General features: G+C 35.8%; 4 protein-coding genes and 2 long non-coding RNA genes across 6 annotated transcripts in view; 4 read left to right on the top strand and 2 right to left on the bottom strand.

Moving 5' to 3' along the window:
- The first annotated feature begins 5,325 nt into the window (after nucleotides 1–5,325).
- LOC144419965 (uncharacterized) lies at nucleotides 5,326–7,510 on the top strand. Its single transcript, XM_078110249.1, has 2 exons — nucleotides 5,326–5,477; nucleotides 5,689–7,510. Exon 2 carries the CDS (start codon nucleotides 6,245–6,247, stop codon nucleotides 7,508–7,510), a length of 1,266 nt encoding a protein of 421 aa, XP_077966375.1. The 5' UTR covers nucleotides 5,326–5,477; nucleotides 5,689–6,244.
- A 2,336-nt stretch (nucleotides 7,511–9,846) lies between these two features.
- Nucleotides 9,847–13,221, top strand: LOC120331152 (uncharacterized). Its single transcript, XM_039398194.2, has 2 exons — nucleotides 9,847–12,686; nucleotides 12,898–13,221. Exon 1 carries the CDS (start codon nucleotides 9,864–9,866, stop codon nucleotides 12,132–12,134), a length of 2,271 nt encoding a protein of 756 aa, XP_039254128.2. The 5' UTR covers nucleotides 9,847–9,863; the 3' UTR covers nucleotides 12,135–12,686; nucleotides 12,898–13,221.
- Nucleotides 13,222–13,926: 705 nt separating this feature from the next.
- On the top strand, nucleotides 13,927–17,491 carry LOC120335651 (uncharacterized). The gene is made up of 3 exons (XR_005568690.2): nucleotides 13,927–14,178; nucleotides 15,271–15,452; nucleotides 17,311–17,491. It is a non-coding gene; the product is annotated as an uncharacterized LOC120335651 (long non-coding RNA).
- A 6,066-nt stretch (nucleotides 17,492–23,557) lies between these two features.
- On the bottom strand, nucleotides 23,558–31,842 carry LOC120336073 (tyrosine-protein kinase Fyn-like). Its single transcript, XM_078110250.1, has 11 exons — nucleotides 31,837–31,842; nucleotides 31,702–31,753; nucleotides 30,640–30,735; nucleotides 30,107–30,247; nucleotides 29,574–29,686; nucleotides 28,555–28,843; nucleotides 27,963–28,108; nucleotides 27,182–27,266; nucleotides 26,803–26,868; nucleotides 26,335–26,406; nucleotides 23,558–25,473 (listed from the first exon to the last, which is right to left on the bottom strand). Exons 1-11 carry the CDS (start codon nucleotides 31,840–31,842, stop codon nucleotides 25,334–25,336), a joined length of 1,206 nt encoding a protein of 401 aa, XP_077966376.1. The 3' UTR covers nucleotides 23,558–25,333.
- A 5,955-nt stretch (nucleotides 31,843–37,797) lies between these two features.
- LOC144431912 (uncharacterized) lies at nucleotides 37,798–42,321 on the bottom strand. The gene is made up of 3 exons (XR_013480269.1): nucleotides 42,182–42,321; nucleotides 40,231–40,329; nucleotides 37,798–38,184 (listed from the first exon to the last, which is right to left on the bottom strand). It is a non-coding gene; the product is annotated as an uncharacterized LOC144431912 (long non-coding RNA).
- A 16,962-nt stretch (nucleotides 42,322–59,283) lies between these two features.
- The window catches only part of LOC144431219 (uncharacterized), a 10,906-nt gene continuing 2,263 nt past the window's right edge, over nucleotides 59,284–67,926 (top strand). Inside the window, exons 1-7 of the mRNA XM_078119056.1 lie at nucleotides 59,284–59,311; nucleotides 59,923–60,753; nucleotides 62,562–62,654; nucleotides 62,968–63,057; nucleotides 63,367–63,507; nucleotides 64,257–64,369; nucleotides 67,706–67,926. The exon at nucleotides 67,706–67,926 is cut by the window's right edge and continues 68 nt beyond it. Of these exons, the coding sequence (XP_077975182.1) occupies nucleotides 60,177–60,753; nucleotides 62,562–62,654; nucleotides 62,968–63,057; nucleotides 63,367–63,507; nucleotides 64,257–64,369; nucleotides 67,706–67,926 (1,235 nt within the window). The 5' untranslated portion in view covers nucleotides 59,284–59,311; nucleotides 59,923–60,176. The remainder of the gene's footprint in view (nucleotides 59,312–59,922; nucleotides 60,754–62,561; nucleotides 62,655–62,967; nucleotides 63,058–63,366; nucleotides 63,508–64,256; nucleotides 64,370–67,705) is intronic.

Consider the following 67,926-nt stretch of genomic DNA (forward strand, 5'->3'; position numbering starts at 1 on the left):
AAGCAAGCAGCTACGAGTTAGTTCAGTGTCACCGCGCTGTGTTACGGTACCAGAACTTCTCTATCTGGGCTTCTAATTGCATTTCATGATTTCTGACCGTCATATATTTCAAGAACACGGTTATTTCAAACAAAACTCGTCAAATTATAAAAAAGCACCACATCACAGCAATCAAACAGACAAAAACACGATGGTCGCAAATTGGTTGACAAAGATAATATCGACGTATTGGAAATGCGCACCCCCTTATTCCCCCTCCTACCTGTAATGCCGGACGCTTCTTCTTTGCAAAACCAACTTATTCGATTTATCACGGTAATATAATAGCAGATACCACAGTCTACGAATATAATCACACCAAGCGAAGCATTTCGACCACAGTCTATAAATATATTCGCACCAAGCGAAGCAGTGAAGTACGGTTTACCGTACCTCTGTCTAGAGTCTAGACCAGCGGTTCCCAACCTTTCTACCCTGGCGGACCGGTAAAATTAGATTAAATGTACTCGCGGACCGGAAAAAATTGAAATGGCCGTAACGCTGGAAAGAATAACATATATTTGCGTAAAATAATGCAATGTCGGGCACTCAATATGCTTCTAGACAAAAAAACACACTTTAAAACCTTTCACACGGAGAATAACTATCAAATAATGTGCCGACAAAATATTAAAAATGGGTGAAACATAAAATAATACCATATATTTGCGTAATGAAATGCAGTGCTGGGCACCCATTATGCGTAAGAAAGGCACGCAAAAAATTCTCACAATAAAAACATGCACAATTAACTCCTGTGAGAATTTTGCTGCTGTTTCGTTTCAGATATAAGATTGCAAACGAGGCCTCACAAGAAGTTTTTGCAATACGTATAGCTCTGCAGCCGCGTGCAGCCGATTTCTTTGCTTCGTTTTAATTGAATCTAGTGATGAAATTGTTTTTTCGCATAACGCAGTAACTGGCTGAAAATCCGGACAACAGTTTGATTGCTCGATTACTTGGCGATGGGTATTCGTTATCAAGAGATATCTAAAATGTGTGATAAGTAATTCTTTTTTAATCCTTTATTTTTTCATTGGGTTCATCATAATCCTTCTGCAGTTAATCGACGCGTCAAACGAAATGAATTTGCATTACAATGACAAAGTCGTCGATAACTTGGCGACAAGCTCAAAATCCTACTGTGTCTGGAAAAGATCTCTGCGGCCCATCCTTTTTTTGCGTGTTTCGTGACCACCTGTGGGGTCGCAACAAGTTCATATCTTACTGGATTATTACACTGTTCTTGACTGTTTTCTAGTTTGAACAAGGATATATCCATTACGTTTTATATGGATGGTCATATTAATTAAGAAAAGCACGCAGAACAGAAAAAGCACGCGGGCCGATTTTTAGGCTTCCTAATTTTGCGAGATTTGATGGAGCGCATTCGCGATGAATCGGAGCTGGAAAAGCGAAGAATGTGAGTGATCGGCGCCAACATGTCGCGTAAGACGGCGCCAACATGTCGCGAAAGACGTCGCAATATGACGGCAGAAGAGAATTGCGTAATGAGCCAACGCAACTTTGTCTACGGTAAAGCGGTTGAGACGGCATAAAAAAACAAAACAACGAAATTTCTCGCGGACCGGCAAAAAAGCTTCGCGGACCGGCATCGGTCCGCGGACCGGCGGTTGGGAATCTAGACCACAGTCTACAAATATATTCACACCAAGCGAAGCAGTACAGTACGGTGTGGCTCAACGGGTTAAGCGTTAGGGATACGCTCGCCACCGCACCTCTAATTACTCTGCGTGGGTTCGCAGGTTCAAATCCCATGCAGGGATGGTTATGTGCGAGAGGATTGCTGGACTCCTCGCCGTTGTTAAGTGGTTCACGTAACCGCTGGTCGGTTACGGCTTCCTCCACCACCAAGTCCATGCTTCCGAAAACAAACAATACAGTATAACTAACTAATCCCATACCCGGCTTGGAAAGGTAGCCGAACGAGAGGCCGTGGTTCGCCATATGGATAAGCCGTCTTATCGGCTTTCCTCTCCCCCGGGATAAATATGTAAATCCTATCATACGGTCTACCGTACCTTTAGCATCACCGCTATTCACCGGTAACCTCGAAAAACTTGCGATTTGTGAGTAACGACTTTCAGAATCCGCCGTCACGCCAACGTTCGATGTCACGTGATCAAAAAGAGGAGTGCCTGCATATGCGTCCGCAGAACGTTCAGTGACGTCATAGCAAACAAGAACAAATCTCACAGAGTTAACAGGAATATTTGGAATAAATAAAAGTAATAGCCTTCTGGACAAAAAAAAATTCATTTTTAACCACTACAAATTTCAAAGCAATTGGTCCAGTGATCAAAGAGAAAAGCGGTTTTTTAATATTTTCACTAGGTGTCCAAAAGTGTCAAAGAACAACAACAAGCCCAACATAATATTGAAACGATCGTTATGTCCATTTCGTGTCCAATAACAAGCAGCCAGCAAGCTTAACAGAAAACCTAGAATGAGTAATAGACAGGGAAATCCCCTGACGTCACAATATGCTATATACAAGACTATGCGCATGAATAAGTACCAACGATGAGAAAAAAAATGTACGAGTTCAACAGAGTATAGCTAGCTAGTTATAAGTGTATTATATTAATTTAAAATTTTATTTTGACGGTAAAACAAGTTTTTCAATTTAATATTGTTCGCTACACTATATATCTTTATTGTTCTCGTTGAATCATTTGGAAATAAATATTTAACACAGTCGCAAAATTAATTGATCATAATGGTTATTTGCAATTCAAGTGACCATTCAGAGGAAAACTTCCAGAAGTTCCCAGTTGTTCCGAATCAAAGTAGCTGCATGTGTATTCAATCATATTTTAGTTATGTTCAATACAATTCTGTTAATTTTCGCGGCACACTTTGCACCCACAGTTTGGGTTCAAGTCCCAAGCCTCCATCTTAACCTGCGTGCAATGAATCTCCTTCTCCGTGACGTGTAATAAATTGAGTTGACAAAGTCAAACCAGATGTTTTCCGGTTCTTCCGAATAAAACTAGCTACTTGTATATGTCCTTATTCTGAGCGAAAGCGGAATTCTTGAAACTTGAAAAGCGAATTGTGAAAGCCATAGCGACGAAAAGTATCTTTAGTTCAGTAATAGTGAAGGTGACTCAGCTAAACAAAACCTTTTTCTAATGTATATGTGAAACAAAATAATTCGATAAATAATAGTATTACTCTCTATCTATTTGTTGTTAATTTACTGTTTTAACACACTATCCTTATTACAATGTTCATCAACATCATCAGTATACAATCGTTTATACTTGTCACTTTTGTCAGTTTATTTAGATTTTAGACAGACCAGGATTGGACGTGTGGATGATTTTCCTTATTATGTTGTTGTTGCTCTTGTCATTATCTTTCTCGTTGGTATTTTTCTTCTCGTCCTTATCTACTCAATTACTGTATAAATTGCTTTGAAATTTTCAGTGGTTGAAGATTGTATTTTTGACTAGTAGGTTGTCGCTTTTATTTACAGTACTTCATAAATTCATGGAATTCGTATTTTTGTATTCGATGATGTCATTAAAATTAAAAACACGGCACTGAGGTAAAAGTAAGTCCCGAGTTTTATTGTTATAAGGAAAGCTTTAGAAACAAGACTATTGCTGAAATATAAACAGGGGAAATATGAAAGATTCCTGTTCTGATACCGTAAGCGCCAAGCATATTAAATGTCTGGTTTGAAATTCCATTCACCAGAACCATCGAATTGCCCAACTTAGGACAAAAAATTTGAATTGCCATAGCATTGCCTGACTTCGGACGAAATATTTGAACTTAAACTTCCGACAAACAATTTTAATTTGCTAAAACTGGCGATCAAAATCTCTCCTGTGATAGGATCGTGAGTATTGGCTTTCGTGTCCATATATCGGAGCATTGCTTTCTTGTTGTCACCTCCGTCCATAGACGAATCTTCGATAGTAGACCTCAATGTTGGCCGATTAAAATAAAATTTCGCAAGTATCATCTTAAACCTCAATAAATGTTCGTAGGCATAAGAACTATTTTAAAAACTCATTCGAATTATTCATAATTAGGCCTCAATAACAGTGAATGGATGTTTCGTCGAACATTGACCCCGAATAAATTCTTTACATACTTCATTATTGCGATAATTTTATTTTTATTTTGAGAGCGTCTCCGAGAGTTGACGCTTACAATCTGGTAAGGGTTACCATATTTTTGTTACCCCAAAGAGGGACGCCTCCAAACACCATAGCTGTGATTTTTTGAATTTCAAATGTACCGATTTGACATTAGAGTTGATGCGCTGTCTGTCTGAATATCGGTTACAGTTCGAAAAATAGAGAGGAATTTACGTTAACGTTAAGCACCCTTCTGGCGTACGGAGCTTACACGTAACAAATTGTAGTGATAAAAACAACGGAACAAACAAAACCACGCATCCACATTCAGTAATTGGTAATGTTCGTGTATCGTGCTGACTGGCTGGCTCAACGCCAAAGCGGGATTTTTGGCTGACCGGTCGGGACGCCGGGACAAGATGTTCAAAAGTGGGACTGTCCCGCCTAAATCGGGACGTATGGTAAGCCTAAATCTGGTATACATGTTCGAAAATTTTTTTTTATTAAAACTATTTGACCACGTGCAGCTTACAGTTTGGGCTAGTATGCAGCAGCGTTTGCGAGATTAATTTTTGATTATCATAACCAAACTAAAGCTCATTGGAAGTCATTATGAATATTAAGTTATTTGATTCAGAACTAGATTTTGAAAACACAATTAAAACTGACAAGTGACACGCAAACACCGAAAACGGAGCAAATGTCATTGTCATTGTTTATCTCATGGTTGCTCATTGTTACGGATATAAACAAGGAAATCGATTCACATGAAGACATGTATACTGAAACGTATTCAATTTCAGATACCATAGGACATTCGTTACATTAATATTACTTTTTATATATATGGCACCAAAGTCTCAAGTGCGTAAGAGTTCCAGAAAGGTGTTATACGACCGACATATGATTGATTCGTGTAAGTGAAATTCCTATCTTGTCGTAGCCTTGCCAGTTTTGACAAACGCAGCACAAGAAACTTTTTAGGCGCGTGGGTTGGAATCGAATCCCATGCGTGGATAATTTTGTGCGATTGCTCGATTTTTCGCCGTCGTTGGTTGGTTCACGTTACCGCTGTCATACTGGAGTTGTAATATAATGTAGGGATACAGGTTAGGGTTGTATTATAGTCCAAATAGAATGATAATGTAGTTACCGCACGTCATACTGGAGTTGTAATATAATGTAGGGATACAGGTTAGGGTTGTATTATAGTCCAAATAGAATGATAAATGCTGTTTCTTGTATTTAGTCACATAAGTTAAGTTGTATTTACTTTGGATTATAATTTGTTGAATTGAGTTGCCTGGAGATCCTAAACATTCGGTATGTAAATATTGTTTTATCTTGTATGATTCATTCTGTATTTTATTATTGTGAATACTATTTTATCCTATGTGATTTAATCTGTACATAATTGTGACATATGGTTATCTGCTAATTGATGTGAATTGTTATTGCTTGTAAAATGGTAATGCTGTTATATTTGATTAATTGTGCCATATAAGCTATTTAGTTTTATCTATTATTTTGGCAGAAAACCGTTCCTTTAACAACGTTACGTTACGTTCCATTAACAACGTTCCTTTACGTTCCTCATACCCGGTATCAAGATTTACGTTACGTTCCATTAACAACGTTTCGTTTCCGGTACCCGGCAAGTTCTATTTTCCTGATTCATGTTCGAGATTTGATTTGAAGTGTCTGTTGATTGTTATTAAAGATATTCACCGATTTCAAGTTGAATTATATTGGGGCAGCATTTGAAAGGCACAGAAGAATCTGGCGGCACTTTAACCGCTGTTTACAGACTTTAATTGCTTGAAAGCACGGACTAGTTGTAACAATTAACCGATATAGGTTGGGGTCAGGACTGGGGTATTGGGACGCGTTTTTGAAGTCTCCAATCTCTTAATGTGCGTGAGAAGTAACCAGGCTACAAAGAATCGAGCGCAACATTAAAGTTTTCGAATGCAGGAAAACTGAAGTTTTCTATTTCGAAATAAAACCAGAGTATTGTAAGCAGCAATTGAAAGATATCGAACTTTTCAATTGATCCTAGATTGAGTGAAGAAAGTCACTTAAAAGTCGAAATGGCTGCAAAACCAGTTTCACAAGGAGAACTGGAACGTTTATTGGCTGATCTGAATGGTCAGTATAGATCAGCAGAAGAATTGATGTTGAATCCAAGAAATAAGGTGATTCTACAGTCACAAGTAAAAGAAATAGATGCAATGTTTGTGGAGTATTCTAAAGCTTATGAAATACATGTTGCAGAACTGCCAGTAGATGAAGAGGCTCAAAGAGTAGCTAAAGAATCTTTCCATAGAGAAAGTTATGGATATGAAGAGTTCAAAGCACATGTTGAAGAGTGGCTTTCCAGACAAGAAAGCACACAAATCGTTGAGAATCCCCCATCAAAACCACAATCTATAGCTAGTAAAAAATCATCTAATATGTCGAGACCTCGATCTGCAAGGACAGCATCGAGTTACAAAAGTACAAGTTCCAGTTACAAGAGAACTGAGGCAATAGCTGTCAGAGAACTTGCAAAATTGAAAATGAAGCAACTGTCAGAGCTAGAACAGGCTGAACGAAATACTGAAGAAATGAATCGGCAAGCTGAAGAATTAAAATCAGCATCAGAGAGAGAAATAAGGCGAGTACAAGCTATACACGAATATCAAGCCGCATGTGTAGAGGCGGAAGTGTGGGAAATAGGCTCTAATCGCAATGAAAGAGTTCAGTTTCAAGAAATGGATTCTGGACCATCGATAGCACAATTGGTAGAATGTGAAGCAGCACGGGCTGAAGTAAACACACCTCAAGTGGGTCAAACCAATTGTATTGTGCCTCCTAGAGAGCCACAAGTTAGATTATCCCTGGATCCGGTCCAGGAAGTGGTTGCGGAAGTGATGAATCCCGTTAATCAAGAATTTCGAACTAGACAAGGTGGAACGAGACAGGCTAATTTGGTGAGTCCTGTAGAAGTACCTAATATGCCATCACAAGATGTTGGCTCAATTCTTGCTACTATGACATCTACAATGCGTGACATGGTAGATTTACCTAAACCAGAATTACTTTCGTTTCATGGTTCTCATGAAGAATATACAAGATTCATGAATAGTTTCAAGATAAATATTGAGAACAAGATTTCAGATGACAATCTGAGACTTACTTACTTGCAACAATTTTGCAAAGGTAAAGCAAGAGAATTGATTCGTCAATGTTCTGTATATCCTCCTACAGAAGGATTGACTTTAGCAAAGAGACTTCTAAGAGAAGCTTACGGACGACCATTGTTGATTGCCAGATATGGAAGAGTTGGTACATGGTCCAATGTTGAAACCAGATGATCGAGATAGTCTTCTGGATCTTTCTCATAAAATGGAAGAATGTTACCTAACGCTGTCGCATTGGAAGCAATATTCAGATCTAAATAATTTTGACAATATTGCTCAACTTTCATGTAGATTACCCCTGAAGTACCATAATAAATGGGAAGAAGAGGCAGCAGATTATGAGAATAGAAACATTGAACTAAAATTTGAACATCTTTTAAAGTTTGTCAAGAAAGCAGCAATTACGGCACAATCATCAATGGGCAAAGCTATGAGAGCTCATAAAGAGAGGGAAAAGGCTAAACACCCCCAAAAGAAGAGAATTTATGCAAATTCCACTTCAACAAGTGGTGATGGCAAACCTGAACAATCTACCGAGAGAAAAGGTACATTTGTGAGGAATAGATACAGATGTGTTATCTGTTCAAAAGATCATTTTCTTATTCATTGTCCAGAGTTTGAAAGAAAATCTGCAGGTGAACGCGAGGCTACAATTCGTGAATTTCATATTTGCAGAAACTGTTTATACATTGGTCATATGGCACGGCAATGTCGTAAGAATCCTGCATGTACTGAGAGAGGATGTGGTGGCAGACATCATAGAATGCTTCATCGAAATGTTGCAGATACTAAGCGAAAAGAGCAAAGTACAAGTTCCGCTACTCAAACTGCTACATCGGGATCGACCTTAACGAACTATACCAGAAATTCAGCTGGAGTATACTTGAATATAGTTCCAGTGAAAGTATCCTCACCTCAAGGTAGAGAAATTGAAGTATACTGTTTCCTAGACGAGGGAAGCACCTCTTGTCTATGTGATAAAAGATTGATGGAACTTTTAGAGATGGATGGTGAACCAATGAGTTATTCCATTACTACTGTAAACACACCGAATCCACAGAAACAAGATGGATTCGCTCTTGACTTAACTGTTAAACCACTGAAAGAGGAAGGTTGTGTGACATTACATCGTGTGCTCACTGTGGATGAAATTCCGACAGTACCGAATAAATTACCTAAAAGGGTTGAATTACAAAGGCATGAATATCTCGAAGGTATTGAATTTCCAAAATTACCAGATGAAAGAGTGATGCTCATGATTGGCGTGAATGTACCGGAAGTATTCTGGGTAAAAGGTGAAAGGCGTGGTACTATAAATGAACCAGTTGCAAAAAGAAGTATTCTTGGTTGGTCACTGGTTGGGCCTGCCTTTAATGAAGCTTCTCGGAATGAAAGTTTTCATGTACAAGTAAATCTTGCTGAAGTGAAAAGAGAAGATCTTCAACGACAAATTAGAGAGATGTGGGAAATAGATTTCAAAGATATATCATTGACTCCCACACCAACATTGTCAAGAGAAGATAAGTATGCATTACAACTGATGGAAGATAATATAAAGATGGTGGATGGACATTACCAATCTCCGTTACCATGGAAACCAGGATGTCCTGAATTTCCTAATAATCGTGATGCAGTTATGAGAAGAACCAACAATTTGGGAAAACGCTTGTTGAGGAATGATGTTTTAAGGGACAAATATTGCAGTACCATGGCTGAATTTATAAAGAAAGGATGGGCAAGGAAAATTCCTGCGGCTGAATTTGAAGCACCCATTGGTAAAGCGTGGTATCTTCCTCATCAACCCGTTACATCAGAACAGAAACCTGGTAAAGTACGCCTGGTATTTGATGCAGGTGCAAGATATTTGAACACATCACTGAATGATCAATTACTGCAAGGTCCAGATATGGCAAATGGATTGTTATCTGTTTTGCTACGTTTCAGAATGTACAAATATGGTATAACGGCAGATATAGAAGCTATGTTCTTACAAGCTCGTGTAACGCCTAGGGATGTTGATGCATTGAGATTCCTATTTTGGCCTGATGGAGATTTGACAAAAACTCCTGTCGATCATCAGATGTTAGTGCATTGTTTTGGAAATACATCAAGTCCATTTTGTGCAAATTACTGTTTAAGGAGATCTGCAGAAGATTTTGGAAAAGACTTTCCATCAGATATAAGTGACAATATCAAAGATAATTCATATATAGATGACTTCCTACTTGGAGCAGATAGTATATCTGAAGGGAAGAGAATTGTCAAGCAAACCTCAGAACTTACTGAATGTGGAGGTTTTCATTTAAACAAATGGAGGAGTCATTCAGAAGAAATTATTTCTTGTGTTCCAGAAAAGGATAGAGCACAAATTCAAGCAAACGTAAATTTAGACCCAAATCGTGTTGAACGAGTTTTGGGAGTTGTGTGGTTCGTGGTAGAAGATTGCTTTGGATTCAATACAAAGCTGAAGCCAAAACCTGATACGAAAAGAGGAGTTCTAGCAATTTTAAGTTCCGCATTCGATCCCATGGGTATTGTATCACCTGTGATATTGCAAGCAAGACTTATATTCCAAGAGTTATGTCGCCAACAATTGGGATGGGATGAAACTATCGGAGAAAATGAACAAATAGCATGGGAAAGCTGGACTAGAGCAATTCCAGACTTATCAGAAGTCAAATTACCAAGATACATTAAACCGAATTCATTTGGGGTTATTGTTTCACAAGAATTACATCATTTTGGCGATGCATCACAAGTTGCCTATGGATCAGTTTCATATTTGAGGTTAACAGATGAAAACGGTCAGATACACTGTTCATTTTTACTTGGAAAATCAAGATTGTGTCCTATCAAGACAATATGTTCACTTCCACGGCTGGAAATTACAGCTGCTGCGCTTTGTGTGCGAGTGGATATGTTTTTAAGACGTCAATTAAAATTTGAGAAGAATGTTAAGTCTATATTCTGGAGTGATAGTACAGCTACTATCCAATCAATTTACAATTCGTCGAAAAGATTTCCTACTTTCATAGCTAACCGATTAGCAAAAATTGAAGAAGGTTCAGAGCCACATCAATGGCATTATGTTCCAAGTGAATTGAACCCAGCGGATTATGCATCCCGTGGAATGACAGCAAAGAAATTGATTGCAAAGAAATCATGGTTACAAGGACCAGAATTTCTCTACCAGAATGAAGAGAACTGGCCACAAATGCCCGTTAAATTACCAGATTTACCATTGGAATTTATTCTGAAGAAGCCAATTAACGTTTTAGTGAATCTAGTGACAGAGAATGAACCTTTGGACAAGTTTATCAACTATTATTCTTCATGGTATAAGTTGAAGAAAGCTACCGCATGGATTATCAGATTCAAAATTTATTTACAAGCTAAACCAACTGTTCAAAAAGGTAAATTGCAAACAGAAGAGTTGAGAAGATCCGAAAATGAGCTGATAAAGTATTTACAAAATCGTGAGTTGAATAAAGTTATTGCAAAGTTACAAAATTCTGATGTACAAGGGAAAAGTGTGCTTAGAAAATTGAAAATTGCACCTTCAATGCAAAAGTTGAATCCTGTTTTAATTAATGGAATATTGAGAGTGGGTGGAAGATTGCAGAACGCACCCATAGAATTTGATTTGAAACATCCAATAATACTGCCAAGTAACCATCACATCACACAGTTGATTGTCAGAGAATACCATAAAAGTTCACATCATTGTGGAGCAAGTCATACATGGAATTTGCTGAGACAGAAGTTCTGGATTATCAATGGAGCTGTTGTTGTAAAGCGAAATATTCGTAATTGCATTTTTTGCAAAAAGAGAAATGCTTCGATGGGTAAGCAGTTTATGGCTGACCTACCTAAAGAGCGTGTGACACCAGATCAACCACCATTCACATGTGTTGGAGTTGACAACTTCGGACCGTTGTTGGTAAAGCAAGGAAGAAGTTCTGTGAAGAGATGGGGCTTGATAATAACCTGTGCAACAACTAGAGCAGTGCATTTGGAAATTGTGCATAGTATGGATTTCAATTCATTTATTAATGGATTAAGAAGATTCATTGCCAGAAGAGGCAAGATGTCAACCATTATATGTGATAATGGGAGCAATTTTACAGCTGGAAATAAAGTGTTGAAGAAAGAAATTCAAATTTGGAATTCCAGTAAAATGGGAGAATTTTGCAGACAAAGTGATATCATATTCAAGTTCAATCCTCCCACAGCTTCACACTTTGGAGGTTTCTATGAAAGACTCATCAGATCAGCAAGAAAGATACTGACTGCTTTATTGCATGATCAATTGGTTACTGATGAAGCGTTGTCTACTATATTTTGTGAAGTTGAAAGTCAATTGAATTCAAGACCACTTACACCTATTAGTATGGATCCTTTGGATGAAGAACCACTTTCACCAAATCATTTATTGTTGCTGAAGCATAAAGCAAATTTACCACCAGGAATATTTGACAAGAAAGATTGTTATGCGAGAAGAAGATGGCGTCAAATACAATATTTGGCTGACCAATTCTGGATAAGATGGTCCAGAGAAGTACTTGTCAATCTACAAGCTCGACATAAATGGTTGAAGAAGGAAGACAATTTCAAAGTCAATGATCTTGTGCTACTGGTTGACAACACAATACCAAGAGGGAAGTGGCTGACAGGCAGAATTATGGAAGTTATACCAGACAAATTTGGAGCTGTCAGACAAGTGACTGTCAAAACTTCTCATGGGTTTTTAAGAAGACCAATAGCAAAACTTTGTATGATTCAGAGAGCTGATGAGTAATTCATTGTTAAGTTGTATTACTTATTTGTGATGATTCTCACTTTTTCTTTTTGAATTGTAAGATGTATTCTCTTCGTTCCTACATCTGGGGCGGGGAATGTTAGCGAGAATCATAACGTGTTTCTAATTTGATGACGTTTTACGTTGTTACGCAGGCGTTGCAAACGTATCGACGCAGCATTATTGCGACATAGTCCTGTTTCTCGATTAATCCTGGGAATTCTAAATTATCGCCACGCTGCTTCGATGAGTTGGCACCTTCTGTCCTTGTATACAGTGTAATCTATTGCGCTAGGAGTTGTTTATCGTGTTTAATATTGGGTTTACTATTCGCGGTTAGGATAAACGATTCGAATTGAAGTTATTAATTGGGTTTAAAATCAACGGTTCATACTGGAGTTGTAATATAATGTAGGGATACAGGTTAGGGTTGTATTATAGTCCAAATAGAATGATAAATGCTGTTTCTTGTATTTAGTCACATAAGTTAAGTTGTATTTACTTTGGATTATAATTTGTTGAATTGAGTTGCCTGGAGATCCTAAACATTCGGTATGTAAATATTGTTTTATCTTGTATGATTCATTCTGTATTTTATTATTGTGAATACTATTTTATCCTATGTGATTTAATCTGTACATAATTGTGACATATGGTTATCTGCTAATTGATGTGAATTGTTATTGCTTGTAAAATGGTAATGCTGTTATATTTGATTAATTGTGCCATATAAGCTATTTAGTTTTATCTATTATTTTGGCAGAAAACCGTTCCTTTAACAACGTTACGTTACGTTCCATTAACAACGTTCCTTTACGTTCCTCATACCCGGTATGAAGATTTACGTTACGTTCCATTAACAACGTTTCGTTTCCGGTACCCGGCAAGTTCTATTTTCCTGATTCATGTTCGAGATTTGATTTGAAGTGTCTGTTGATTGTTATTAAAGATATTCACCGATTTCAAGTTGAATTATATTGGGGCAGCATTTGAAAGGCACAGAAGAATCTGGCGGCACTTCAACCGCTGTTTACAGACTTTAATTGCTTGAAAGCACGGACTAGTTGTAACAATTAACCGATATAGGTTGGGGTCAGGACTGGGGTATTGGGACGCGTTTTTGAAGTCTCCAATCTCTTAATGTGCGTGAGAAGTAACCAGGCTACAAAGAATCGAGCGCAACACTGTAGCCTAACTGTACTGGCCTACCGGTGCGATACTGTTTTGTGATCACAGTCACCCTGTCTCATGTGCATGTTTTTAGTCCAGGTGTGGGAGAATGAGTGAATATCAACAAACTCCTTGAGATAATTTTTCATAACGTTTTCCGACCACTGACTCGGCAGTGTGGCGTATCGTGCTAATTGTTAGGACCGTTCGCCACCGTACGCACTTCTGACTGCCCTGCGTAGGTTCGCAGGCTTAAAAATCGAGTGGGATAATAATTTGCGAGAGGATTTCTGAACTCCTTGTCCCGTAGGATGGTTCACTCATTCGCTGGTCGGATTGGCTTCTTTGACCGCCAAGTCAATACCTCTGAAACAATTAACTGGCCAACTAACCCCATACGGGCATACGGTATCCGACATGGACTGGTGCTCGAATAACGTTTTCGATTGGAACTGTTTTTGGAATTTCATAAAACTGTTATAACGCACTAAAATATAAAGTCATGAATAGGTCTCTAGATTCTAGTAGTTGATTAAGCCTAAGGTATGTTTTAGGTTAAAATGAATATACTGTACCTGTAACAGTTGGCAACTATAAGTTAGGGTCAAAGGTCTTCTTACAGTTTACTGAATTTTCATTTTATTCTTACTAGTTCATCTGTGCGTGTTATGTTTTGATTAATGGATGGACACTGTAACAAGTACGGTACCGGCACAAGTTAATTACAAATCAATCCACCAAAGCTATTAGAGATAACCCGATATAAACATAACGTGGAAGAGCCTAACAATACCGAAAATGGATGAAGTGCTGCATCACTATTTGACCTTTCATAAGTCTGTACCGGCACCGTAATTCAGAGATGAATACAAATGTGAGTAAAATACGGTACCGGTATCATTGATATTTGGATATAATTGGTTGGTGTTACTGATAATACAAAAATATGGATCGTGCTGCTACCGTACCGGTACTGCAGTACTGTTTTAAGCCAGTAAGCCGATTGGGGTCTCATGTAGTTTGTTACCTAACATATCGTACCGTACTTCTAGTGGGCGTAGCATGACAATTTTTTCAAGTATCAATCCTAACCCCAATAGGAGAGAGACCGATAACGTCAGTCAGTTCTTTATCGTTGGCGCCAATGCCATTCCGGTCGATCGTGCGTATATTTGGACGTAAATTTTGGATGGCGTAGTCAGGTGAGGGTTAGTATTAGCATGTCAAAAAATTGTTATGCTACGCCTACTAGAAGTACGTTAGGTACGAAACTACACGAGACCCGCCGATTGGTAGTCCCACCATCCACTGATCCAAGTGGCTAATTGTAAAGAGCTTATAAATAAATAAATGGGTTATTGGGCTAAAGCAAAAGTTTAGATCAAAAGTTATTTTGTTTTGGAAATTGTGCTTGCATTTTTTGTTGTTGGTAGGTTAGTTAGCACATACAGACCTTCTTTTATATTTTGAAATCTAAAATTAATGGCTCGGCGGTTTGGCGCATCGTGCTAAGCGTTAGTAATACGCTTGCCACCGCATCTCTGATTACCTTGCGTGGGTTCGCAGGTTCGAATCCCATGCGGGGATGATTATGTGCGAGAGAATTGCTGGACTCCAGCGGGTGGTTCACGTAACCGCTGGTCGGTTACGGCTTCCTCTACCATGAAGTCCATGCTTCCGAAAAAAAAAACCGGTTAAATAATCCCATACCCAACCTGGACTGGTAACCGGACAAGAGGCCGTGGTTCGCCATATCGGTCGTCTTATCGGCTTTCCTCTCCCCCGGGATAAATATGTAAATCCTATTCCGAGTTATGCTCAATTTCCAGGTACCGCACCGTATCTCTGCATTTTGCAGTTTTGTGAGAAATTAATTTAATATTGACAAATGATAGGCTGATACCAGCTTAAATTCATTAATTTTATTCAATTCAAGGATTATTGATTATTTGAACTCGGTTTTCAGGTAAAGTTATATTGCAAGCGGCCATCACATCATTTCGCACTTCACACACTCTTACATCAACATGACTGACAGTGATTCTGAAAACTGGAATACGGAGGCGGGTCGGGTCATCCTGCTGCTAGGTCATACTCAACTGTGGAAGACCATGCAGAGGCAGAAAAGGACTGTGATACAGAGAAACTGTAAGTAAGCTTTTGCTAATATCAGAATATTGCATAGTTAGGAATTAGAGGTGGGCAAAAAACACTTGATTACCAAAATAATTCACTATAACTATCTGTAAAAGATTCGATACAATTTGAAAACAGGATACTGATTTCAATGGTATGTTATTGAATACTGGAGCGATTATTTGATATAGTAATTCTACAGATTTCTGGGGGACAAGACCGCTTGAGTTATGAGTTTGATTTTCAGTTGCCCTGGCAGTTCTTTGATATTAATAATATACGAATACATATAAATATCTAGGACATGGGTATGCTCTACACATAGCTAACTACTGCCTGTTGGCACCTGTACACTGCAATTATCAGTTCTTCTAACCCTAACATTAAACCACAAACCATCTCATTGTCCAGAAGTCTGTATGTTGTTAGTGAGTAGGTAAGATCTCATAAAAATGGCCAGATAAGACATATACCGTATATGTTATTGACAAGACGCAGAATATAGGGTGGAAGGCTTTTTCATGAATCAGCTGTTAGAATAACAATAATTTGAAAGCAATACAAACAGGATTACGAACAGTATTGGCGAGTCACCCGAATAGTAATGAATATTATATTCAAGTAAATATACATGTATAGAATATATATTCATAAATATATAGTTAGTTAGGTTTAAGATGATTGTCGCCGGTAATGAGATAAAATCACAAAAATAATGTGAAACTTTGAAAATGATTGAGATTACCACACAAGAATCATCGTTTAAGTTTTCTAAGTTTAGGTAAAAGTCGAGTTATCTTCTAGAGTCTGTTGCGTCATGAAAAGTTAAGGCTCACTTCTGATTAGGTAAGTTCTAGTAGTATTGATACGAGTAATAAGTTATTTTATTAGGTACCAGTAGTCATTGAAACTGCTTGTCAGATACAGGTTAGATAACAGATACATAGGTTTTGGTAAAGGGTTTTAAAAATAGAAAACCTCATGACTAAGCCTAGAATTAGAAGAAATTTATTCTCAAGTTAAGGGTAATCAACTCTTCCAATTTTCCCCTCCGAGAGGAACCCCTCTCAACAGAACAGAATTACTGAATGAAATGTGTTAAGGTGAGCATGAGTGTTTGCTATTCTACAAATCTGAAAGATGCATATATATATGTACCATGAGGTTTACACTTTAGTAGTTTATTTTGTCTGGACACAATTTTTATAATACAGTAGTTGAGGGCAGCAGTCGCATTGAATGAAAATCATACCAGATAGAAATTCCATATTTATCTGGGAATGGGAAAGAAGCTAAAGCGTCTTAATCATAGCCTTCTATGTGGTTACAAGTTCATGTTGGGTATGGGTTTAAATCAATGCTTATCAACCTTTATTAAAATGATACCTACGCCCTTTTATCCCCCACTCAAAATCTGGCTCAGGCTGTTCCATGTTTCCCATGACGAATTTCTTTTTGCCAATTTTCTAGGATATAGTTTTTATTTAAATTATGACATGGTTATCAGTATAATAGCGATTCCATGATGTATGGCTTGCTTGTGTCTGAGAAACTGGTCTTCCTGTACATTGATATTTTTCCAATTAATTGTGAGTTGGGTTGAGCGTATGTTTTACATTGATAAATTAAAATATTTAATTCCATTTAGATGAGACATTTGCAGCGCCGGACATTTTTTTTTTGGCATTGACATTTACCGATAGTTATAGACTGCATAGCATGTTATTGTTAATGTCACAGGTTACGACAGGTAGCCACTCAAACCCAATGGTCAAAGCTACAGAAAATATTTAACCTGTCATCTTTGACTCTGGATAAAAGTAGTTCAATTGGTTTTCTATTTATATAATCTATTATTTCTCTCTTTCAGTGGGAAAGAAAAAAACGTCATTTTATCTATTTTAAAGATGGCATGTTCTCATCCGAAGATGGACACCAGTTGAAAATGACATTACCATATTTTGTGTGAATATAGCACTTGTCAATAGAGTGGTACAAATAAATAAAGACAGAGGCACTGTACTGACATGCCTTAGTCTCATTTTTGGTTACTCCCGTAGTGTGTACCAGGTTAGGGTTAGGGCGTTATGCCATTAGTTTACTCCGATTTTTCCTATTTCAGTTCTGTTACGAGTTCGGGGAATGTCTGTGTTAGCCAACTGAATATACTTCCATATTAGCGCACTCACTTCTGGACCGCCCATTTTTGTTATAAAACACCCTTATTTTTACTGTATTCCACAGATCGGTAATCAACCCGAGAATATGTGTATGTAAAATCCTGATTACAAACTCAATGTTACTATTTTTTTTTTTTGAGTAAAATTTCTTTTTATTTGGAGGTGGTTTACGATATGATTAAGCTACCTGCAGATTTTATACATTCTGAACAGAGTATGAAAATCCTGTCCTTCGCATTGGCTGTTATTTATGTCATCCTAATATGAACGTTGTGCGCAGGAGGCCATTAAAATGGCAATTGGGACCATAAAACCATCCCTATATTTAATTAATAGTGAATGATAAAATAGTAAAAATGTAGATTGTAATACTTCAAACATAATTGCTGACTATGAATAGCATGCAAATGGATGTTTTTAACATTCTACGCTAAACAAGGCCATTTGACACAATATTTTATATGACAATGCTGTGACTTGTAAGTAACCCCGACATTAGAGCAGGGAGTGGGCAAAATACGGGCCGGATCCGGCCCACTGTAGTGTTCACATAGCCCATTTGTGTCTGCTGAAATTAAGACTATAGCTTTTATGAATATAAAATTCTGATGAAAATAACATCACGATGACCCCGAATGTATTTTTTATTATTATATAAACGTCAGCCTGGCTTATGTCAATGAACTGTTTTATTTCATAGTTTTACATGTTGGGTTTTTATGCCTCTGGCCCAGTAACCAGATCTATTTTTTGTGAGTGGCCCACTCAGAAAAGTAATTGCTCACTCCTGCCCTAGAGAGTAATTAATTGATCAGTTAGCTGGTGGACAACCGGCACATTTTCGCATTGGATTTTTGTCCATATTTCGTTTGCGTGTTTATAATTTGTATTCTCAATTTTATCTGTTACCTGTTGTACAAACTTTATAAGGCATTAATAATTGCCGAGTACTGAGATAAATTCGACTCGTGTTTGATAGAGCCATTCCCATAGGTGCACTGCATCAGAAGGCAGAAAGAACGCAGAGAATTTATGTATGTGCTCCGTCCTAAACGACACATCTACCTTTTTCAAAGCAGAGAAACCGTGACGGCCACATTGTTGCACATTTTTATTGCGAAATAAATTAATTTCAATCCTTCGTAGTTTGTCTAGATCAGTGGTTCCCAAACTTTTTGAAAAAAATTCCATGACGGACCCTTGCAATTTTTTTAATGATTCCCGGCCTTGTGCACTAAAACAAAACATTAAAAGATCACAACAAAAAATCAATGCGGCGTATAGTGATTGAGCGAAAGAATATAAAGCGTAACTCTAATGACATGTGTGACATCCAGTCTGTTTCGATATTTGGTAAACGTGCAAAAGGGCAGCGTCAGCTACAGCTCTGCAGTTAGTAAACTTGTGGTGGCATGAATTGAACTCTCTCTGTGATATCACAGGCCCACGGCCAGGGATGGCCATTTCCGAATACTAAACTATTCCGAATACATTCTAAAATAATGTTTTCGAATCTGGAATTCCGAATACATTCTAAAATCGAAAATAACACATTTTTGTTTTAGTTGATTAAAACCCAGTAAATTAGGAAATAAGCTTCAATAGAAATATCAGAATAAAGCCACAAACCAACAGTATATGTACACAAAGTTTATAGCTATCGATAAAAAATAATAGCAACTTGTGACACAGTCAGTTCATTAAAATTATTCATTTGTACAAATGACCATATGAAAAGATAGCCAAGAAGTTGACTGACGCTTTTTATCAGTGGTACCATGATATTACGATAATAGTCAAGTCTATTGACAAAAATACTACATGTATTCAGATAATTGTGTATATTTTCTGAGAGTAATAACATTTATTTGTAATACAGGCAACAACAATCAAAAATCCATTATACCTTTAAAAATTCTAATATTTAAGCCTAGAGTATTCTAATACCTACCAGTATATTTGTATATTAATTTTTGTGAAACATATTGTTATTATGTGTAACATATTGCTGTGTTTGGAATTAGAAATAAATTAGTAGAGAATAGATGACCACCACTGCCAGCCGCGCGCCAGGATTTTCGAAATCGGAAATTTCCATTGCCGCCTGTAACGCGCTCGTTAAAAGAGCCGTCTTTTCAGCGTATAATGATCATCCTGTTACGTAAAATATTCAATCCATGACAACTACGAGATTCTAAAATATCTTTATATATTAATTTAATGTGTCCAACGTAATAGTAAAAACAATACTGTTCGGTCCACGGCGATCTGTGACCTAAAATTACGAGATAAACTGCCTGATGTATTTAATTTTAATACGTGTTTTTGCAATCTTGCCAACTCGTTATCGCCGTAAGAAAAATCTTAAATAATTATATAAAATCCTGTTAAGTGTAGAGTATAATTCATTTCATACAATGAATATACATATAAAGTTTAGCAGTAAATTAAAAATTCATATTCATCGCCTCGATTATGCCACCTGTTAAAAGAGTCGACTTTTACAACAAATAATATAACAACGAATATATATTTTTCTGTTGTGCAAAGTGATGAATTCGTGACCGACACGGGCATATTTAAAATGTCTTGCTTTATTAATTTAATTGTCTTCAATTTAACCTGCGGTTGCGTCGACAAAATAAAATCCTCACCAGTCTTATTATATACCATTGCAATCCGCGGTCATAAAAATAAAAACGCGAGGTGAACTGCCCGATTAAATATTGTTTTGATCCGTATTTTGCGAATTCGGCAAATATTTAGATATACTTGTTAACAGTGACTTCGCTCGATCGAAATGCTGCCACTCTGATTATTTTTAGATAAAACCGTTCGAAAAATCCATAAATATGCTGTAATATCTCAGAGTAAAATTTATTTCATCACAATAAAATTGATTGAATATACTTTAGATTAATTATATTATATACATCCTCACAACCCGGGAAAAAGTCGCGTTTCAAACTTTGTATCGTGTTAACACGAAAATATTCGACGGCAATTTGAGGTAATGAATAATCAGGCAAATCCCGCCCTCAATTAGTGACGATATGTTTCTAAACGCCGACCAAACATAATGTGTGCCAGAGGCCCACGAAATTTTGCAATTTTCACTGCCTAGAAATCGCTATAATCTTCCACACAATCAGTCTTGATTAAGATTTAATCTGGACGGCCACAGATATCTTAATCAAACTACCGGCTCCGGCAATAGGTATGTTTTTTTTGTGGGGAGTACGACATTCCTTCTAACCTCTGACGATAGAAGCGTTGTTCAGGATATACGGAAGTCCACAAGAGCTTCGTTTACTTGACTTTGTTTCATTATTTTTCATTTCATGTCTGCATATCGCCGTGCTAACTTTGGCGAGTAATGATTTTATATTGTCGTAAGTCGACGCAACCTCCGGTTACATTGAACATAATTAATCCAATAAACAAGGCATTTTGAAATGCCCGCACCGGTCAAGGATTGCGCAATTGTAGATTGTACTCATTGAGGTTACGCCGATCTTGGGATTTTTGTAATGGCGATATCTTGCTTAAAAATAATTGTGAGTGCTGAAAGAACAACTAAAATTTAACGAATCTCAAGATTGCCAAAATACGATTTCAATCTATTTATAGTTTGCAGTTTAGCAGTTTTTTTTTTATGTTATTTTAGAATAGTAATCGTATTTTTTCATTTTAGTAATCGTAATCGTATTCTCGACTCAAAGGCAGGTAGCGATAAACAAAATTAGATTATTACGACAAGACATTTTAAATGCTCGCATCGGACATGAATTGAATATTTTGCGCGACAGAAAACCAGTTATCCATTGAAAAAAAGTATTTTTAACGAGTGGTCTAATCGCGAAGAATGTTGGCCGAGAATTTTCGGGAAATTCGGGAATCCAATTTTAAACCTCTTCACTTTTAAAAATCCTGGCTGATGCGTATAGATCAGGGCTACTCAACTATTTTTACCGAAGGTCCGCATACAAAACTTCTAAATTATTTCGGTCCGGTGTTTCCAGATATTATATTTTGGCAATTCTTAAACGCGCACTTCCTCGACCGGCTAATGATTATTAGCTAATTAAGATTGTTTGTTATGGTGTTATAGTTCTTTTCATATATATTCGAAGCAATAAAAGTCATTTTATAAAATGAAATTTTAAAAGTGAGGCTAATGATCCGAAATAAAGAATTAGGTGCGGTCCGAATCAAATACTCGAAAGGATCGGATTCGGACCGCGGTCCGCCAGTTGAGTAGCCCTGGTATAGATAATGTCCTAATTGAAATACCGCCTAGTTGCCATATTTCGGCGCTAATGTTCTTAAATTTTATTAATTAATGCTGTTATTACTTATCGATCTTAAGATCTTAAGATCGGTAAGTAAGTTGATAGGTATTTGTCTGATTGTTTGTTTGTCTGTTAGAAACACGCGATATCTCACGAAGGCGAGGATGAATCCGCTCCAAATTGAATATGCATTCATCATATCTCGGATCAGAAGCCTATTGATTTTGGATGAATTATGTCGTATAATTAGCGAGTTATTTTTTAATAGGTGATGGGACACAAGGTGTCACTATGGAGTAAGAGCGCTGCTTTGGGATCCCCTAACTTTCGATCGATAAGTCTTCTGTCTCTGACCGATATTCTCGTTGCTTCTTTGGACAGTTACAAAATTAACCAAGTCAATGTTTTGAAAGGTAATCGAATATCTCGCGGTCCCCCAATGTTTTTTTCAAGGAGCCCTGGGGCTCCGCACGGATCTCTTTGACGACCTATGCAGGGCTACTAATCTAAACAATTCGGACCTTCCGAGTATTCGAATCGGACCGCACCTCACTATTTATTTTGGATCATTAGCATAATTTCCTCATATTTGCCCTTGACTATATGAAAAGAACTGTAACGCCGAGGAGGTGCGCGTTTCAAGGATGTCGAAGTAAAATTTCTAGAAAAACCGGAGTTTTGAAGTTTGCTCTACAGATCTTTGGTACAAATATTTGAGAAGCCCAGTGCTAGAGGCTTGTTGGAGTCCGCCGCCGCAAGTTGGTTCATGTAACCGCTTGCCGGTGACGGCTTTCTCCACCACACAGCCGTTCATCAGAAAACGAAATAAAGGGCTAACTAATCCCATACCCGAAATAGACTGGTGGTCGGACGAGAGGCCATGGTTTTGATTAAGCCGTTTTATCGTCTTTCCCTTATCCTAAGATAAATATATCAATCCTATCCTATTGGAATGTAACGGAATACACAAATTTCGATTGCCCATGGCTGAAAATTGCGCTGGAGTGTACCGCTGTAAAAAGTTGGATATGCAAGAACGGCAATGTACAAATTTTAAAATGTGTGGTAAACTGGTAAACTTCTCGATTCGACCATGGAAAACCACGCCACCGTCTTACAGATACCTCCCATGGTCGCGAAGTGTACAACAGTGCTTAAAGTACACTTTTCGTGTACAATAGTACTTTCTGATTGCCGGGTTGCGGATGACCACTGGTAGTAGACCAATATGTTTATTCTTAAGTAAAAGATCTTATTCTGAAAAGTTCAGCATAAAAATTTCGTTTGAGAAGCGCAGTGTTTGGATGCTGACGGCATAATACGACTCAACACTCAAGATATTTGTGAAATAAATTGAGTGACGCCATATTTCACTGATTATATATATTTAAGGGCTTATAGCAAATTACTAAACCAATCTAATTGAAAACTCTGGTTTGAATTCCATTAAGGAATTTTTTTTGTTGAGTTGAACACCTAGTATATTATTTTCATGCTATTTTGAGTTCATTCTAAGAATTTGAGTTTAACTCCCAAAACATTTTATTATTATTATTCCTTACTAAAACTGAATGATCCTTTATCATTTGATTTATCTGAATACCTCGAAAACCCACCAACAACTTTTATGATATAATAAGGTTATGCCCAATCTAAGACACTGACACTTTTGTCTCATAATGCAAAACCTTACAATGTATTAACGTATACATTTAATTAATATGTCTTTTTTATTAAGTTCTCATTAACAATCAGAGAAAAAACATTTGACTCAAAAAAACAACAAACTTTATGTACAATAAAATCGATCAAAAAACTTAATTCTATACAGAAAATACGTATTGAAATCAAATATGAGAATATTGTTTGTTAAGCATAAGGCATGCTTGAATGTCCATATATACATACGACAGAATTCTCGGAAAAAATGATGAAAGCTACCCCACAAGCGCATAAGCATATATATTCACTTCACTAAAGTGAGGAGGTTTAAAATTGGATTCCCAAATTGAGATAAATAATAATCGCTTTTATGTTTGCTAACCATGGCGACCAACTTGCTTATGTCGAAGATTGCTTCCAATGCCTAATAAAACCTGCTCGTGTACTCCTTTTATTCAATATTCTTTGTTTATTGTTATAAGCAATCAGGAAACAATATTCACTGACATCATGAAACTTTATACTTATCAATCAAAATATATTTATATATATTATCTCCCCTGGGATTATATGTAAATCCTATTCTATATAGTATACGAAAGCTAAGCATCGTAACATATTTTTCAAAAACGAATTATTAAAGGTACTCCCGTAGTATGTGAATATGTAAACCAGGATGGCGGACACCGGAACGTAGTATGTGTACCAGGTTAGGATTAGGCCATAATTATAGGTGCAAATACTACGGGAGTCACTCGGCTAGTCCCCGAACTCGTAATAGAACTAAAATGGAAGAATTTGGAATAAAATTATGGCCTAACCCCAACCTGGTACACGTACTATGTCCGTGTCCGCCAACTTGGTTCACCTACTACGGGAGTACATTATCAAATAAGATACATATCATATACATTATCATTAAGATACACTCTACAAAAGGAACGTTGTTACATTATAGCCCATGTTTATTCCCGTATTACAGTTATGGGTTTTAAAATATGGTTTTCAAAAATGGATATTTGACTTGTATAATTCATGAAATAAACCAATTAATAGTTACAAGAGAAAATGGCGATGGCCTAGCGATTAAAATGTAGACCCAAGTTGTTAGCGTCGCGGATTACACATCTCGGGTTCAAATATAAGAACACCCAGGTCGCAATAAAAGTTTGGTAGGCAATTACACACGGGAAGAAATATTCCAAGTATAAATATATGCCAGTAACCTATGACCGATCTAAGCACGAGAATTACATTGACAGAACGGTATTCACAGCTGAGTGTGGAGACATGCGGATGAATGCATTCCCGGCGTTATAAGTAACGTCGACAGGCATGAGATGAAGACAGATATATTTAATTTTCATCTTAGTGAAATTGGCGTTTCAGAAGTGTGTGTACCAATATGGAGGTAACTAATTTGGTTCGCCTACTTTACATCAAGTTGTGCAAAGGGACTGAAACTTATGGGCAGGGGATATATTCATTTGGCTAACACAGACAGTCCACGAACTCGTAATAGAACTAAAATAGAGAAACTCGTAATAAAATTATTTTCATCCCTAACCTGGTACACGCACTACGGGAGTTGATTGAAACATTCGTGAAAATAATAACGCTCAAATCAGAATTGTTCTGAAACTCTTTATTTATAGATCTTCGAGTTCGATTTCTGGTCTTGGGGTTTACGCCCAATTATGGGTCATAGATGATTGATATCGAGAATCGAAATTTGGCAGAATCTCAGAATATACAATTCTTAGTCAATCAACTTTACGTAATTTGCAGGAATTAAGCCTCGTTGCCCGTTGCAGGTTCCCAACCACCAATCTTTTTTTTCTGTATATTCAATATCTGTGATAATGTCTCCTGTCCGAATGCTTATTTCGACATCTTCGTCTAACAGTAAATAAAAAAACGGATAGAACTGCTGCTGTGTACAGTTTGTTGACAATATAGTGTGATAATAAGAATATGATTGCTTGTTAATAATAAGTTTACTTGAGATAGCTTTCATTTTAACATAACATGTATAGATCGTTACTGGCCGCGACTGACGCAATACAAACACGGGCTGTAATATATGTAGCCTAAATTGTAAAAGATAAGTAACAAACCTTAGTGAAAATAGTACAGTGTATCTAGTTCGAAAAAAAGTAAAATATTTTTAACATTAAAAAATGTTATCTTAGACTCTTAGAGTGATAAGTCGTCAATTGCGTTAACGACATTAGAGGAATTCATATTCAAATCAAAGGGAATATCGTCGTTGCGAAATCTATAGGCTTCAATTACCGTAGTGCCAGAGATCATTAGAAAATTTTAAAATACATTTTTAAAAATAGATTTTGAACACAAGCAGGTCATTTCAAGTCAGAATTAATTGAAAATATTGTATTACAAATTTAGGTGCTCCCGAAGTATGCGAACCAAGATGGCGGACATCGGAACGTAACATGGGTAACAGGTTAGGGTTAGGCGATAATTTCTTTCCAATTTTCCTTATTTTAGTCCTATTATCAGCTCGAAGCTTAGCCAAGAGCCTCCCGTAGTATTTATACCTAAAATTATGGCCTAACCCTAACCTAGTACACATATTACATTCCGATGTCCGCCATCTTGGTTCGCATACTTCGGGAGCCCCCAAATTTATTTATTACAAGCCCTTTTTTATAGCAGATGTTTTTTTTATGTTTTTATCAGTAATTTTTCGATAATAGTGGGGAGATTTCAACAAGCAACCCTATGAGCAACCCTCACCTTTGACCACGTCAAAAAGTGCCACTGCTTTCTTTTTTGTGGCTGGAGTAGCCTTTTGTTCATCCAATGAACCTATAATAGAATATTTACATATGCGGTCATCGATATTACTTAAAATTGTTCAAGTAACAGTAGGTAAAGCAGGAGTTACATTATCGCTGTCTGTGTGATGTGGAAGTCTATCTTAAACTGCAAATTTGGGAACTTCCAGCACTGTGTCATTTATATATGCTCAGCCCAAATACTGGTTTTACTGCTGAATTTGAGTTTCATTCTAACCCATACGTTGAAGTGAATGTCTTTTATGATGTACGGTGTGTACGTTACAAACGAATCGCCGGGGTCTTTTATAGTGGTATTACTTTGTCCTGGCTTTATTAATTGTAGCGAGATATACTTTCGCTTACAAATGTTGCAAAAGTTTTGTGCTTAGCAATATGCAAACAAAATGTAGTAGGTTTAACTTACTTTTAAAGTTGGAAAATGCTTGTATGGTCTTCTGAAAATATGATTTCTTTTCTTCAGCAATTGATCCTGTATACATCGAATATAGAGATTCTTAAGAGTGACATATTAGTCTATTAATGTCAATTTATTAATTAATTATCTATCTGAAGTCAATATAAAGCAATCTATTTGGACTGATTTTAGGGAGTGAAAAACGATCTAGTTAAACTGGACTGCAGACTGAGTAGAGTGAAACAGTAACAAATTCGAAGGTTTGACATTTTGAAGCTTAAATAAATTTGAAAATTATGATAAATGTATTAAAATGCTTGTTCCGAGAGTTATGCTTACATTCAGAGAATTAATTATGGTAGGAAATTAAAATATTATTGTAGCTGACCTGTCGCTTCTACGCTGATGCTGACCCCCTCGTTGTCGCTAATGTGTCGAGATTCGTCGTTGAAGTCATATTGTTTCAGAAAATCCTATAATATATGGCCGAACAATAAAATTCGGTTTATGATTCATTAGTATTGTTCTTAGCCCGTTATGCAAAACCCGTATTTATTAAATTTTGACATCATGAATTTATCTTAATTTTTTTTATTGCAAGCTATCGTAAATAATTTGTGCACTTTGTGGATTAAGCAGCTTAAAAGCTTTGCCCACCTGATGTTAAAGATTAGGAACTCATATCCTATATTCAGGTATTTGTATGATGTCGTTCCTACTTGCCCACCAGACAGCCATGAGTTATATTAATTTTTTAAACTTTTCGTTTTATAAAAATAATATCGCTCTGTGAACAGCCTTTCAAATACGCCACAAACCGAATCAAAAAATTGTCAGGATTCTCAACACTTCCATAAGCACACACTGAAGTCATTATGATATTGTTAGAGTGTTTTGCGAAAGAATCGTGACTAATGGAGGTGAGGGGAATGAGTGAATAAAGCGACTATCATTAAAATCGGTTCATAAAAATATTGGAGCGTATTTACTTATTAATATGTTTTTCGCCATCAACCGGGCCGGTATCAGCAGATGTGAGAGCCACTATTTTTATGATGGCTGGTTGGCCTCCTAGTAAAACGTGTCATGAATATGGGGACGTTTGACGTATAACTTCATGTCATGAGTTTAGATTGAAACCGCGACTTTTCTCTGTTCGTTATGTGTACCTCAAGATATTCGAACGCTGGCCTCTTTGCAGGATCGTTGTCCCAGCACTTAAGCATGACTTCGTAAAGTTGTTCTGGACATGAAGCTGGGCGTGGCATTCGATACCCTTCCACCAGCTTTTTTATAACTTCTTTGTTCAATATTCCTAAATGAAGTATAATTGTTGTTTTTTGAACAATTAGATTATATAGAAATATAGGGACCGAATTAAGATAACGTCGAATGTCCGACATTTTGGTTTGGAAATCATGACTTATCCTTGCAAGCGATGTTTGATTAATCAAACATCTCAGTCTGTGAGAAATTATGAGCAAGATTGCATTGAAAATTTGTATCACACAGCAGTCCGGATGTTTTTCCTCATACAATAGTTAGCGGAAAAAGTATTATTTAAATACAGAAAATGTGATTTCGCAATACGGTCCTACTTTTGTTGGCGATATTTTGCGCGAAACCAAATAGGTCGAAAATAAAGTCCTCGTCAAAAACGAAGTTTGATAGAATCACCAAATAATTCAATTTCCACTAGTTTGGTAGATGAAGTAATTTGCATTATTTTACAATTTTTTTTACATGTCATGGTATGCTTACCCGGATATGGTGTGCACCCTTTCGTCACTAACTCAGTCAGAAGCACACCAAAACTCCAAACATCTGACTTGTGTGAAAAGTCCAAGAACTTATAGGCTTCTAGCGCCATCCACTTTATTGGAAAGATTTCTCCTTTAAGTGGTTTCCACTTTCCATCGTTTCCAACATATTGTGCCGAACTGAAATCAAACAGTTTGCACGACCAGTTTTCCCCGACTGCAATAGATCCTGCGCGAAGATCTATAAAAATATATTGTTTTTGTTCCAAATAGGCCATTCCGGATGAAATCTGTTAATAAAGAATTTATATTTTATTCCATTCTGGTTATTTTAGGAGTTAGGATAAGGAAATAAACTGGAAATTCCAGCTGTGAACCAAATGAAAATAAAATACATAAACATCGTTTAACCGATTTATGTCAGAATAGAATCGGGTCTAAAACATTGAGAAATTGGGATAGTAATTTAGAAACGCTTATATACAAGTTCAATGAGCTAATCTCCTTTACGATGTTGTCAGATGCAGGGATGGGAAGTTGGTTCGGAATCAAGGTTTCCCTGATATCACAGTATATCCAAACCGTGGCTCCGGATCCGGAACTTCATTTTTTATGTCGGACATTGAGGTTTTTGGGCGTGACCACCAGACCACTATGAAACATCAGTCCAAATGTAGTTTCGCAGTGGGACCCAAAACAGTGATATAAGGGTTTCAAATTGAAATTCAAACATTTTGCTATTAAAAATATAAATTCAATTTGAGACTTCGAAATTGATATTAGAAATTCAGATTGTTGAAATAAAGTTGAAAGAATATATTAGTTTTTATTCGTATTGGGATTTAGAAAATTTTAACGTCAGAAAGGTACATATAGAACTGAAGCCTATAAAATTCTTCATGAACTATGGTAAACCTATCTCCAGTCACACCTCAGCAGGACGGCTGCAACTTCAGCCCGACTCCCGAGCCCTGGCCACGTAGTGCATAGTATAGTATAAATGGTTTATTCAAAACGTACTTGAGCAGCCATGTTTATTTGATCCTTTATTGTGGAATGTCGGCCTTCTCCTTTTTTAAGAAAGTCTGACAAAGAACCATATTTCATATCCTCCAGAAGCAATATCTTTTTATCTGCATAAATGAAAAAAATCGAATGTAATTAATATATAAATATTATGGCCTGATATAGGTTAATCCAAATTCTGAAACATGTTTGAATTTACATAATTGAGACGTAATGTGTTTATTTATTATTTCTAACTTGCACTTAGTATCAACTAAGGATGTCGATATCATAAACTCCAAGTGCCATTATGTCTCACGCATTGCAAAGTGAAATTGTTTAACTACTCGAATCGATTCACTTTCTTAAAAGTTTCTGAAAATTATCATGCTTCAGCCTGAGCAAAGGGCCCATTTAAGATTACAGCATACATATAAAAAACATTATTTTGAAAGCAAACACACACCATGTTCGGGCCATGTCTGCATCTGGCTGGTTTGTTTTTATATGCAGTAAAATAATCTTCTATGATAGCCTACTGTACTTGCCTGCCACGGCACCACATAATTCCACGATGTTTTTGTGAAATAGATTCTTTATCGTGTTAAACTCATTCGAAAAAATTATTCCGCCATGCTCAGCTTCTGGCTTCCAGATTTTTATGATAACTTTTTGGGAACCAAATTTGCCTGTAAATTACATTTATTCTTAAACACCATTTCAAATTAATTATTTGATAGATCAATAAGAAAATAGCAAAGGAGAAATGTAGATCTTATTGACTTAAGGAATCCATGTGTTAAGGGGTGAAGTTTCCATTTAATAATGTATGTCGGAAAGGGAAAACAAATATCTAAAAGCATGAGCTAGAATAACTCGTTGGTAGTTTTGTCAAAAACTGCGACTTAGTGTCACAGTGCATGAACGTTTGACAACCTACATTTTTTAGTTTTAGAAAACAAAATAAAACTTCCGAATTGAAAATTCATAAACAGTTCACAACATATGTCAGCCTAATATCATATAATCTTTCACCCTCGATGATTATTAGTCGACGTCGTATATTTACACTTCAACATACCTTTCCATATTTCTGCATATGGCGTGTCTGTGACTTTGTAGTGTTTATAAATTCGATTTTCGTTTCTAGGAACCCATCTTTTCTCTCCCCTTGTTACTATATAAAATAAAATATATTTAAAAAGAAAAATCAATGACAGCCATGTAGTTTTTTTCTTGTGGGATATAGCAAATAGTTTGCCACGTTCAACAGGCAGGACGGTAGCGCCGTTTATTTGCCAGAACTTGAACGAGGAAACCCTTTGATTGAACGAGGCTAAGAGAGGACGATTTTTATTTCGTAAATAGTCAAAAACTGTAACCACCTATATGTTGTAGATTTTTTTCGCTAGTTGGCGCTATGGAGCAGTTCATTGAATCTTGATCAACCACAATTACTCTGTGGAAATGATGTCAGTGGACCCCCTGTCGCACAGTTTAGAAGGTAGTGACTGTTGAGTTATTTCGGCATTTTTTCGGTTTTAAAGCTAATGAGCGATTTTAATTCAATAGGGTTAAATATACGTAGGTTATTTGTACTAATAGTAAACAGTGCAATGTTATTATTTTTTCTCATATTGGTCGATGTAATATTGCTAAATAGTTCAGTCGAGGTATTGTGGTTTAGGGCCTACGTTACTGTTTCACGGCTCTTGAAAACAAAACGTAAATAAAGATTATTATGTACAGTTCTATATTTAAGATATGCATTAATCTGTATATTCCTGCCAGGTGTTAAGTTCGTAAGACGTTTGTTAGTTTGTTTATTATAACCATTGGTGATGCCCGTATTTATTGTGTGACGTAATAATTCTATTTAGGTTTGCTGACTATTACAATATTGCTTTTATTTTGGGCATGTGCATTTACTTATTTTATAAGTTCAGAAAACCGTACTCTGCTCAGTTGTTTACAACGCAATGTATGACGACAAAGAACTAAACTTCTTGTGCTGATAGTGCGTCTGCGTCTGTTTGGAGTGCAATCTTGGTTGAAAAGAGTATTCAATGTTGGCCTACCCGTACACTCTATGTGGGCAGAGTCTACAACGAAGTTTTAATCAAAGCTATGCGCCAACACATACTTTTACCAACATCTTCGGCTTTGTCATCAAAGTCAGATCTTTCCAACACATTCTGAAAATACAGTGTAGGATGAACATTTATCGTTTAGTCATTATTGAATATGAATTTGTTGTGATTCGAAGTTTAAATATTACCAACATTATTATTGGATTTACAAATCATACAAAACGCATAATACGTTTACTTGTTTCAGGTTAGCTTGCAGAAAAATGGAATTTGTAAGTGGCAAAACACATTGTCATGGGTTAGAAACATTTTAGCGCCACACCACGTTCACTTGAGCACTCATTGCAAGCGTTTCATGCAAAATATATCAAATAAAATGTCGCTCGCATATTAACTCCGCAGATTATAGAAATAAGTTTTACCGAAGCAGTTGTTGGAATTCGTTAAATGTACCCTGCTTTTGGAAAGTATTCGAACAGAACCTGCGTTAAGGTTGCCCGGTATTAGGATTACACGCCATAAACAACAGCAGTGAATTTACGTAATTGTGAATTAATTGTGATTCTACAATTAGCATTAAGGCAGAATAAATGGCGCTGGGCTAGTCACGCAAATGTGGCATGTAAATATTGCATACTTGCTTATAACAACACTTTCATATTTGCTTCTTACCTCCAGCCAGTTGAAGGTTGGTCTCATCAACGGTTCACTGGCCCAGCACATAAGAATGACGTCATATAGCTTCTCGGGACATGATAAAGGACGTGGTATTCTGAAGCCTTCTTCTATCTTGCTCATAATTTCATCTTGTGTCATTCCTGCAATGGACGTTTATAGGCGATTTATTCGAAAAGCAAAGTTTGTAATCGGGCCGTCGCGGGTTCATATGTTCTCGCTCCTCGATATGGGACTTTTATGTGTGAATATAAATTTAAAAAAGACCCGTTTGCTGGAGGACTACGAAGTACTACAACGAACGGAGAAAAGGGTATAGTTCCAGGTGTATTCATAACTGTATGAATCAAGTATAGTATTTTACCAGCATTTGATTTGGGTATGACAAGGGCTGTCCTTCAGTATCAGCATGAACAAATTTCAAAATTTAATTAAATAGTTTGGAGCCGGGTAATGGGCATAAGGTAGTTTGAAAATCGGCACCATTGCAACCATTACTCTGCGTGTGCAATACAGAATATCGTTTTCATATATGTGTCTCCAGGAATATATATATCTGTTTTGTATCCTAGAATTCTATCTTGTAATTAACTTGGAATATTTTAAAAAATTCATTTAGCAGCAAAATTATATGTTTGCTAGAATCCCTAAAATACACGTGTTTAAAGGTGATAATTCTAAATTTTGTTCGAACTCAATTCTCACATAATTTTGCTGAAAATATATAGATTTTCTAACCAGGATATAAATGTTGTCCCTTTGTCACTAGTTCAATCAGTAAAACACCAAATGCCCACACGTCCGACTTATGCGACATGACATATCCTTCGAATAGACATTCAGGAGCAGCATGGCGATGTGGGCAGGTAAACTCATCGGGCATTTCTATTTGCCCAAGATCTCCAACATATTTTGCCAAACTGAAATTACATAGCTTGCACAACATGTTTTCTCCAACGAGTACACTACCTGCGCGAAGATCGACTAAAACATACTGCAGTTGCTCCAAATAAACCATGGCGGAAGCCACCTGTTGAAAATTATTATATGTAATGAATAAATGTACAAAACTCTGTCGTAGCCATTTATTTAGAAGTAGGAATTGACTTTAAGTTAAGATGTATTAGCATACCAAAACAGACATTTGAATATGACAAAATTGTAACGATTATGAAATAATGCACATCAGCCGGTGCGCCGAATTTTTTTTGCAGCAGCTTTCACAACAATCACACCGCAACACTCGTTGAGGTAGCGAACATTTTCATCTGAAATGATGTTTGTCTGCTGCGGGAAATATGCAATCGACAGCCGATAATAACCTGAAAATGCTGGGTCATAATATCTGTGAAGTAGTAACGTAAGCGAGCGGCTATGTTAATTCATAATGATTTTATCCCAACTACATAGCGAAGGAATTTACTTAGGTAGAATGCAATGAACATGGATTAGACTAAAATTTATCGTAATCCGGAATACATTGGTGGTAGTCAATTTGTTAATGAGGCTTTTTTGAACTCGAAAATTTACCAAAGGGGACATTTCTAGCGCTGATAGCGCAAAGGGATTTTCATCTTCATCGCCTATGGCAGGGAACTCAACTGGCGGACCGCGGTCCGAATCGGTGGCTTTCGAGTTTTCGGACCGCACCTCATTCTATATGTTGAAACGCTGGCCCATTAACTTTGGATATGTGAAGTTTTTTTCTATTATATGACTTTAACTGTGGCGCCGTAATAAAAATGGGAAGGTGCTGTCCTATGATTTGCGAAAAATCACCAACTGGGAACTACAAGGCGCATTATGAATGTTGGAATTTTTGCGGTTACCCAATTTTCCACAAAATGCTTTTCTGTTTGAAGTCTTTATCCTTATGATTAGAAGCACTGATATTTATTTAGGCGCACTGTGATATACATTCTCTAGAAAGACTGGATCCCGGTAATTTGTAGTTTTGTATACGGATCTTTGGTGAAAATAGTTGAGTAGCCTTGGCCTACCTATCGTTTCCGCTGGTAACTAAGCAAAATGCGTGCGATTTACAGCGTGTAAAATGCGTGAAGACAACATTTTTTTATGTATCGCTGAGCTCCCAAAACAAAATATAGACTGCGTTTTTCATTTTCAATTTGTGGACACTTTCCATTTGCTGCCGCGGCACGAAAATCCGAGAGTCACTATATTGCGCGCATTTTTAATCACACTCAACGTCTCGTCAGCACCGATCATTGCATCATGACGCGTTTTCACACTGTACGTTGAATTCTGCGAGAAAAAACTAGTTCTCGATCGCAGTGATTCCGCCCCTATAGGGAGTGAACAGTGAAACATCCCACTCAAATTTTAAAGCTTGGTAATAAAATTTACTCATAATACCCAATATATTATCCCAATATTGTAAATGTCTAACTTGTACACTTGTTTCGTGAAAAATGCAACATACCTGAGCAGCCATGCGCATTTGATCTTTTAGTGTGGTATGGCGGCCTTCGCCATTTTTGAGAAAATCGGACAAATTGCCATGCTCCGTATACTCAATTACCAATATCTTCTTCTCTGAATCAAAGAATAAATCTCATATCAATCAGGGTTGAAGCGTTATATACCGCAATAGTCATTTAGTCACAATAATTATACAATACTATCAAAAGGTATGGTATGGTATGAAGCGTTATATTGTACAATATTTATTTTGCAATACTATTAAAATTCATTTGTCATAGCTTTACTATTACAAAGTTTAAAAAAAAGTGACAGCCTACAATGAATTTCTAATAGTCGTCATGTAATTAGTTCAACTCTTATAAATTTAATAACACACTTTGAAAGACTTTTCAATTTTTCAAAGTTTCAGTAATAATGTGAAATGATTTCGAAGGCCTACTATTAATGAATAATATTTGTTGTTTGCTTACCGATAACCGAGCCATACAATTTCACAATGTTTTTGTGAGTCAGCCTTTTCAAAATGTTGAACTCGTTTTCAAAATCAGTCCCGGGCATCCTATATTCTGGATTCCACGCTTTTATCATCACGTTTTGATCACCGAAGTTACCTTGTGAACAAATACATTACCGTGATGGGAAAAAGATAAAAATATAAATTATATATTTAATAGTAATTTGGTGATTTTGATTGAGTCCGCTGAAAAAATTGTCACAAAAATCATATATAGACTTTCACATGGTTGTATTAGTTTTCCAAATTGTAATTCTATTTTACAAATTTACTCAATTGGTTTGTTCAGTTCAGACAACGGATATCCTATAAGTAACATCTATTGCAAGCTGGCGTCTCACTCATGTGTGATTAGCCACGATGGCCTTGCGATATTTAAATGATACCATTAAAAACAAGTTAGTAGTTGCCGGTTGTTTGGTAAATCCTTTACGTTGGATATACGAATTTTTCGTCTACGACAAACAATGCTTGCACTCCCGCTCCACACAGTTAGATTACAATCGTATGCATTACACGCGCCTGATTCCTCTACATTGTGATTTGTCAAATAAAATTTGGTTTCAAACACATGCCCAAACTAGAATCAATATACCTATCCACACGTCCACAAAGTCTGTGATCAGGATTTTTCTCTTTTTAACGATTTGACTCTCGTCAATATGTAACCAATCTTCAATCTCTTCTGTTTTCATCGAATCTGAGTCATATAGAATTTTTATGAGTGAAAATGAGTTTTTATGGGTGTAGTACTAGGCGTGTTTGTTTAAGCCTAGTGCATTTGCACTTGAACCGAGGATAGAATTGTTCTAAAATTCGTCTTGTAATGTAACGGGATTTTACCTTCTGGCCATTCCATGTCCCAGAAAAATACACATTTCTCAAAATCTCCATATGTCACAAATTTATAGCTTCAATCCTAATTCAATGTGATTAATAAAAAATTTTAGAGCGTAAGGCAGTTTCGCCGTAAAATGTTGAAAAATTATGTAGTTATTAATAGTATCAATTTACCTTCTGCTAACCTTTTGTTTTTCTCGGCAGAGTCACGGAGCGTATTGGTAATACTAGCATAGATGGCAACAGATTCGTTTCTCTTGAGGTAACCTTCAAAAACAAAACAAAAAAACACGAATCCTGCCATTTAGCGCACTTCAAATCTTTAGATTGAAAGTAATTTAACAAAAAACACTGTCGAAATATGTATATGTAATATTTTTTGTTTAACAAATCGCTTTATCAATTGTCCAACCATTATTGCTGAACTTTGGTACCAGAATAACGACATGCATAAAAGTAGTTTGTGTATATTTATTGATTGGATTTAGAATTAAAAACAAATTTACTCGCTCCGTGTTGTTTGAAGACATCGTGCTTCAAGATTTCCGAAGTTTTTGGTCGTTCAGAGGGGTTTTGCTTCAGCATCGAGGTTAGCAAAGACTTTCCATGATCGCGGTCTGGTATTTGCAGTTGATCGAGGTTCAAATTTTCATTGCGTTTTATGTAGTGATTCCATGAGTGGGGGTCATCGCCGAAAACGTGTTTACCGTGCGACCAAACATAACCGAATATCAGCGCAAGAGAATATACATCAGATCCTTTGCCAATATCCTTGGCGCCTTTCAGCAACTCAGGCGAACGCCAGCCATCAGTTCCATGCTGAATCATACTTTGAACTGTGAATTCACGTCCACTGGTCATTATCTTTGAAAGGCCGAAATCGCAAAGCTTCACCACATTCCCAGCAAGCAACACATTATGCGGTTTGAGATCCCGATTCAGAACATCATGATTGTGAAGGTAATCTAACCCCAGAGCAATTTGAAACGTGAAAGATATGTATTTATCGGCGTCAAAGGGAATCTTCTCCTTTACTTCCAACTCAATATAATTGTGAAGATTCAACGGATCGCACTTCTCCATTGCGATGTAAATACACCACTGACCGTGATACTTGAATGTATCAGTGAACAAGCGCTCGACAATATTTACATGACGAGGAACAGCAAAATGAATTTGCGCTTCTCGTCGTTCGCGCTCTCCATCGCGTAAAATTTTAACCGCAATTTCGCGATCACCAACAACACTACTACGCAGGGTAGCGCGAAAGATTCGCGAATCAGCGCTAATGGGGGTTTCTTCAGAAACTACAATGAACGGGGGGGTCAATTTGAAGTGACCTGAAAATAAAAAATCTGTATTGCAATAAGAAACATGCTTTACAGACCCAGTTTAGCTAATATGCTGCATGCCGAGTACTCATTAGAAGTCCTGTAACCCTATGAACATACTATGGGTACCAGGTTAGGGTTAGGCCATAATATCATTCCAATTTTCCTTATTTTAGTTCTATTATGAGTTCGGGGACTAGCCAAGTGACTCCCGTAGTATTTGTACCTGAAATTATGGCCTAACCTTAACCAGGTTATATACGACGTTCCGGTGTGCGCCATCTTGATTCACATACTACGGGAGTACTATATAATTTCATCTCTCAACTATCTAGATTTATTGATAAAATGTACTTGAAAGCAAGATTAAAATAAAATTTTTCTTAGAATATAACTAAAAAAACAAACGGTTTACAGTTGTGCATGAACAACACCATAATTCCGCGCCAATTTATCAACAAGTTACTGGGGTATGAGATAACAAAAATTTTGACATATTTTTAATGGTCAATGCACCCCACGAGCGGAAAACTACATCTAATAAACAATTTGTTTTATATATTTCCTTTAACAAGAGAACTATGCTCAAATATATGGACCCAAGGTGTATAATAACAAAATGATCTACAGGTAAACTTCGTGTCCAAAAAGTTCTAAATACTAAAATATCAATTAGTCTTACAATTAACTCTCACCCTTAATCTCTTCGAAGCCAGAGGTTTTGGCGGAAGCTGTTAAAAGTAATGAATGTTCTAATTACGCATCGTTTGGAATATAAGCATTGCAAACAGGCAAATAAATAAATAGGCGATAGATCAGTAGAAATAACTCAACAAATTATTAAAGGGAATTAATTGCTTAGGGGTTAGGGCTATTAGTTTAGGCCGGAAAAGGCCTCCGCAACCTTTCTAGTATTGCGGGGGAAATCTAATGCGGGGCACAAGTGTCTTCCCTAATTTGAATACCAATCAAGCTCAATTTACGCATAAATTTGCACAATAAAAAATCGATATCGCGTCGCATATTAACCATTCGAATGGAATGTATGATCTTTCGTACAAAGCCCTCGCCGAAAAAACACCTTTAACGCTTAAAATAAGAAAATAATAATTATACAGTTAGGGTTAGGAATCCAAATTGAGCCGAAAATTCAAATTTTTTAATACGGTTTTCTTTTTCAAATCTCACATTTTTGCAATAGTGGCGTAGGTTGTACAAAAGATACGAATTTTATTATTCAAATATCAAGCAACATCGCTGGACACGGCACTCGTCCGTTATTGAATCAAACATCAGAGACGTCGAAATCGAGCTGTTATATACACGTAATGATGTTTTTTATATTTACTTCCTGTACCTGAGATATCGTTCTAATTGCTGTTTAGGATATTTTACGGCCATAAGGCGCACCAGGGTATACTGCACACTGTCAATAAATTGTTTATATTGGGTTTTTGTTCATCAAAAGGCTCACTGGCCTATAAGTGTAGGCACAAAAGGATAAAGCACTTCCTGATCCATACACTATTGCGCGCACAGGCTTATAAGGTGCGCGATCGATATTTGAGAAAAGAAGTTAGAGTGATCGTAGTCGGTAAAATACGGTAATCACTAGTCACTACGACCAATTTCTGAGTCACTTAAAGTAAACAACTCTACATAGAAGCATGAAATAATGATTGACAGAGTTATCGATCGAAAAAATGGGTTCCAAGAAATCTATTATTCTATATTGTTTTGGGGATTGAATTGCAAATAGATAGTGCAGGTGAAATTCACTTTTGGCAAAATCGTGAGGTCATAACTCAGTCAGGTAATAGTAGTTAAATATTTTAAACACACTGAGAACACCTATTGTTCACAATGGAATCACAAATTATTCACGGTCACATAAAAATGAAATATTGATTATTGAGAATCCTAACAGTATTAACGAAAAGTAATCGTGTTACTAATGTTTGCAGCGATATTAATCTGACACGAATATATCGATTCTTAAGTTCAACTCGTGGATTGAAAAATCTCGATCGCACATTGCTGAAAATTGCATTTCTTATAGCGTGTTTATGGGCCATAATGCGCACTTTAAATATTTTCCCCAAAAATCAGTCGTGCGCCCCATAAGCCAGGACGCATAATGTATGGATCATTGAATCGGGTAGTGCTTTGAGCTTAATTGCCTCAAAAATAAATACCGGTATTGCGTATTATATCCCGATGAGTCTTACTCCTATATATGAAAAAATAGATCTAAGCAATTTATTAACAATGCGATTTATTATACGTTTCGCCTTATAAAATAAAAATAAAATACGGTAGAGTATTCTCATGTCTGACAAAAAACTGGTTTAACAAAAAGATTTCGTATTTCAATCGAAAAACTCAATTGAAGGTGATAATATTTAATCATTAGGTGAATTTTTGTTGGACGATATAATTTTACATGACTTTTAGTTGAATTACAATCAATTAACGGTATTTTAGAGAAATGAAAACCCGACATCAGTTATTGGATGAGTAAAGTATCAGTATTTATTTTAACCAAAATTGTAAATAAATTCTTGCATAATAGGAGTTACAAATTACTCAAAAAAGTTTTAGGAAAAGAATTTAACCGCAGCTTTTTTTAATGTTTCAACTAATGCCAGTGCATTTTTATCTAAATCAAATTTTTATAACAAAGAAATGTTACAGCCATAACAATTCATAGTTAAAATCCGTAATAGTAATGATATGATGTACTACAACACAAAGATTCTGTTTCTTTATTTAAATACCTTGATCATATTGGTTGATCACAGTCTTATTGATTATCTTATCACCAAAAACTGAGTGACGGAAATCTCCTCCTTCGACGTTAACACCTCTAGACGGATCTAAGAAAAAAGAATACAAAGTTTCAATCCCTAGTGTAGCAGTTCGTTACCAAATTCGATAAGAGACATCTGTGTACAGGATTCTATTAATTTGCCTTGAAATTAACACGAACCCATGCTAATAATTTGAAAATATTTATACAAATCAATCAATTCGTAGTAACAAACATCCGTTTTCGATTCATTATACAAAACTAGCATTCTGTAATTCATTCAAATATAAGTAAGCGGTTACAATGACAACAAAATAACGCATTCTTTCGCAGACAGACAAAAAAGTTATGCAGACCGCGATTGGCAGGTTTGTCCATTGGAATGGGAACGGATGGAACAGCACACATTTATTTGAGGATAAGTGAACTCATGAGACATGCATGCAACAACGATTACCAAAAGTTTAGTTCTTGCGGAGCCTAATTATCAGGGAAAAAACTCACGGCGCACTTACACGAAAAAAAAGAATGCTGCTATTGAAAAAACTAAATTTTGTGATTGCTAATTAAGGCAAAATATCAATAAATTTTCAACTCGCGAAGTTGAAGCAAATAGTTTCTATCTCCTTTGTTACGTAAGTAACAATAGAGGCAAACACTGCATAGCAGAAAGTAAACGACATAGAAAGGTAAAATGAACTTGATTGATTCATATACACATCATTTGATATAAGAAACAATAAAGCATGTATGATAATACGATATTTAAAATAATCAATCATACTTTAGTTATGTTTAACACAACTCCGTTAGTTTCCGCGGTTCACCTTTTTGAAACCTCTGCTATATAGGATTACATTTCGTGTGTAACATTATGTCCTTACCGACGAGGTTTTACCATGATAGTGAGGTAACTTGGTATCACAATGATGTGTATACAGACAGAGTCAGTATTCGCTGTGCTTGTTATAATATTACATTCTATAGCACGATTCCAATTCTAGCTTTCCCGGGAAATTGGCCGGTCGATTCGGACGAAACTTGGTATGTAGGTCTGGGATAGGGGCCGCCTAACCCAGAATTTTTTATTACGATCGGGCCAGAAAAATGAGTTGCCTGCCATTGGTATAAGCTAGATGTGCATGCAACATGAAAATTAGGGAAATGGTTCAGGAATTATCTGAAATAGCTAAATTATTTGAAACAGTCGATGGGCAGGAAATTGATAATGTGCTGAATGAGCAGAATGACTCAGAAATCGAATGAATGTAGTCCTATTAAATAGACACTAAACTTAAATTTCCATGAATTTAAAATTTTCTATTGAATTATATTCCAATGGCGATTAGGAACCTCTGCTTTAGAGTCCGAGATATTCTCAGAAATGTTAAAACAGATCGGTATAGGTAGGCTCGAATATAAAATATATTTTTCCAAAGAGTACGAATTAATATCTGAATATCACGTGGGTTATGCCACCCTTGTAATGTGCTTTTCGCAGAAAGTTCGGATTGATGTTTCGTTTCCATGGCAGCAGCGAAAACACTCTCCGATCGTTGGGAAATTTCTTGTTTTCTCCTAATTTGTTATTATCTTTTAAACTAATTTTAAAATTAAAATTCCGAGGACGCTACCCTCTGCGAAAGACAATACTCTTTCGTGCAAGCAATTTTTAATCTCGATAATCCATAAACTGGGGAAGCCTTAAGAATTTTAATGGCCATGATTAAATATTAGCCGCAATATATCGCCCATTAGAAAATACGCGCAGGGCTATAATGAACTGGCAGCTTCGGTGAGACGGTCATTGCAGCACGATGTCGTTATGAGTGCCATTTGCCGCCTCAATTATCCGCTTAGATCCGACTTGTTTAGTATATGTATTAATACGGGATATCTCGAATCAACATTAAGCATACCTTTTCCCGAAGATTCAGCCATAATATGTTCACTTGAAGTGTAAATCCCTTTGAATTCGAAATCCTATTATATATACTATATCCGAGTAAAAACGTTTTTATTTTCCAATAAGGGAGTCGTTAGTATTATTTGATATACAATATATTTCCTAGTTCAAAATTGAATAATAAAAAGATAAAGTAAAGTGTACCTTAATTATGACAATAATCAATTCAGAATCTAATGGGTTTGTTAGTTTGTCTGCATCGGACCTCCAAAACTTTGCTGTTAGTCAAATTATGTATATTTTTGTCTGACCATTTCTGAAAGATCTGACCGACTAAAACTGTTTAACAAGTTGCAACTATCATCCTGTGCCAACCAAATTTTTTAAAATAACTGATATTAAAATTGCCTGTGGTTAATTGGCTAGTGATATATTATCTGAAAATTAAAACATAGCTGATTTCTCTAAAACCACCGTGTTTCTCCGAAAATAAAACCTACCCTGAAAATAAGACCTAGCTTGAATTTTTGAATTGATTTTAATATAAGCCCTCCCATAATAAGACCTAGTCAATGAAGCCAAATTTTTTTTGACCTTGTCGATAGCAAGAAATCTCTTTTACACGTTTTAAATGAGTGATAAATCTATGTTTGCAGTTCTTTTCAATAAACACGTGTTTTTCATGAGTAAATGAATATCGGTTTCTATATTTTGTATATTAGAAAATTTAGTAATTCATCTCTATGGTGGCCCATCGTTGTCACGCGTAAAATTGAAAATAAAAATAAAATAAAAAACCGAAAATAAAAAAATTGTTGTAAAAAAACATAAAAATAATTAAAAAAAAAATGAAAAAAAAAATTAAAATTAAAAAAAAATAAATAAATAAAAACGAAAAAAAAAACAAAAAAAAAAAATTGAAAAAAAAAAATTAAAAAAAAAAAAATTGAATAAAAAGAAAATAAAAAGGTTGACAACGATGGTCCGCTTCGTGGCCCATCGTTGTCACGCGTTTTTATTTTTAGAAAATTTGCTTATGCTTGGGACCAACGTTGTCAGGCATAATCCTACGCGCACAAATGTGTTCTCTGGGTTTCAAACTCACTACTGATTTTCTTGAGCAATATTCAATATGAAAATGTTCTATAAATTCTCCATGCTACAAGTTCAACAAGAAGTAATATATTTATAATAATGATAAGAGAATATAGAATTGAATACGAAAATTCGGAAAATTTGTTTTTACGTGTATAAGGTAATTCAATTGGAGAATGCTGCTTAACTACTCAGTTGTCTGGACACTCGCGATGCCGGTACCGTACCATCTTACCAAATACCGGTAGTCGGTTATAGTCGCTTTGCGTCTGACCGTACCGGTAGCCATACAATCACTCATGTAAGAATGGGAGATACGGATAGTCTCGTAGAATATAGACTACTGAAACACTCTCTGCGCCTGCCCCATACCGTACAGCCGTAACGTACCGATCCAGACAAATGATGAATCGCCAGTGTTCAACCATTTATTTCAATCCATACCATGATCCTAGTAGAATATAGTGAGTCGAGGTATGGATTGAAATAAATGGTTGAGCACGGGCGATTTATCATTTGTCTGGATCGGTACGTTACGGCTGTACGGTATGGGGCAGGCGCAGAGAGTGTTTCAGTAGACTATATTCTACGAGACTATCCGTATCTCCCATTCTTTCACGAGTGATTGCATGGGTACCGGTACGGTCAGAAGGTACCGTACCGGCATCGCACGAGTGTCTGAGCAGTTAAGCAGCATTTTCCAATTAAATTACCTTCTACACGTAAAAACAAATTTTCGTATCCAATTCTATATTCTCTTATCATTATTATAAATATATTGCTTGTGGTTGAACTTGTAGCATGGAGAATTTATAGAACATTTTCATGTTGAATTTATTGGATATTGCTCATGAAAATCAGTAGTGAGTTAGAAACCCAGGAAACACATTTGTGCGTGTAGGATTAAGCCTGACAACGTTGGTCCCAAGCAGCATCAAGTTTTTCAAAAATAAAAACGCGTGACAACGATGGGCCACGAGGCGGACCATTGTTGTCAACCTTTTTATTTTCTTTTTATCCGATTTTTTTTTTCAATTTTTTTTTTTTTTTTTAATTTTTTTTTTTAATTTTAATTTTTTTTTAATTTTTTTGTTTTTGTTTTATTTTTCAATATTTTTTTTAATTTTAATTTTTTTTTATTTTTTTTTTTCAATTATTTTTATGTTTTTTTACAACTATTTTTTTATTTTCGCTTTTTCATTTTATTTCTTCATTTTTTTTTAAATTTTACACGTGACAACGATGGGCCACCATACATCTCCCAAAAATAAGCCCTATTGTTATTTTTCGGAAGAAAATTGGAATAAAACCCAGTCCTATTTTTGGAGAAACACGGTATTATCTGAAAATCAATTTGCAACCAAATAAAATTCCGTTGACCATTTTTATGAATACAAAGTATAGTTCGAAAAAAAACCCACTATGGATAGTTGGATATGGATTTTTTATGAGAAAGGGAGCAGTCCAATATTGTCTATACTTAAGTTAGTAGAAAACCAAAGTTGAAGATATAGGATAAATATGGATTTATTCATGTAATGTTTCCTATGCAAAACAAAGATACATTTTTGTTCTACAGGTTAAAAAAGTCAAAATTAACTGATAGGATTAATGAACTTGGCTTTTATGTTTTTTTTTTCTTAAAAAACCAATACCAGTCTTTCTCAATACCCCAATTGCAACATTTTTATGTGATTATCTTAGAAAGCCAGTTCACAAAAACACAAAAATGATCTTAGTCCAATAGAAAGTAATGAACGGATAAACGTTGGCATAAATAATTTCCGCTGTTGGTGTCGAGTTTCAGAACATAATAGTCAACATAACCATTCAAATCAATACCGGCCGACAGCGATTCTCTTGTGCCGCGTACGATAGATTTATTTTGTATAGAAATGACCTAATTTCCTTGAAACATTCAAGATAAATTCGTTACATTTTTTATTCGGCCGTAAATATTTATTATGTACAATGTAGATACAACGTTCTGCCGATGTCTCATGCTTACAGTATTTTCTATAAACTATACAATATATCACTTTTCAGTGAGTGAGTACGTGGTTACTTTCATCATAGAAGTCATACAAGAGCAAAAAAGTGCGGTTTCATCTACACTTATCTAATGAGATCGGAAGATTTCAGACACCACTTGAAACGGCTCCTAAGTCTCTCACACGCGGGTGTCTTAACGAAAAATAATTCGCGTCTGAGAAATATCCACTCGCATGCTTACTTTAACCCAACGTTTTTCAGTCTGAGTTGACTTTGTCAGAAAAGAACTTTCTGGGGAATATCAACTTCGGGAAAAAAATTCGTTTGGAGTTCTGTGTAGTATTATTAATATTCTTTAGTTTTAAATCATTACCATACTGCTTATTCATAAACACATAATAGACTCTTCCAAGGGAAAAAAAAATGGGAGTGCGACTAGCACATAGCAATAACATAAGATCCACCACTGACTGAATAAATAGAATATATGCATAATAATAATAGAGAATGAAGTGTTCCAAAATTAAGGAAAGGGGGCGACATAATGCTTTAACCTGTAGGTTCTCAAAGTCCCCAGGCTCCGCGAGGGAAAACCTAAAGGCTCCGTGGCCTATTCCTTTACTTATTAAAACACTGAATATTTTTTAAAACCAAAACAGCAAATACATTCGAGTCATTAAAACTAGAAGTTTTAGTTAACTTTAATCGGAAAGTAACAATATTTTTTTTTTGTATTTTTATAAATTCCTTGTGAGACTCAGTAAATATTAGCCAATCTCACCTTACCGCGGGCTCCATTGCACCAAAACCCTGCTAAGTCTATGCATGATACGTAAAATGGTTTGCAGATAACGGTAACGTCCGGGAAACATAAAATCAATATAACAAACCATAACAGTTTCTGACAAAATCCTCTCAAAAATTATTCTAAACTTGCTCAATCGATATATTTGTATACCTCGAGCGCACAGACATCAAAACTGAATATCATAAATTCCATATGCTTAAAATAGTCTGTCACTCTAAACAGCAAGATTGTATGGTAACAATGAAGTATTTCGAATGCATTGAAAGCGGGATCCAGGAAATTACGTCAACTGAATTCCTAAGTTTCTGAACTCTTGATACAGTGGAAATCCCACAATGAAATACATTGTAACGAAATGACCTACTTCAATGGGGCTTCAAAGTTATTGTGCTTGTGCAATCCAAATTTAAACCGAAGCTTTATTCTAAAGGTAGATATATTCATTAAAGCCACTGAATCATTGACCCGCAAGTCACAAAGTCACCCACCAAGTAGCGCATTAACGCAAAAACATATCATTCTTTCAGGGATACAAATTGATGTGGAAACCTGCTAAATTTCATTCCAACAATATGTGACCTTCTTATATAGTTATTCCGTTCCGAGCTGTTGGCAACAATATTGCTACAACGTTCAATCAATATGTTCATTTTTCGTAAGTTGCTTTGTTACAGCAATTCGCTCTCGAAGGTGCGTGAACCAAAGGGTCACAATATGTTTTTGGGGATATACGATTATTATTTATGATATTAAAACTATGGAAAGATTTGCCCAGTGGTGAAATTCAAGGGTTCAGCACAAATCTCTCGAACCCATTCTTCCATGTCGGGAAAATCAGCGAACCCGTTCTTATTTTTTGTTTTAGAGGTTAGACGACCGCAGAAAATGGGTTCCGTGTACCACAGCCGACTACTGGCGTCTTATTGGTCGTTTCAAAAGTATGTATCACATTTATGTAAAGCGTGTCATGCTAATGCAACTTACGTAGTGCCATGAATATATTTTCTGAAATGAGGGAACCTATTGTTACTGAATTCGATACAAAAGAGAACACGTTCCTGAAACTTTGAATACCACCGCAGATTGGCTGTATAATTGTGACATTTGTCAGTGAGTTATATACATGTGCATTTGTGCAAGGAGTCCTGATATTAGTGCTCTATATATATAATATAATTGTTTTGTTTGTGTTACTTGATATGGACCACGATGGTCCGGTGTAATAAACGAAATAAATTGAATATATGCTCAAAACTTAAAACTACCAAGGTTTATATAATATGAGAAAAAATGCAAGAACTATTTTATTATTGATTCAGACATTTTTGAATCTCCCCTCGAAAAGACTCTTTTTCTCAGTCTCTGTGTAGCTTCTACACGGATGGACCGATCTGTATAAAAAGTTGGTTCGTATTAAACACGGATCCTACTGTCTCTTCAGTCACGTGAGTCCGGATTCACGTTTCGTTTCAAGGAAAGAAAAACACGCGTTGATCTTTCTAGAACTCCACCATCCTCAAAATAAATATATTCCGAGCGAATTGTCTTTCATCTCGATGATTCATAAACTAGTTAGATCGAAGGAATTTGATTGAACTTGTTTTTATTATAATAAACTAGTTTAATTCGTTTTAGCTGTAATTTGCCAGTATTGCAGTTTTTATCATAATATTAATATTAACTGTGCATTTTTAATTTGTATTTATTTATTCATTCGCCAACGTTTTCTCTATGTGTGTTCCATTTAATTGAAAAAGGAATGATAATTCACTCTTATTTCATTATTTTCAGAAGCAGATTAGTGTATATAATGTAGCTGCACTACCCTGTAAATGAGGTATCAGTAAATTTACAAAGCAAATTCAGCAAAATTCACGTGTTCGAGCACCTAAGTCGACTTAATTTAATGTCTACGGCGCAGACTCTACGCCTAAGTCTTTCGAATGTTAATTTAACACAAATTTCGAACCTATCGATTCGAAATTTGGGAAGACCGACGAAGTAAGCAACGAGGAAAACCGACATAGTGCGCTGACAGAGTCACCAATAGGATTATTCCAACAGCAAACTAGAAGTTTATTATAATGCACTATTATACTCACGGGAAATCACTGTATAAATAAAAGTTCCTTTAACTGGCATTTCTAATTATATAGATCGTGTTTACCGGTAATAATTCTGAAGGTACATCCCAACCTTGTCAACAATCAAAATTTGATTGCATTCGCCAATAACGTCGACGTTATTTAGGAGGGACAACATGAAAGGGCCCTCAAACGAAGACAAGAAGATTTCGTCTACTTCTCGTTTCTGATTTTTTACTTCACCATTTTGGAAGAAATGTGGAATGGAATGTTTCCGTGAGCCACATGCGGCCCCGTGTACGTCGGAACATTGGCCTGATCACACTTCTGTGCAAGCCAAGCTTAAATGACAGATAGGGATCAGCATTATATAGTGTTTAAACATGGCGCGTGCAAGCTTTTTTAGGTTGGACGCGGAGAAGTTCCAAACTTCGACTGAATAACTATTAGCCACGACAATGTGATAAGGTGTGTAAACATATCTGATAAAGCTACGAGTATTTTCTGAGTATTACCATTATATATTGATGGAGAGCATCATGTATATTTTAAAAAAGTTTTTAGACTCAATCAAAATTTGTGAAGGCTTGTCAGAAGATTACAAACGTATAAATCCACATCATGCTCTAAATTCATTATTATTTTTATATAATAATAACGTTTTACAGCTACAAATTAGAAACCGTATGCGGCAGCACCTCTCAAACTGCCCGTGTGTGTTAAATTATGATCTGCGGCTAAATTAAAGCACTCAGTGCAGGGGAGTGAGACGATGTGACCTCGAATAAACCAAACAAATGTTTACCCAACACTCATCATGCGATGTCGTCCGCACATTTTTATCTATAAACCTTGCCCGTATATTTGCGCATATGTACTGTCTCATGATTAGTCGCGTGACAAGAAAGTGCATTCATTTGAGGTGGAGGTGCAGACTTAGTGCTCGTTTTCTAGGATTTATTAAACTATCGGAAGACCATGAGAAGCTACATGCAATGAATGTATTCTTAACTCTATGTAACACGCAGAAAGTTTCTTTTATTGAAGCTACTTTGTAATCCACAAAACTAGTTCATGGATCGTTTTAGTATGTACTAAGGCAGTTTTTATTAATTAACTACTAAATATGAATTATAGTACTAAAAGTATGCTTGGAAAAAGGATCCTAGAATCATTGTATACGAACCCATTTTGATTATAACAAATATTTCTTGCAGAGTATATTATAAATATATATTTTGAACAAATATATATAAAAATATATTTAAACAGCGTATATATTAGTGGTATTCCCAAGTAGAAAACTTCCATATTCGGATACATATACAGGGTGGCCCAAAAGTAGGAATACAGTTATTAAACTATTTTATATGCTTTGAAGCTACTTGCAGTTCACTTTATGTTACTTAAGTAGGCTACCACAAAAATTGCTTATTTTTTTAGATAATAAGTGTGTTTAAGATAATCTAGTGTGAATTTTACATTAGTTTTCTAGCTGCTTGGAAGGTAATACATTTTGTAAAGTGTATAAGGATTATCAACTCGAAGGCAATATCGCTTTTTGTCTGAACTTCTTATGAATTAAATGGCAGAATCATTAAGTATAGGTATGTTTATGATCAATTCGACCTAATATTTGTTTATCTTCTGTTCTGTCTATGAGCATATTTGTGTATTTAATATAGCACTAATCGTTTAGAATACGTGAATATTTTATTCTATTAATAAAAAGGAATAACACGTAGGATTGGAGATTTGAACTTTTGATTAGTTGATGATTTCAGAATAGAATCGAATGTTTTTTTTTTAATCAATTCTTGAAGATATATAATTGCACGTTATTTTGTTTATTTGATGGGTGCTTCAGGCACGTACATACTTTACTGAAAACATATATTACCCAGGCAGTTCGCAGAGTTTTTACACACAATAAGAAACATTTATCACCAATACCTAACCACAAAGAAAAGAGTCGTATATCAGAATTGCATTGTAAGGATATGGCTTCAATAAACAAAATTAAGGAATTCACCTTGACCTTTGCCGGACAAAACAATTGACCGATTGAATTAAATTTGAAACGTCCGCCCAGTAAAAACTATTTTGCTAGAAATGTTTGTGCGCACAGCAGAGCACTGGGGTCAAAGAGTGGGATAGGAGGTAATAATAAGATTAGAATCGGCGAATTTTAAATTGCGAATGAATTAAAACCGTCGTTCTCAAAAAAATGTCCTGATTTGCCTAAAACTAGTTTTATCGTATAATTATTCAAGAAAACAAATGATCAATCTGTTTCAAAACCGGTCATTTCAAACTAACTAAACATATGGGCAAGTTTACACGAGTAACTTGCTTCAGAGTAACGTTGGAAATTCGTATGCGAAAACGGTGCGTATATTTTAACAAATATTTTATTCATCGTTGTCTCGGTGTCGTTGATGACAAAATTGAGCGAAAGTTTGAGGGCCATATTTGCGAGAGGAGAGATCAAAGCGACACATCATAGTTCAGGAACGACTTAAAGAACACGAATTATTGGTCGCAAATACTTCTTTACCGACAGTCATAATTTGGTTACGCTATAGCTGACATGGTCAAACTACGGCCCGCGGGCTAAATCCGGCCCGTTGAGTAATTCAATCTGGCCCGCCGAATGGTGACACGACCAAACTGAAGCCAAATTTTGATGTTTTCGCTAAAAAATAACTCAAGGAATTTGTTGAGATTGCTATTTAATTAAGTTTTGGCACGCTGTGTAACACTGTGAATATTGTTTATAAAATGTAGCTTTTACGTCACACTTAGATGGAAAAATTTTGGGCCTCGGCTTGAAAAACCTTGACCACTCCTGCGCTATAGGCGATATTATGAACACGGTTATCGGTTGTAAATACTTCTTTATAAGCAGCCTAAAAGTGTAATGCATTTCTTATTGACGTTTCCCGTGATAATGTTTAAATTCCTATTCAATGAAGATTACTATCCTACAGTGTATTTACACAGAAACATATTCCTGACATGCAGTTGGTATTGTTCAATATAAAACATGGTTGATATTATTTTTGTGTGCTTAATTCGATATAAGCTACACATAATAAAGCTACACTTACAACTACTGTCATGTTTTTAATTCTGTGTTCTTTTCCGAAGCCAAGTTCGTATTTCAGTGACATATTGAATCATAATTTTTCAATAATATTTAACGCTGTGGTAAATTTCAGAAATTTTGTTTTACGAATTTCATCATCGAAAAGACTTTGTATGATTCATTTGAAAAATGTCCATTATTAATTTATATCCCTCACCATTATGCACTAAAACTATGATACATTTAAAATTAAACAAATTGAATTCTAAAGTGCTGCCGCCCAGCAGTGGAAACGTAGACTATATAATTCATAACGACTTTGTCGAATGCTTGTAAGAAAACGAGATACTACACCAGGGATAAAAAATTTTAACCTTTTTTCCAAGATCCGGTTAAAGGTGTGAAAGTTGAGGGGGGAGATTTTCGCGGCTCAGTTTTTGGCGATAAGATTGTCAACAAGACCGTGATCAACAAATGTAATCCAGGTAATTAAAATTATAGTATAGAATAATCACAATTTTTATACTGCAATACATCAGTCATTTATTTGAACTATTGATCGTAAATTTTTTGCTTTCATTATGTATATGAAAAGTAGGGTAAATTCTATGCGCACTATTGCTTAACTCTAGCTATTTACAATTCAACCCGCAACAGGGAATTTTTTGTTTAAGATTGAAACAGAAACCTTGGTGTTGCTCTATAACATTTATCTCATGTTTCTATGCCCAAAATTAGCCGTAATGGTTTTTATCAAATATTGCCTGAGATTTTGCTCTCTGTAATATGAAAACCCAAGTCTAAACTGCTAATATTGTGTATGTACCCACACACTCATGAATGTAGAAACGCATTGTCTTACGTACGTAGTCCATGAAGCCTAATTTTTTTTTTAAATTGCAAAGAAAGTTTATTGATACAATATATTGTTTTGGCCCTTATAGATGTATAGATGTATGAAGTAAAAATGCTTGAACAAATACTGATTAATAAACAACAAACCTGGTTAAGATATATTGAAAACTGACTTCATAACAAAATTGAAATTGTAAAAGGACCTCATAGAGACCCTGTATATTCATTTATTTATCTCTGCTAATAAGTTGTCTATTTATTGCACGGAAGTTGTCATTGTGATGATTTATTGTAAACGATATACAAATGAAATATTCACTTATTTTCCCAGCTTCCATCACAACTCCCGAGGTCGGAGGTATTAAAGGTGAGATTGCATTGTGAGACTAATTAATATTTTAGTATAAAGATTTTGTTTAAATAAACAGCGAAAATGTTTATTGTATGTAATTTTCCATTTATTTACTATTTTTACCGCGGGTTATCATGTCGATTCGTGAGTAATTCAATATTTTTTTACCCAAAATACTGTAACTAACCAATAAACAAACGTAAATTGTTATTTCAAATAAAAGCCTATGTGATGAGTGATTGATCTATGACAAATATATGGGAAATTTTATGGAAAATTGCACTGTGTACGATTAAGCTTACACTAATCATTCTCTGTGTAGTTCAGAAATTATCATTTTATTTTCATATTTAATTTTGTATGATAGTTTCGTATGGTGGCGGAGTTTAAGATTAAATAGTTTATCAATATGTATAGCGACCCATCATTTTTTTGTGATTTATTTCATAATTACAAAAACTAGATAAACAACCTCGAGGCTACCGCGTCAGTTTTTTAGGAACTTTTACCATTAAAACATGACTACAAGTAATAAGGAATTCGCGAGCTGAGTTTATATACAATTCCCTTCGAATCAGTTCCTTACAACCTTACCCATGTTTAGATTATAATTTACGTGAGTTGTAGTTTTGTTTGAGGCAAACTTACATAGTGAAAACTTGTTGTAAAGCAGGTTTGGAAAGATTCAATTTTTAGGGGAAATAAGTATTTATAAAGAAGATCACAATAAGTTTACACGACTCGAGGTAGATTCACTGCACTGCACTGTTTGGTTTTTGCTTTATATACCATTGTGAGCAAGGACATCAAGTTAAGATTTCATTGAAACATTTCTACGATTACAAACCACTGCCAAAAGCTATAAAACAGTTGTATCGGGTGTCCGTAAAAACTGGACACATAGGTTAATTATAATTAGATATTTTTATTGATAATATTGACAATTGTTAAATAGTGAAAATAATAGTGAAATAACACCACAATGCTGTGGAAATCATATAGAAGGCACACGCTATTGGCTGATTTTAAAAATGCTGGTACTGATTTAATATCTAACCATTGTTGGTTGACGACACACGATGGTATAATTACGGACGTTGGAATGATTTGCGAAGGGAGGGGCACTGACACTTTTATAGCGAGATTTATATTTTTGTAACCAGTATATTCAGCGATTAAAGATCGAGCTAAATGACATGTCGGCAATGTATAAATGCGAGGCTCCAAAAATTCACAGTTGATCCGATAGTGGCATCGCACATTTTAAAAAGTAATTAGGTCTTCAATGTTGCCATAGATTTTGTACAAAATACGAATGGTCATGAAGCATTGTCTATTAATTCAAAGAGAGCTTCGAAAATTCAGCTATAACTCTTGTAGATCCCTTATGATTCTGTTACAAATCATTAATGATACTCATGCCTAATAATTGTTTTGTTTGAAATCATCTACAGGGTGTTAAAAAGTAACGCAAAATTTACAGAAGTTTACAGAAGAAGGGCTTCTTAAACATTTCAACTAACGACTTAACAGTATTGAATTACGGTGAAATGCCTTTAAACATTCCACGACTGACGCTTTTCAACTGTTACTTTTTAACGTAGCCACGACGAAAAATTTTACCTTAATTTTGCGTAACTTTTTTAACACCTTCTATATAACATAGATATGCCGTTTTTTTATTGAAGTTAATTCCCGACGAGAAAACACTCTATACGTGCCTTTCTAGTGTCAAGTTAAGTCTATTTTTAATTAGGAAAATATGATCAATATTTAATCATAACCCATTTCAATATTATTACTCTATATTCCTCTGTATATATCCCCTATATATTTGCCTTGCATTTTAGACCGGTAATTTACATTACTCTGACCTATTTTGTATTATTTGATGCTTGCCGATTAGCAACTTATTACTTATCGATCTTAAGATCGGTAAGTATGTTGATAGGTATTTGTCTGTTTGTTTGTTTGTCTGTTAGATACAGGCGATATCTCACGAAAGCAAGGTTGAATCTGCTTCAAATTTTGCATGTGCATTCATCATATCTCGAATCAGAAGCCTATTGATTTTGGATGAATTATGTCGTATAATTAGCGAGTTATTAATTAATTAGTGATGAAGAGATCTGGACTTTTGCAAATCGAGAGAACGATTTTTGCAAAGCGAGAGATTTTTGAGACGCCCTGAGTGTGTGTGTGCGATGCGCAAGTTATCACGATAGTGAGTCAGAGCGAAGAATACATACCGCTAGATCGTATTTCGTGATTAATCTTTAAGCATTGGCCATATCCCTCTTGTAACTTTAACGTCGTCGCGATGCGCAAGTTTCCTTCGAGAAATTTTCCACGCTATTGAGTCAGAGTGAAGGATACACGCCGCGAGGTCGTATCTCGTTACTTATATTTACCCTTTAAGCAATGTCCATATCCATCTATCGCCTATCAGGTTCGGGCTTGCAAAATTCCTCACCAATATATCGCTAGGCTGTGTTTGGATAGCCGTCGCAACCCGGGTTAGCGCCGTTGTATTTGACACAAAATGTAGGATTGGTAAATAGGCTATTGGCTAGAAACTAATCGAAACAATTCAGTTCGGATTTGCAGAATTCTTCATAAACGTATTTCCTCGAGAAGTATTTCGACGACGACGTGGGGAGTTGGCTATTGTTTCATACATTTTTGATATTGGCTGAAAACTAATCGAAACAATCTAGTTCGCGTTTGCAGAATTTTCCGAATCGAAACCGCAGTTTCTATTTTGGGAGATCCCCTAACTTTCGATCGATAAGTCTTCGGTCTCTGACCGATATTCTCGTTTTGTTGTTGATAAATAACATTTGCTGCGGCCGCTACCTACATACGACTTTTCTTTCTCTTAATAGTTGTGAAATTACTCAAAGACTTGATTTCAACGGATTTATCTTAATAGTTTGCGCAATTTATTTTAACTACTCATGAAATTCAGAGTTAATTGGGATAGTTTACTTATATCATATAACAATATCATGCCAAAAGTGTATCTGTTGATTTTATGTAAAAAAAATTCGTATGTCTTCCAGGTTTGTTCTCATCACCACAAAAGATAGTGGTGTGCTGTTATCTGTTCCCGGTAACTTGCTTATAATAAAATATCTATGTGAACGTGGATCGTTTAAGTACTTATTCGAATTAATTAAATATTTCATGCATTTCACCAGTTAATCGTTTTGTAAACTAAGAATGAGAATTTTTCAAATTCTAATGTAAAAACTAACGAGCAAGCGCAGATGTGGATAATCTGCTTATATCGTGATCAGTGACATTACAAGCATTTTTAAACCGTTGTTACAATGAATTAAAACAGAGTACCAAAGCTGCAACTTGTGACGCCTTAACGCATAACGTTTTTAAAGAACTGAAAATTGAGTGGTGATTTTAGCGATACGCCGTTGAATAAATTACACCATTGTGTCTAGCTAACCTCCCTTCGGAGAATATTTTACATGTCCTACTTCAAAGTGATCCAAGAGTCTTGCTGCACGCTAACAAATATATTTCTGTAACGCTTCGCTTCAGACATATATAGTTCAACTATATCAAGAAAAGCAGTTGCATGCATAAACACAAAACACCATTGTTTAATTTGGACTTTAATTGTCGAACACAAAACAACTAGATCATCAATGACCTTTCATTTCAGTCACTCGCTTTTATTTAAATAAAAATTCGCCGGTTTCATTGAATATTTAGGATGCGTAACTCCCATAGTTTTACACCGAAAATGGACTCTATTTCAAATATCTACTAATCTCCAATAGCCGACTATAGGCCTGTAGTCGGCGTTCTCGCGTTGTTTGCTCTGCACTGTTTCATAAATGAGATGGATATTGGGTACAAAAGAACAAAATGAAACAACCTACAAACGTGTTGTCTCTTAATTAAAAATATATTACAGAATGATACTTATTTCACTATTCTTCTGGAAGAAACAAATGTGTACCAACGGACAAAAAAAATTTCTCGCTTCGAAACAGACAGCTAACAAAAGTCACTCTGTCGCTTCTCGTTTCTTCAACACACTGGTGATAATTTGTTAATATTTGGCCGCTCAAAAAAAGATAAGTCTTAAATGCATATATGAGAGGTTATCTAAACTTGAACTCATGACGCAATCACTTTTATTAATACAAGGTTGAAAACAATACAGGATTAATACACGCATTGAAAACAAAATTTGATTTTAACATTTAATCGATACCACACCAACTTGTTTTTGTATAAACTAATGAGTATATTGCGACTGGCTGTCTGATATCCGATTCACGGCTTTTATGACAAATTCAAACGTGGGCACATGAGAAATATTTTTGGTAAAAAATGGAATGATATTTCGCGATACACTCAAAGTTGGTTTGGAAACCACACTCATTTTTAATTACCAATGATCATGTTGTTTCGAGGTTATAAAAACGTTAAAGTATTTCGTTATCATAACAAGTGAATGCGGAGGCGAACTTAAGCTACATCCTTTTGATTCGCCCACATGTGACAACAACGAAACCACGCATTTGAATGATTTTTTATATTGTTTGATTTTCGATCTCGCTTGCCTCTCGGATCCTTTTGGAATTTTAGAAAAAATGTTATTTGTATTACACATAGGCATGCATATAACGGGAAAACTTGGGAGACTTGCCTGCGCATTATTCGTTTCGAAACTGATATTATTATTGCATTTTTTTTTTGTCGATGTTGTAAGGGTGACATTAAAATTTGATTAGATTGTTATGTTTTAATAATTTGTAAACAAGACGTTCACCTTTCAATCGTGTTGACTTGCGCGCTTAGTTAGGCTAACAGGAAAGCAAGTTTTAATAAGTTCTGGCTGTCTGCTTACAAATCCTATTCAATCATCGTTGCAAAAGCAAATAAAATATTCCTCCCATTCGCATCTTCATGGTTCTGTGAACACGGATTTTCATCCCATACTGAAATTAAAGACAAAAAAGGGAGCGACTTCTTGAATTGACGATGAAATGTGACCATGTTTGGCAACGACAAGACGTCGTTTCTATCGCATTAACATTTGCATAATAAATTTGTTTAACCTATCTTTATTTTTTACAAGTGTGCCGCAAAATAGTTTTTATTTGCTTGGTGCGCCTAGAGCAAAAACATGTGAGAACCACTGGTATATACGATATATAAGGACCTTTTGTGCTCGCGACACTTTGATTATCTGTTCGACGTCTCGAAGCTAGATATTGCCTACTTTTGGAAATACCATACCATAATGTAGCAGAAATTACATGTCATGGCGCATAGAAGTTTACTCCGCGGCTTAAAATGCTGTTACTGATTGAATATCTACTATGTACTAAATGACATGATAAATCATCCTACTACTGCGACGTTATCGCCATTTTGTACCGGCGTGTACATTTAGGTTACTGGTGCTAGCTAGCTTGGATGAGGAATTATAGAATTTCGAAAAATTGTTATTGCAAGGTTCATTTACTAAGTTCGTACAGCGCTCAGTTTATAACAATAAATCCTTGCCACATTAATATTTAATTCTCCGTTTCAAAACAACAGCCTACCGTGCCATTACGCTAGGGTTACCATATCTGGAAAGTCAAAATCCCTGAAAAAATTGTAACGAGCCACATTGACCGATTTGGAACACTTATATTATGGTATAAATTCGCGATGTATCCGAAAGCACAAGCTGTCGTCGCTTTCTCGTGAGAATAGAATAAATACAGAAAAAAAAACGAAAGGCGCAAAATTGTTCTTTAGCCCTAATGACTAAACCCTAGCACGGAATAAAGTACAGGTACTGGTAGTGCAACCAAAATACCGATTATTCAGGACATATATCTGAATGCGATGCAATCCATGTTGCACAAAAATGCTAGAGTGTGATATATCTCTGGAAAAATACGATTTCGTGGATGCGCAATATCTGGAATCTCGAGGATTTGTTGCAGGGATTCATTGTATTTGAAAATCCCTGGAATTTAGGCATTTTTCAACATTTCTACCGGACGCAAATTTGACCACTAAAATCCCGGACATGTCAGGAAAAAATATTGCGAATGGCAATGGCACCCTACATTACCCCGCACCGGAATTCTACCAGTACCAGGTAACGGTATTTCAAATTTGTGTCCGACAGCAACACGATAGATGTGAAAAAGGTTTGAACTGATCTTGCCCTTGTCTAGCTAAAGTTTTATTTGTTGAAAAAGCAACTAACTCCCCAAAAATGCAAAAAGAAAACGGATTCCGTAACCCTTTCAGACCTCCTCGATAGGTGGTCTGATGTTTAGGACCGGAAGGTTCAATTTGAAAATTTCGCGCTAACCACTGAGGCGTGAATTTACTAGTTTATTTTATAGGCTGCTAGACGGGTTCCATTTGTCATGTAATTAAACACCAAATATGGAATTAATATTGCCATGAACTACATGTAAATATAACAATATCGCGGCTTACCATCGACTTTCAATTCGGAGGGAGCCTCAGAAATTCAACTATGTTTCTTGAGAAAAACGAGTTATTATATTACCATCAGCGAGAAAATGCTAAAGATAGAATTAAGGGGTGAATCCGCAACGCCATTTTTCTTGATTGAATGTAAAATACTGAAAATAAAACGGGAAACCCCGAAGTATTGTTTTAGGATAGGAATGGCGAACCACTTTGTGACCCACTGCATTTTTTGGTGACCCGCCAACGCACGAATGAAATAAAAACATACCAACATAATTAAATAACCAATAATAATTAATGAAATTAAATTTAGCAATAAGTAAACTATTTTAATGTACGGATGTAAGAATACGGATCAGTGCAACCTATTTTTATATCCACGGATTGCTATGGTATTTGGGGGTTGTGATGCTTTTAACAGAAAAACCATTACATATCCGTTGAAAGAGTCGGTTCATTTGTGGTATAATCGCAACGACTGTCTCAGGAGCTGTTCCGCGGGAATTTCGAGTCGATGAATATGTATTTTTGATATATATATCATCATATATACTTATTGATATTTTTATTGCACTAAATTAAATTTGCTTTCTGGGAATTTACAACAGGGCTTTCCAACGGCGATGACGAATTCGCATGAGCGCAAAAATTTATAATAAAACTAGATATAATATTACAGTTTATCTCACACTATTATGTCCGTGGTATTTTAGATCGATAAGACGACTTGACGCAACCGCAAATGACCTTGAACAGAATTAAATTGAAAAAGAGAAACATTTTAAATGTTCGTAGTTGTCATAGATTGAATATTACGAAACACAAAAATTTATTATACCATGAAAATGCCGTTTTTTTAACGAATGTGCAAAGGCTGCCTATGTCACATACCTTGAGAAGAGGGTAACACTCCCTCAAATTTTTGATTAAGTTATACTGCAATGAAGCAGCTGTTTTGTTTTATAATATTTATTTTTAATTTTCTGTCATTTTCTACTTTTAGGTCAATTCAACTTGACCCCGTTCATTGTAGTTTCTGAAGAAACCCCAATTAGCGCTGATTCGCGAATCTTTCGCGCCACCCTGCGTAGTAGTGTTGTTGGTGATCGCGAAATTGCGGTTAAAATTTTACGCGATGGCGAGCGCGAACGACGAGAAGCGCAAATTCATTTTGCGGTCCCTCATCATGTAAATATTGTCGAGCGCTTGTTCACCGATACATTCAAGTATCACGGTCAGTCGTGTATTTACATCGCGATGGAAAAGTGCGATCCGTTGAATCTTCACGATTATATTGAGTTGGAAGTAAAGGAGAAGATTCCCTTTGACGCCGATAAATACATATCTTTCACGTTTCAAATTGCTCTGGGGTTAGACTTCCTTCACAATCATGATGTTCTGAATCGGGATCTCAAACCGCATAATGTGTTGCTTGCTGGGAACGTGGTTAAGCTTTGCGATTTTGGCCTTTCAAAGGTAATGACCAGTGGGCGTGAATTAACAGTTCAAAGTATGGTTCAGCCTGGAACTGATGGCTGGCGTTCGCCCGAGTTGCTCAAAGGCGCCAAGAATATTGGGAAAGGGTCTGATGTATATTCTCTTGCGTTGATATTCGGTTATGTTTGGTCGCACGGTAAACACGTTTTCGGCAATGACCCTCATTCGTGGAATCATTACATAAAACGCAATGAAGAGTTGGACCTCAATCAACTGCAAATACCAGACCGCGATCAGGGAAAGTCGTTGCTAACCACGATGCTAAAGCAAAACCCCTCTGAACGACCAACGACTTCGAAAATCTTGCAGCACCCTGTCTTCAAACAACACGGATCGAGTAAATTTACATTTAGTTTTGGATTCATACTTTTGCAATAACTTTCTTTTTATGTATGCCGGTTAACAATATTGACCGGGCAGTTGCTAGAGCAATTTATCAAAGGAGATAATATATATGATTTAGCAGTGCATTTGAAAATTAGGCTTGCACGTAATTTACGGATTTACGGAATTACGGAATTATTTCGAGTTACGGAAGGGAAGTTACGAATTACGTAAAGTCGTAATTATTGGTCGAGCGCTTTCGCGATTGAAACGAGCTCTCTTCAGAGCAGTCAATACCATCGATTGTAAAAAATTAAAGTTTAAGTAAAAGAAGTTAGAGTTCCGGTATTCGCAGCCGTTTCTCTCTCTCTTGTTAGGCAGATGGGGAAGGCATAACGCGTCATTTACTAACCTATTATCAACTTATCTAGAATGGCCAATGTACATATTAACCGTAGATAAAGAATAGAATTGTGTTGAGACCGATGGACGTCAACACACCTGGTTTCAACTTCTTCGGGTGAAATGACTAAAGAATGTAAGAGATCAACTTATAAAACATGGTCTTTTTGTAAATGCCGTGATAATTAATGTCGCGCTTATCAAACAGCAATATAAAGACGGAAGAGAAATTGCGTAATGAACCGACGCAACTTAGTCTTTTCGGCATCGGTAAAGCGATTGAGACGGCAGAGAAACAACAATACGACGGGATTCCCGGGTTTTTTTCTGCGCGAGATCCATTTTCTATTACAAAATCTTGATGTTCTGTTACCGATTTTATCGTTATATATCTGTCCGGACTTGGCATTTCTCAATATGTTTTTCACAATGCCTCGCAATATGTCGGCCAGATATGATACCTGTCTTTACCAAATGCGGCAACTTATTTTGATTTATCGTCGACTCGAATACCACCGGCACTCGACCAAACTTGTGTCAATCTTGGCAAATAGGATTGTCGACTTGAGTTAGAAAAATAAATTAATATTTTCATGAGTGCAAAATAAATGTCACAAAACTTTGTATTTTCGGAGAAGGCATGTCATATAAGTACGGTATTTTAAATAATGCGCAAATAATTAATATTTGATCTAAATTTATCGCAAATAATGGTATAACTTTTAGGCCGCGAAATGATTTAATGTAGAATGAAGCATGGAATTCGGAATATCGTCAATAAGTCGGCATCAATAATTATCATAAAATGCTAACTAAGTAGTAAAGTCGGATATTGTAGAAAACGGTGAAATAACAAGTCTTCGTCGCGAGGCAAGCGAAAGTATAATCAAACGAGAGAATACGCTTGTAGTTGATTAATAAATTAGCAACCCGGAATTTTTATTTAATACGAAAGTCGTATTAATACGTTAATACGATTTTAAAAAAGTGAACTATCGTTTCCTAAATATATTACCAGTGTTGGTAATGATAAAATTGATCGCATAAATTTGGTGATAAAGTGGATAAAAAAAAATCAAAGCTAATACAAAAGATAAAAATCAGAATAAAATTATTTTGAATTCACTTCTTGATATTTGTCTTTAACATCTGTAGCCGGCGTGTAGTACTGCCGGGAATATGAAAACCAAACTACGATGTCCCATTCGGAATAGAAGTGGATTAAATTGGTTGTTATGATAGGTTTAAATGTGTGAAAAAAATATCGCAATTACGGGGTCATTACGTAATCGATTTGGCCGTAATTACGGAATTGATTTTTGTCAATTACGTGCAAGCCTATTTGAAATTATAACTTTTCCGCAAGAGTAACTTAGCAAAACTAAGAAATTAAGATTACCGCGCGTTTTGTTTCTATAGGTTACCTCAAAAGAAACGTATCTGTTGCCATTTATGCTAGTATTACCGATACGTTCCGCGACTCCACCGATGAAAACAATGAGTTAACAACAGGTAACTTAAAACATTAACATAACTTTTCCATTTTTTTTTTCGATGAAACTTCTTCTCACTTTCAAGTGTTTTATTAATTTATAAGTTCAATTAAATATTACAAAATATAGCGTATTGATAGTTTGGTCTTTGATATGATTCATATCTGTGATCCCGGGGCTTCAAAATCATTTAAGTATCTCCTCAAAAGTATTTAAAAACTTCAGCTTACGCCTTTCTGCAATTACCACCCAAGTACCCTGCACCTAAACACGCACCCTACACTATACACTTTTTTTTTAAATTCTATATGATTTATATTCGATCAAAGCAGTAGAGGTTGAAGATTGGAAACATATTAACGAGAGTCAGATCGTCAAAGAGATCAAAATACTGACCACAGAATCTGTGGACATTTGGAAAGGTATGTTAATCATATAGTATACGGTATATCATACTTATATACATACCGTTGGAATCGAACCTGTAACCAATCACAATGTATGATATACGTGCCGCGAGTGTGTAATTGAGATAAATATAGATATAATTTATAGGAAGCCAAGAAGAATTAAACAAAGCATCTGGGTGCTTTTTAATCATTTGGTTGGTAATAGATTTAAAAACTAATAACAGTCCACGCGAATATTTTTTGGTATTATTTCTATATCTGACTTCTCAATTATGTTTTCAGTTGTGTCTATTTTATTACGTACATGTATTTCTTCACAAGGTAACTTCGGTATTCATAAATCGATGATAAAAGCTTGGAAACCAGCATTTAATTTTGGCCTGACCGATTTCGAAAATGAGTTCAACGTTTTAAAAAAGCTTACTCACAAAAACATTGTGAAATTTTATGGCGCAGTAATTGGTAAGCAAACAACGATTAATATTCATTATTAGTGCGAAAATTATACCACATTATTACTGGATATATGCAAATTTAAAACGTTCTTTGGAATATTTTATCACGTTTATAAAAGTTACATGACGACTATTAGAAATATATTGTAGGCTGTAACTTTATTTTAAACGTTGTAAAAGTGAAGCTATGAGTAATTAATTTGAATGGACCTTTCCCCAACCTTTGACTCCCGAAATATTCTTCCTATACTTTACCATTGCAAAATTTTCGGGGCTATTTTAAGAGTGCTTTTGCGAGTTAGCGCATGTAAAGTGGGGTATGTGTTTCAAACCTTCATTATGATTCATCGCATACAACAATCTGTTTTTTAAAAGTACCGGTAAAATTTTTTAGCCTAGTCTATCACAGATATTTCTACACTAATTTTTTATTACTGCAATTAAATTAAAACTCCTAGGAAGACAGAGTGATCGTTGAATTATTTGATTTATATTTAAGTTTTTGAAACACAACTGAAAACTAACGAATAGAGTTCAAAAACGCGAAAACGAGGTAATGTTTACGACCTCGCTTGAAAATCTGTCTGAGTGAAAAAAGTGTCTGAGCTGATGCGAAAAAGGAGCATTATTACGTCACTTTTTGCATCTTGCTGATTAACGAATGTCACGAAATAAACAAGGAGGTCGATGCTCGGGGAAAGGTCCATAGTATTATAAATTACCTATTGTGTACTCAACGCTTATTTTTTAATTTAGAGAAGAAGATATTGGTAATTGAGTATACGGAGCATGGCACTTTGTTGAGTTTTCTCAAAGATGGTGAAGGCCGCCATTCCACATTAAAAGATCAAATACGCATGGCTACCCAAGTAGGTTTTTTATATTTTTGCAAATAAAAAAAAAACAGACTGTTTCAAAACGAAAGCTAGTTTTAAATCAAATTTTATTTTGTTTACTTTGTGTTTAAATACTCATGCATGGCTGTAAAAATATGGTAAAATAGTGCGTTTCGGAAGTTGCATACTTTGCCGGAATAACAATTTACATAATCTACGAAAAAACATTTGCATCGCTTTATCGCCAAGGTATTATCAACACCAGGATCATACTATTTTATCAGCAATGTTTATTCGAATTATCTGAGAGGCAAGACCAACAAATGAACTGCGGCCTGCTAATCAAAGTTCAAATCAGGTATCTGACGCTCGCTGGTAAACGACCTGGTACCTACGTAGATTCGAATGTCATGGGGAATGTGCGAGAGGATTGCTGGACTCCTCACCGTCGAAGGGTGGTTTACAATTTACATAACGGCTTCATGCTTTATCTTTCTTCGCCAACCACTTTTGTGGGCTCATTGTACATCTTGAGAGGGCGTGTACGGGCAAGTCATCAATACCTTAGTGCAGGGATCGGCAACCTTTTGTCGCTCACGGGCTAAAAATTAAAGGCTGTAAGTCATTGGGGGACCGCACAAATTTTGAGAAAATTAAAAACCGAACGGATGGCCGATGAATCACATTTTCCCACACAGATCAGAAGTTAATTTTTAAGCAGCACGCGAAGACTGACCATTTGAATATTTTCTGCGCCATTGAACCATTTGCACTAAGCATCAATTTTTCTGCGTTTTGTTGCCATTTGTCTAATCAGAATTAAATTATAGGCTATTAAACGAGTAATTGTGAATTATATACTTGTTATATATAGGTTATAATAATATAGTTTAGTCTACACGTGTCTCAAAATAAATTCGGTCACGTAAAGAATATAATCGTCAAAACAGCTGATTTGTTACTATAATTCAGTGAAGCGGCGCGGGCTGGATTATACTGATCCGCGGGCCGTAGGTTGCCGACCCCTGCCTTAGCGTTTCAAAGCATATATTGATGAGAAAAAATAATTAGGCAAGTTTTTACATCTATGGTCGCTCATCGTTGTCACTAGTAAAATTGAAAAAATAATAAAAATTTAAAAAAAAATTTATAAAAATAAATAAAATTAAATCGAAATAAAAAAAATGCAAAAAAAATTGAACAAAATAAATGAAAAAAAACGTCGTTGTCAAGCGTTTTTATTTTGAAAAATTTTGCTTCTGCTTGAGACCAACGTTGCCATGCATGATCCTACGCGCAGAAACGCGGTGTTCAGTGGGTTTCTTATTCACTGCTGATTTTCTCGTGTGCGTTAAATGGTGTATAAATTCGTCTTACTATAAGCTCAACTACAGACAATGTAATCATCATTATGATGATAAAGGGATATAGAATCAAATATGAAAATGTGGGGAAATTAATACCCGATATGGAATGGTAACCGAACGAGAGGCCGTGGTTCGCCATATGGTTAAGCCGTCTTATCGGCTTTCCTCTCCCCCTGGATAAATATGCAAATCCTAAATTGTTTTTTGTCAAACAACTGAAATAAAATTTTCATAGCAATATAAGTTTCTCAAAGTATCGGCTTGTTTACTCAGCTAACATGGTGGCGTAAAAACTGAAGATTTGTGGCTTCTTGAATACATTTTTCACGTATTTTCAATCATAGTGGTCAAAATAAGCTTGTTTTCGTAGCTCACATAGTAGTCAGATATTTGTCAGTTTTTAGTTGTATTTTCGAAATTTAAAACTAGATCAAATAACTCGATTTTGCAAAATAGTGCAATACTCTCACTTCCTAAAGCCAAGATTGAAATAATTAGCAAAAACGACTAAATGTGCTTTTTAGGACTAACGATCGACAAATAACTTTGCTATCTGACTTGAAGTCGACAAATGTATCGTTTTGCTAAATTTTAAATATATATATTTTTACGGGCACTATGGTGGCGCATAATCCACAATATCTCACGCTCTCGACTACGCAACTGAATTTTTGTCACGCCGGCACACAAGTGCGATATTGAGCATTGGTCTTGTAATTTGTCAAATGATGTATTTAAAATTTTGTTTGCATTATTAAAATATATTCTTGAAATGACCGGACTCCGGTAAAAGTCGCAACGACTTTCAAAGCAATACCGGTACTGGTTTTGAGTGTAGGCAACGAAGCATAAAGCAATACATGTTACACACATGAGGCGCATCGGCATCTGAAGCGCATGATCGATTTTTTGGGGAAAAAAAGGATTTATAGTATTATGGTCCGTGAAATTCGATATCCATTTTTTATTGAATTAAAAACTGCTTTAAAACAAACATTTTCGAAAAATCTCTTATGCCCCAGCCCTATGCTAACTAAGTATGTTGCATTATACGTAAACAAACATAAAAGCATAAAAGACTCTCACTTAATGCGGACACTACAGGGGATACGATATCATAAAATTGTTTTCAAGTTATTGTTGTATACGACGTTTTTGCGCTTCTTAATCCGAATAAGACTCTGTACAATCTGCCACATGTATGTAGTGAGTTACAATTTTTGCAATGATATTTTCTGATCGCCATTGTTTACCCAATTTATTAGACCCGGAACATGGTGGTATTGTTGGGAATGAGCTTTAAAGCAGAGTGCCTGTGATGCCAAAATAGTTCAACGCCAATGCTGCATCCACCAGTAATGACAATCTTATTTACTGAATGGGTTACACGCTATTTTCATCGTGAAATGGGATTAATATGGGTGAAAGATCAAGTTCATGTCTATTTCGATTAGGACCTTGCTGTAACATTTTTTCCGTGAGTTTTAAAACGTTGGGTTGGTTCTGTGTAGATAAATTACTGATTGTTAGATTTAACCAAACCGATCTTCTCACAAATCCTTTTTCATCGCGTAAATGTTAGGGCTTTTTTTGTAATGCGTGACTAGGCGTTTCACCTAAAAATGACAAAAAATACTATACATCATTTTTAGACTATTTATTATTTTTATATATTTTCCATTCAATTAACGATAATCCCGTACTATGTGAACCAAGATGGCGGACACCTAAACGTAGTATGTGTACCAGGTTAGGGTTAGGCCATAATTTCAGGTACAAATACTACGGAAGTGACTTGGCTAGTCCCCGAACTCGTAATAGAACTAAAATTAGGGAAATTGGAATAAAATTATGGCCCAACCTTAACCTGGTACACATACTATGTGCAGGTGTCCACCATCTTGGTTCACATACTACGGGAGCGCCTACAATTTTTTAATTTGTGTGCCTCTTTCACTTGCAAGACATCAAATTTAATGTTATCAATGTTAATTTACAACAGGTGGCTTCCGCCATGATTTATTTGGAGCAACGGCAATATATTTTAATAGATCTCTGCGCTAACAATGTACTCGTCGGAGAAAACATGCTGTGCAAGCTGTGTAATTTCAGTTCGGCAAAATATGTCGGAGAGCTCGGACAAATAAGAATGCCTGATAGGCATGTATTCCCTTGTACACATGCTGCTCCAGAATGTTTTTTGAGAGGCAGTTTTTCACATAA

The sequence above is a fragment of the Styela clava genome, chromosome 2 (assembly GCF_964204865.1).
Source record: "Styela clava chromosome 2, kaStyClav1.hap1.2, whole genome shotgun sequence".
Classification (NCBI taxonomy): Eukaryota; Metazoa; Chordata; class Ascidiacea; order Stolidobranchia; family Styelidae; genus Styela; species Styela clava.

Coding starts and splice junctions, on each gene's coding strand:
- LOC144419965 (XM_078110249.1), top strand. CDS start 6,245: ATGGCTGCAAAACCAGTTTCACAAGGAGAACTGGAACGTTTATTGGCT.
- LOC120331152 (XM_039398194.2), top strand. CDS start 9,864: ATGGGTATTGTATCACCTGTGATATTGCAAGCAAGACTTATATTCCAA.
- LOC120336073 (XM_078110250.1), bottom strand. Junction 29,687..30,106: donor ATTATGTGGTGCCGTGGCAG/GCAAGTACAGTA, acceptor TCATTTATGCAG/ATAAAAAGATATTGCTTCTG. Junction 28,109..28,554: donor AGGGTGCACACCATATCCGG/GTAAGCATACCA, acceptor TACTTCATTTAG/GAATATTGAACAAAGAAGTT.